This window comes from Triticum aestivum, chromosome 5D (genome assembly GCF_018294505.1).
Source record: "Triticum aestivum cultivar Chinese Spring chromosome 5D, IWGSC CS RefSeq v2.1, whole genome shotgun sequence".
Taxonomy (NCBI): Eukaryota; Viridiplantae; Streptophyta; class Magnoliopsida; order Poales; family Poaceae; genus Triticum; species Triticum aestivum.
Window position 1 is genome coordinate 546,053,022 of NC_057808.1, and position 70,271 is coordinate 546,123,292.

The window sequence follows — 70,271 nt, forward strand, 5'->3', positions numbered from 1 at the left end:
GGCCATTTTACGCATGCTACTCGTAACCAGATGGTGCTACGTACGCTGCTTCCGTTGCAACTTAATCCCTGCGACGTCACTCAAAAGAGCTGCTAGTACAGTGGATGTCCGTAGCACTAGCTGCGCGTAGTACTCTGCCATTTCTCGACGACCGGACGACATGGAGCTATATATATAGCCTGACACGAGATTAAGCTAGCTAGCCCTGCGCTTTTTTGGCACGCAGTTCGATGAACAGGCTCCATATCAGGCCGTCAAAGATGTGCCTGCGTGCTTTCTTTTGCACGTTGGGTGGCTGGCTGCCCTACACCTCCTTTTTTTCGAACATGCCTGCCTGAAGTCTAGTGTAGTGTTGCAGCGCCGGCCACATACAGAATTTCGACACACCCGGGGGTCTGTCAGGTTACGACAAGTGACGTACTATATTGTAAAAAGAAGTAGGGTCTGATCTAAACGGAGATGCCCTGGTGTAAATATACCCTCTTTTTGTCTATTCACTGCAATCACATGATCAAAACTTGATAGAAAATTGACAAATAACAAAACAAATTCACAACACCAGAAACACAAGATATATTATCAACTCATTATTTGTAGTAATGCAATTTGGGTAAATAATACATTGCCTAATCTCATTATTTCTTGGCATTGGCGAGATGGACCTCACTGATTCTTCAACCCAGTCCCAAAACCAGAATCAGCAAAAGTATGCATTTTTATGGAAGCAATCAATTTGAGAAGTCTCGCAAAAAAATGAATTTGAGAAGGATAAACTAAGACTAATCTAGTGCTCAAAATAAACGACCTTTTTCCTTGTGTTCTTGCTGTTCATCTTGGGCTCTGCTCTGCTGGGAACCGGCAACATGTGCGTGGATCGACATCTGCTTATCACGACGCCGCCTTCCCTTCTCCACTTCTCTCGATGGCAAATCGATGGACAGATCAGATCGCAGTAGCCAGAGATTAGCGATATGTGTGTGCGTAGTCAGGTCGTGGCTGCGTGCTGCAATTAACAGGCCTCTTTGCATTCCACGATGGCCTGCTAGGCAATTTTCTTTATGATGAATTTGTTGATGTTGCTGCAATGGGCTGTACATAGGCTGAAGCTTTCAGGTTACGTGAGGAAGGCAAAATCACTAATCGAGGAGTACTCCTTTCAGAGATCACTCCCCCCCCCCCCCCCCAGGCTGCGACAAATGACGTGATGTTTGTGCACCACTTGTCGCAATCTGGAAATTTCCCTTTTTTTCATAGATCCATTTATTCAGAACGCTTTATCTCCTAAATCGTGCGTCTAAATCTTGAACAGTTTTCACCGTTGCATTCCTCGCGTCGAGATCTTCAAAATTAGATCCCATGTTGATAGGTTTTGACAAACTTTTTTTCCATGAAAATATGGGACGAATAAACCGTATCGGGAGCACTTTTTTTCCTTTCCGAAAACCGTGCCTCTCGCGAAAGGAAAAAGAAGAGAACACACGTTTTTTTTTCGTTTTCGAGAGGCACGGCCGTGGCTCTCGCAAAAGCAAAACTTTGCCTCTCGCAGAAGGAGAAAAAAAAGAGAAAACACGGTTTTTTTTCGTTTCCGAGCGGCACGACTCTCGCGAAAGAAAAACCGTACCTCTTACGGAAGGAGAAAAAAATAGAGAAAACATGTTTTTTTTTCGTTTCCGAGAGGCATGACTCTCGCGAAGGCAGAACCGTACCTCTTACGGAAGGAAAAAAAAAAAGAGAAAACATGTTTTTTTTTTGTTTTGGAGAGCTAAGGTCGTGCCTCTCGCGGAAGCAAAAACGTGTCTCTCACGGAAGGAAAAAACACGTACTTTCGTGCAATATTTTTCAAAATATTTTTGTCCAAAAGATAAAGGAAGACCAGTAAGAAACCAAAAGGCCAAAAAAAACCAAAAAATTCATTTAAAAGCCGAAAACACGTGCGAAAAAATAAAATAAGGAGGGAGCGTCCGACATGTGGCGGCGGACCCTTGGGGAGGCTGGGAACGAAGGATGGGGGGGGGCAAAGCCGGCCCATTATGGCGAGGATTAAAATCGTCAAAAAAATAGCGAGCAAGAACTGAGACTCGAACTCGAGACTACGTTGGGGTACGCGCGCTCGGAACGACAAGATCCTCTGATAGATTTTCAACGTGGTTGTTAAAGAAGCAAACGACATCGGCAAAATCTAAATGACTTGACGTTGGTGAACTAAAATCGCTAGCCACTATAACTCCTAGGAACTTATAACTAAAATACCAGCCCGATGCATATGAACTATAAGTCGCAACAAACTTAAGTTTTTTACAAATTTCGAACATTATTTTCTTTTCAAAAAATGTAAATACTTCTTGAAACGTGAATATTTTCAAATTTATGAACCAATTTTTTAAGCACTCAAACATTTCCTTAAAACGTGAACACTTTTGGGTTTCTCAACCATTTCTTGATAAAAGCAACAAATATGAAAATGAATTATTATTTTGAAATTCCAAAAAATATTTTAAACTACAAATATATTTTCTGAAAAATAGAACCAAATTTGAAAATGCGATTTCTTTTTTGAAAATTCCACGTACATTTTTTATAATCTGTGACCAAATTTTCAAAACATGGTCATGTTTTGAATATGTGGACAAATTTGTAAAGGCTGGAACTTGTTTTGAAATTAATGAATATTTTATGAAGTTTTAAAAAAATGTGAAAATGCGAATATTTTTTGAAATTATGAACAGTTTTTTCAAATCACGAACATTTTTCACAATTACAAACAATTTGTTCAATACGCAGTTTTTCCAAAAATTCAAAATATGTGACATTTTTTAATATGCCAACTTTTTAAAATTAGAGAACATATTTCGAATTTATGACAAAATTTTAGAAATGAGAACATTTTTTCAAATTCCTCAAACATATTTTGAGTTTGTGACCAAATTTTCAAAAACTTGTTTTTTGCCAAATTTGTGAACACATTTGGAAAGTGAGAACACTTTTTATATTCCATATCATTTTGTAAATTTGTGAACAAAAACATAAAATGTGAACCTTTTAAAAACTGAAATTAATTTATTTTTTCTTGAATTTTCCAACATTTCTTGTAAATGAAGCAAACAAATTTGAAATTTTGAATTTTTTGCATTTTATGAGAAAATTTTCAACAGGAAAATTTCGAAAAAATGAACCAAATTTAAAACTTCAAACATTTTTTAAATTCCTGAGCATATGATGAAAAATGAAAAAACTAAAAAAGGAAAGAAAAAAAGGGGGAAACAGAACAAAATGAAAAAGGGAAGAAAAAGAAAAAAGAAAAAAGAAACAAAAATGGAGAGAGAAGAAAAAAAAACAGGAAATAAGAAAGAAAAACGAAAAAGAAACAGGAAAAACAGTTGACGAACCTTGTAGAAGGTTCTCAGCACCAGAAAAAACGACTGGAAAGTTTCCAGAACGTTTCCAAAACCGGGATCGGTTGATGTGCATCTCGCTGCTAAATCGGCTGGCCCGTGTCGATCGAATGTGTGCGGTGCACCGACAATTTGATGCAGAATGCGTCAAATAGGAGATCGCGGTGAAGCCAGCACGGGACAAGCGGGGAAGCCAAAAAATTTGTAGCAACCCAACTGCTAAAAATTGCTTATTCTGAGATGGTAGTTGCACTTGCAAACGGATGGATGAAAGTGGGCTTACCCAATAAGTAGCAACACACGGTTTTTAGGAAGTTGCTAACCTGATATAAAAAAAAGAAAGCTGCTAACCACCAATTCGCGGAACCTTCCATCCAGTTCGCGGAACCTTCCATCCAGTTTTGGGAAAGTACTATGCATTTTTTCTTTTTCTTTTCTATCTTTTCTCTATCGTAATCTGTTTGTTTTTCATTTAAATTTTGTATACGGTTTTTTTCCTGTTCTATTTTCCTTCTATTTTGTTTTCTCTTTAGTTTTTCATTGTTTAGAAGAAATGTCAATATTTCTACAATACACACTAAAAATTTCCCATACTTTGGAAAAGAAATTAGATACAATTTGAACATTTTTAGATACATGTTAAGTGTTACTTTTTTAAAACATTTAAGGACATTTATATATGTTATGAACATTTTTTTGGAAAGGCAAGAATAAATATTTAATTTCCTGCATATTTTGAAAATACCAAAAAACATATTTTAAAATGCGCGAACAGGTTTTTTAAATACTGTGAAATATATTTTGACTGGTAAGAAATATTTTTACGAAATTCGTGAACGACTTTTAATAATTTCATCACCCTTTTTCCGAAATAACATGATGTTTTCAAATGGGTCAGCGCAAATATATTTTATACAGTGCACGAATATTTGTAATTGGGCGGTGAAAATTTATGAAATTTTATTTAAGGTAATTTTATAAACATATATATTTAGAAGTATAAAAAAAATCACGTCAGTGCATCGTATCAGGACTTTCGCTGGAGGCTACGACCTTCTCCATAGCGCTTACTCCTCACTTTAGCTTGCTTTACACGGGTTATAGAGGGCTCTCCTAAGCAAACAGCAGAATTGGCCGGCCCACCGTGAGAGACCACAGGCCACAGACTCATTCGTATTCTGATTTTTTTCACATTCTTTGTTACCTTTTTTGTTTTTTTTATTAGCTTTATTTGTACTTCCAATTATTCTAAATGTGTGTATTATAAAAATAAATAGACGTGTAGCTAAATTGATCATATATTTAAAAAAAATTCATCAATCATTTGAGAAAATGCTGGTCATGTATTTGAAAAATGTTAATCAAGCATTTTGAAAATGTAGAATGTGTATAGAAAGAACGTTTCTCATGTATTCAAAAAGTGTATAGAAAACAATATACAAAAAAAGGTTCAAGCAAGCATTTGAAAAAATGTTGATAAGGTATAATGTTAATCAAAAATTTCCAAAATAAACAATGTGTATAGAAAAAATGGTTCTTATGTATACGGGAATTTATTCATTGTCTATGAAAAATGTAGATCAAGTACTGAAAAGTGTTAAATGTGTATAGACAAATGTTTATGATGTATACAAAAATTGTACAAATGAGTGCGGAAAAAATAGACATCAAAATCTATGTTCAAAACAAATGTTAATTATGTATTTTATAAATGTATGTACAATTAAAACAAATGCTCAGCATGTATTTGAAAATATGCTGACCATGTATTCCACAAAGTTATCGTAAAATGTTTTTAAGACAAAAATGTATGTCATGTGATTGAGAAATGTACAATATGTATTAAAAAAATGTTTCACGTGTACACTGATAATGTACACTGTGCACCAAAAGAAAATAGAGATGTGTTGAAGAAGACCAAAATATAAAGAAAGCAAAGAAAACCGAAGCATAATGAAGAAGAAAAAGAAAAACCAGTATGAAAAAAAGAAACCACGGAAAAAATGAAACAAGAAAGCCGAAGAAAACCAGTGTAAAAAACAAAGGAAACAATGAAAATAAGAAAAAGAGAAAACCAAGAAAGAAACAAAAAACTGAAGAAAAATAAAGAAAAAAACACTAGTAAAACCGGGAGCGAGCGTGCGCTAAAAGCGGGCAGCACAGTACTATATAACACTTCAAAAAACTTCAGGCAACACCGAAGATACTCTTGCTGTACTAGTTTCTGACTGGGTCGACCCGCTAATTTTTAGTCGCTTTTTCGTCCTCCTTCGTGAACTTCTTGTATTTTTCCTATTTGTTTTGCTATAGTTTGCTACGGTTGTCCCACATGACCAGAACAGTAAACAAGTTTTGTCCTTAGATAACTACCCTGGTATATTGTTGTTCCTTTTCTTTATTTTTTTGAAATTTTCTTGCGTTACACTAACACATTTATCAGACTAGTGAACTGTTCAAAAAAACATGAATACATATTCAACATTTATGTATGTGAGTTTAGTTTTTATATATAAGACGTAAAAAATAATGTTTACATTTTGAAAAGTGTACACATTTTCTAAATTTTACAAGCAAAGTATTAAAATATATGAATATTTCTTAAATATGCAATAAACCTTTTTAAACTACACAACGAACAATTTTGAAAAACACTATGAATGTTCTTTTTGAAACAATGCATTTTTTAAAAGAACACTGTTAGTACAAGATCAATAATTTGTAGATATACGGCTAGAAGTTTTTAAATAAATGATTAACAGTTTTTAAAAATGGTTTTTACATATACATGATGGACAATTTTGAAAAAAGGTTGAACATTTTTTAGATATATGATGAACAATTTCTTGATACATGGAAACAATTGTGAATCCACGAAGAACATTTTCGAAGAAAAGTATGAACTATCATAAATACGTGATCAACATTTTTGAAGTGTACGATGACTATTTTTTTAAAGCACTATGAACATTTTTTTAAAACCATGGAAGCGTTTAGAAAAATGAAGAATTGTTTGGCACACGATAAACAGTTTCTAAATAGTAAATACACGGGAATTGCAAAAAGAATAGTAAATACACGGAGAACGATTATTAATAGATGATGAATATTTTTCATATATGCGCTGAATGGTTTCTCAAACTATACGATGAACCTTTTTAAACTACATGACCAATATTTTTTAAAAAAAACACATAATATTCTGTAAACACGATGAAAATACTGTCAAGCTGTGTGCTTAATGCTTAACCTCAAGCGCAGAAGGTAGCCTAGAGTAAACATGGTGTTGGCTACCGCCTAATAGCAAACATAGAGGTAGCAATGGAATAGGATAGAGCAAAAAAGGTGAGCGGAGACGAATTTAACGTTTGGATTTTAAGCGTGGCTACCCGAACATTTTTTATGGCAACTTTAGTTGACGTGAGGTTGGCAAACATGGCAATTTTCTAAAAAAAATGAATTGGGACAAAATTGCCATGTTTTACCAATTAAACTTGCCATCTCATGTCAATTAAAGTTGTCATCAAAAAACGTTCATGGTGACATGCTTAAAATCCGAACATTCGCGTTTATCGGGGTCCAGTTTTTATTTTTTTCAGCTCATCGACTCTGGTACCTGGTAGGCTTCAGAAACATCAGCAACTCAGGGATCACTTGTCCATCTGTTCGGTCCTCACTGATAACAATCACGAAAGATGATACTACAAATATTGGAGCAAGACTCAGTGAACCTCCATTATTTTGCTTCCGGTTCAACCAAGCTACGTACTAATCAACGGATTTGGTCCTCACTGATAACAATCACGAAAGATGATAAAATATTTTGCTGCAAGAGATACAATCAGTATGAATCAGTGGTGGTTGCAGCCATGAACTCGTCGTCGGTGACGAGCCTGGCGAGCGCCTCCGGAATGAGGCACACCTCCAGCGCAATGCTCCCTCCGCCACCTCGACCCTCGTACACCGTCGCCTTCCCATCAAACTTGTTCCCGGCGCCGCTCCGAACTGTCACCGGCGCGCCCCACCCGAAGTCGTTCCCATACACGTCGAACCGCGGCGAGCTCCCAGTCAGCGTCCCCGTGGGAGCGGCAGCCACGAGCGCCGGCAGGCGCGTGAAGCTAGGCTCCTGAGGCCAGGACGCGAGCTTGTTGCTCGCATATGCCATGTCGAACGACGCCACGGCCCTGTTCAGGAGCCATGCCGCCCATCCGAGGCCCCTTTCCTGAATATGGCCGGCGGTAGACCTGGCGGTGGCGTGCTCCACCGCGTTGCCCGCGTAGGCTGCCGGTATGCCGACAACGCGGCCACGGCATCCCACAAGGACAGTGTACGTCGTCTCCTGCTTCGGCGCGAGTCGCCGGGCTCGGCACACGGCACGCCAGAGGTGCGCGAGCAGGGCCTGCAGCGAGGAGATGGTGCTAAGGGTGCCGGAGCCGGACATCTCGGCGTTCGCCTTCGCCTTGAGATTCTTTACGCTCGCCGCCGAGAAATTGAGAAAGCATTCCTGCACGGGCGGGAACACATGTCGAAGGCCGACGACATCCTCCAGCTTGCCGAAGGGCAGAGTGATGGGGACGGTGCAGCTGCCCAGGAAACTCCTGTCGAACACCGGCAACGGCGTGGAGATCATAACATCGTTGCCAGCGACGGCGGCACGACTTAGCTCGGACCAGGTATTGAAGAATTGCCAGAATGTCGTACCGTCGGCGACGCCGTGGTTCATTGACATGGCGATGAAGACGCCGTCGGCGAGCTCAGTGACCTGCGCAACCAGGAGCGGGCGCGAGCCATCAATGGCGTCCGAGCCCAGCAGCCCGTCAAGCGGGAAGAAGGACCAGACCACCCGAGGAACGATGAGAGAGTCGGTGATGTCCGAGACGGTGACGCCGGGAGCCACGGCGTGGACGAACTCGGCGCCCTCGCCGCCGCAGCGGAGCGAGATGGTGAGGCTCTGGTTCTGAGGCGATGATGCTCCGCCGTTGCTAGCCGGCGGGACGGCGACGGAGAGGCGTCCGGCATAAGGGTAGAAGTGGCCAAGGGCTCGCTCAAAGGACGAAGCTAGACACTCCACGTCCACGTCGTTGAGCCCCTTTCCTCCGGTGGTGGGAGGCTTGGGCAGGAGGATGCCCTTCTGGATGTTCTCCACGGTGATAGACTTGAGATCCCACGGCGTCAGGTGGATGGTCTCCACCGGCGGCGAGGCCGTTGGTTCCGGCCTTACCACGCGCCGAGACACGATTCGGACGTCGCCCATCGATCTTGGTTCAGTTTACTATGCCACGGGTGGAGTGAGCAGACCAGTAGTCTGGTTAATAAGCTAAGTTGCGCAGACGAGAGCGCATTACATATGGCATGGCTCCATATGGCTGTCGGGTGCATATTGTAATTAATATCTTGGTTTCAGGTTTTAGTTTTTTTTTTCATGGTAACACTTATCTCAATTATATCGTATATCGTGTGCAAGTCACTTATAAACTGACAATGACAAAAGTGAAAAGACAACAGAACACTATTCTTTGCATAAAGAAAGACCAGTCAAGAAGAAAAATTACAACCAAGACAGAAGAATCCCCTGAGCTTGACGTCTACGTCTGCCACGTGTCTCGCACCACCACAACAACCACCAAAGAAAAAAATTGATAGATCACCTCCTCATCCAAGCTCGACGCGACTTCATCCCTGATATACTTTACGGACCTTCAAGGTGGCTCACCAAAGGGGAAGCCATTGCCGTTAAACGAATCACACGGAGGCAACACCCTGGACCCGCCATCGAACTTAGATCTGACACCCCCACATGACTAACATGTTGGAGGAGTAAATCATACCTGCCAACCACGAACCCAGCACATGATCCGCAGCCTCCTAGATGTTGCCGATGCAGACCACAATCTGCATCCGCTCCTGGACTACCTCCGAGCTCTGTGCAGGTGCTGGAGCAAACGTCTTGGCAACTATGGATTCGGAGGACACAAGTCCACCATGAGAAATTCGCCGCCGCCACACCATCCTTGCCTGAACAGACTAGTTTCAAAATCCATCCCTAACCATAAGAACAATCGCTTCTTCAGGCAAGGATCCTAAGTTTCTTTATTCATGGTCTTTCTCAAAGCCAACACGATGACCCCAAAACCTAAGCTGCTAGGGTCTAAACCTAAAGCTAAAACGATCCGCATGTGTCGGATCCGGTGACCCCCCTCACCATCGAAGACTTAGAGGTCATCGACGGAGGAGAGCCGCCGGAGGACAGTGCCGGAAGGCTTGGCTCTTCTGGCGGCGGCTAGGGTTTCTAGTCGCTCGTCTCGAGGAAAAACTCATACTCGCTTCTTCTTTTTTGCGGATTTTTTTTTCGATCTATTCATCTTCAATCATGGGATAATAAAAATTACATTCAGATCCGTAGACCACCTAGCGACGACTACAAGCATTGAAGCGAGTCGAAGGCGCCGCCGTCATCGCCCCTCCATCGCCGGAGTCGGGCACAACTTGTTGTAGTAGACAGTCTGGAAGTTGTCGTGCTAAGGCCCCGTAGGACCAGCGCACTAGAACAGTAACCGCCGCAGATGGCAAATGACGTAGATCAGAATGATCCAACCAGAAGACACACGAACGTAGACGAACAACCACAAGATCCGAGCAAATCCACCAAAGATAGATCCGCCGGAGACACACCTCCACACGCCCACCAATGCTCCCAGGCGCATCACTGGAACGGGGGCTAGGCTGGGAGACCTTTATTCCATCTTCAGAGAGGCGCCGCCGTCCCGTCTTTCTGAGTAGGACATAAACCCTAGCAAAACTGAAAGAGAAATACTGAAAACGGAACCCTCCCGCCGGCCCTTGCCGAGATCCACCGCGCCCATGGCCACCGGAGAGGAGGCGGACCTACGGTGGCGCCGACGGGAGGCCGAAACCCTAGCTTTTTTTGGAGGAGGAGGAGTGGGCAGCTAGAACCTATCACCCGACAACTCATGCTCGCTTCTAAAAGAAGTAGTACTCCGTATAATTTTTTAGAAACGGTACTCAGGCTTTAGCTTGGTGGCTCCATGACACCAGGATATATGTTTGTATCTCTGTCACGAGAAACACAAATATGATAACATAATTTAATTTGGACTTTTTCTTAAAAGATATAAAAATTTGAAAATCAGAAGACAAGAATAAAAGCAAGCCTGAGGGACTGCGTGCCATGAGACCTGCCTGCGACAAATCCTCTCCCCATTCTAGCTAGGAGTAGGGTACATGCTGGATGGATCTAGAGCGGAGGTCGTTCACTCGTTCATGGAAATCTGAAATTTAACCTCCATCACACAAACTGTGGGACACATGGTTTAGCGCAAGCATGTGATAGTGTGACACAGTAGTGCCCAATCAAAAGATTGAATCCTGCCGGGTGGCCGGGTGGGCCGTACCACATGCCTTGGTAAATGAGCCATAACTCGTGCAGCGTTCAAGCCAAGGATGGGAAGAAGACGCAGCGATCGACAAAGCTCATGTGCGCCTAGCCAATGGCAGAAAGTTTGCCAGTTCGGTCCGTCCTTGAGATCTGCATGCGAGCCTAGGACGATTGCTTTTTTTTTTTTCTCTTTGAACGCTTAGCAAGGCTAAGATTCCGTTTGCCTCAGATCCAAACCTTATTGTCCTTGTTGTCAGCTCTGGAGTATCTTGTTCTGTCGTTGGGTTTGGCCGGAAGTTGAGAGCTTCTAGGATTCTGTTTGTCTCACATTCAAACGTTATTGTCTTGCTGACATCTTGGATACAAATGCATGCACGTCTCTTGTGAGATGTGCACTCCCTACTTGGCGTGCTTAACTGCAAGCTGCCAAGCTTCTTTGTTTACTTCATAACCATCCCAGGGCATATATGAGGTGCTCTATAATAATCCAAAGACATTGGTTTCTTTATATAAATTCGGAGAGCAAAGGCTCTCTTTCTTGAAAAGAAAAGGAGGCAAGATTCTGCGTGTAATGCTCTCAGATGTTCAAACAGGAGTTTTATCCATAATCGGCTTGTTCCGTATATAATTTGAACTAGTTATGCGAAAGGGCGCTGCAGTTGGCCACCACACGATGCAGTTGGCCAACACTCCTACCACGTTCGATTCAAGTGTTGTGTGCATATCGACCAGGAAACGTCGTGTGCATGGGAGTTATTTCATATGTGATGAAAATTGGACAGGGCTATGGCGCGGCTGTCACACGCTAATCTCATGGCAAGGCTGGGCATGAGCCAACCCCAGTCGGGCTCGGCCTGGGCTGGCTTTGAACCTCTACTTGCCGAGTCGAGCCAGCCCGGAAGCAGTGGAAAGCGAGAGGAAGCCGCTCAACTCGAGCTTAGCTCCGTCTCAGGTTGTCCCGACCAATTCAGTAGCTGTTTTTTTCCTATGAAAAGCGTGGAAATAGAATGAATAACCACGTAAAGTTAGCAATTGGGGCCTCTTCAGATTAAAAGTTTATAAGACAGAGAGTATAGAGATAACATCTAGTACTACCAAGCAATATGCTGAGATAACACGATCTTCAAAGTTGAGGTAACAAAAAAAATTTAACCAATACCCACAGTTTAGGGCTAGGTAGTAAGTTAGATCACATAATTTTTCCGATTAGCCATTTCAACTCAAATCAAATGGCCTGGTCCCATCAGTCATGGACTAAAATTTGGCTGGTCTCCTTCGTGAACTTAGGGGCTGTTTGGTTTGTGACTATGTTTGCCATACCATAATTTTTGCCACACTTGCCTAACTTGAGTTGCTTAAATTGTTAGCCACACTGGCTTGCCTAAGGGAATCTTGCCACATTTTTTGTGACTATAACATGTGGGGTTCACTGCTCATAAAAAAATTCTTGCCTTAGGTGTGGCTAGAACCAAGCATCCACCTAACTTGATCAAACTTGCCTAAAATGAGGTGTGGCAAAGCGTGACAATATGTAGCTGGAAACCAAACAGCCCCTTACTCACCGGACCTCGGCTTGAGACGACAAGAGACGAGCCCAACCAGTTTTAGCTCTCCCCGAGCTCACTCTCAGCTCTGGCACACTTCCTCTTCCTTGGTGACACAGAAATGGTATCGCTTGTGACAGCGGCGGTGTCACAGGTGGCAACGGATCACAGGCGCATATTTATTTTCACGGAATGATCAATCAACGGTTGGAGTTACCGATGTCACCACGCTTGGGGTCTACTACGGGATGCTGTGGCCAGAGCTTCTCTTCATTTTCACGGAATGGTCAATCAACGGTTGTAGTTACCGATGTTGGACTTGATCATCAAGTAGGTCATGCCATCTTTGACCACTCAGAGGACCGTCTGGTCGTCAAATAGTCTATTTCCAATGACATGCGCCTTGGAATGCATCCAAAGAATACAAAGAAGACGCAAATAAGCATCAATACTTGAAGATTTGACATGTAGCCACAAGAACGACTCAAAAGTCAGGTTAGGTCAAGACAATTCAACATAAGTCCTGAACTACTAATAACGATGGTAAAAGAAGGCGAAACTAGGAAACAAAGTCAATAGTCAACGCCCACACCGACACTACTTTAACACTCCATCTTATTCTATCCTTTCTCGAGCGTGGAGATACCCAACACATTTGTTAAGGTTTCTTCACTATACTAGGACAATGCCCGTGCGTTGCAACGGGATATAAATACACTGGTAGAAAATGGGTCTTTAGTCCCGGTTCGCAAAGGCCATTAATCCCGGCGGTGCAACCGGGACTAAATATGCGCGACTAAAGCCCCCCCCCCTTTAGTCGCGCCTCTTACGAACCGCGACTAAAGGCCCGTCCACGTGGGCGCCAGGAGTCCGTCGGGGCGGAGGACCTTTAATCCCGGTTCTCGTGGCTAACCGGGACTAAAGGCCTCCTCCGCAGGTTTAGGGTTTTAGCCCCCCTAAACCTGGTTTCTTTTTAATTTGTAGTGTTTTATTTCTTTTATATTTTATTTTGTGTTTTATTTTAATTTTGATGAAGTTTCAGTACACATATTCTACGCTACTATATACATGCATATGAAATTTCAAACAAGAAGAATTCAAGAGGAATATATAATATATATTCAATCTCGGGTGACCATATACAACTTCGAACAAGTTTCCATACACAATTAGGATGGATGACCATATACAACTTCGAACAAGTTTCAATCTCGGGTATGCATATAAATTTCTTCGTCCTCGGTATAGTGTTCTCCTTTAGGATTGATGACTTCCCTCATGAAAAATCCTGCTAATTCATCTTGAATTGGTCGGAAGCGAGCTTCTGGACTAAGCCTCCTCCGCAAGTTATCCGTCGCCTTCCGCACGCTATCCGATGCCTTCCGCTCAGAGGTGTGTCTCCGGATGTTCTCACAAACATAGTATCCACATAGATTGGTCCCCGGTGGCTGCTTATCCACATTAACTAACCTTCTAAAATCTAGCTCATGTTTGAATTCACCGACAATTTCTTCTGAGAACCGTCTCCAAACCCTACAGGGCAAAGAAAATTAAATGAACAAGGGAGTTATTAGTTACTTGATATTAGGAAATGAACGAAAGAGAGCGATCGATATAGAGCTCAAATGATTGAAAATAATTACTTTTGCAGCATTTTTCTCATGTCGGCCCAACGCTTTGGATCCGAATCCATAGAGTCCATGATTAGAACTCTGGAGGTGTGAAGTTCAATATTTAGCAGAATCCAGTGGAACCTGCGGACACGTTACATGCACAGTCATGCATAACTCATCGATTAGACATACCATGCATGGAGTAAACAAAAGAGAATGCGCACAAGAGAGAAACACTCACCCAAAATGGTAAGGAAATAGAATATGACTTTTGAGTTGATGCTTCTAAGAAACTTGTACAAGTCTTTCTCCATGCCTTCGGGGTGATTTTGTAACACATGTCCATTAACGATATGTGGGTCAATGAACCCAACATCATGGATGTTTCTTATTTTGCATTCCCAAATCTTCAATCTGCATAATAGCGTACGCAACAATATAGTTAGGACAATATATATATATATATATATATATATATATATATATATATATATATATATATATATATATATATATATATATATAGTGCAGGCAATGAAGAACGAGATGAGGTAGAAATAAATCACTTACAGAACGTAGCAACTCAGGATAGATTTGTCGAGCTCGCGCAGATTGAACAGCTGGAACAATTCACTCATATGAACTTGTACAGAGTACCGTTTGGTGTGATGCTCCTCTGTAACATCCGCATAAATATATTCTTTGTCGGCCCATGTTATGAATTGCTTGTACCAACGTAGCAGATTTCGCATTTGTGGTGGTAGACTCTTTTCGCGCGCAGGCTCGACGAGAGGCCCATTCCGCACATATTGTAATGCTATCTCACATACTGGCGCATCCTCAAGGCCTAAGAAGACACGAAGAGTCAAACCCATTTCGGACGCTTGTTTCATGGCACTCGCTACAGTCAATCCAAGTGCTGCCGCAGCTGCTATGATCTCGGGGTCCTCTTCCGGACCGGCTTTCACTATGAGCGGGGGGATCGATTGTTTATTCTGCATCCCGAGCTGGTCAACTTGTTTCCCGCTTTTTTTACTTTCTTCTTTCTCCTCCTTCAATATTTTTGCTTGCCTACGAAGTTCATGTCCATAGTCGTCAGGCATATTCAGCTCGGCTTGGGACGGTGTCGTCAAAAAATCCTTAGCCCACTTCTTTTGCTTCTCAGTGAATACTTGCTTGGGCTCAGGCTCTTTTATCGCCTTCGTATCCGCCTTCCATTTCTCATAATGAGCAGACGCGGCCAATTTGGTTTCAGCTTCACTAAGTTCCCAAGGCCTTGGGAGGAGAGGCTTCAGTGATGGCTCCGGTACCCTTGTGGTCTTAGGTACATAAGGGTTCGGGTTAATAGTCCAGGAGCGGGTTTCCTTGTTGTCCGCCTGCTTCTGCTTCTTCGCCGGAGGTGGATTGGGGGGCGTCGTACCTGCCGGAGGAGGATTGGGGGGCGTCGTACCCGCCGGAGGAGGATTGGGGGGCGGCGGCTGCTTACCCGCCGGAGGTTGTGGATCGGGGGACGGCGTCGAATGGCGTGAAGGAGGTGTAGGTGAACCACCACGACCACCACCACCGCCACCACCACCACCACCACCACCATCGGAGGGGGGGTGGACTTGTTAGCCTTGGCGCCTCGCCTGGAAACACTATGTACTTCTTTTTCCATAGAATGATCTGGCGCTTGACATCTCCAAGTCTTCTCTCCCCTTCAGGTGTAGCTTTGTCAATCTCCAGGTCCTCAAACTCTTGGACTATGTTTTCCACCGTGACACGAGCATAGCCATATGCAATGGGGTTGTTGTGGTGGAGTGCTCCAGGTGTACAGGGTAAAGCACTGCCAGTAGCTACCTTCGTGGAAACGTTCCCCACGGGATAATGCAGATCACATTCTTTCATCTCCTTTACATCATCCACGGGGTAGTGAGGCTCCGGTGCACGAATCTCGATCATCGGTGCATTAGCACCAGGCGGGGCATCCGTGGAAGCCACGCTGCTTCTCCGCTGCTGGCTTCCGCGATCCGCTTCATAAGGAATCTCGTTGTTTATGATGCCCATTAAATAACGTTCAGCCTCCGGATCCCTAAGCGGCTTGGCTCTATCGTCCGCCATATGTCACTCCTGCATGTAGTAAAAATTAATTAAGTATAAAGGAATTAAAAAATAAGATTAAGGGGACATAGAGGAGGAGCAGCTACGGTTGAATGATTAAGAGCTATTAAAAGATTAAATTGATGTTGTTCCTTTTTTTTTCCTTTTCTTTTTCCTCTCTGCTCTCTCTTTCCTTTTCTTTTTCCTTTTCTTTTTTCCTTTTCTTTTCCTTTTCTTTTTCCTTTATACAATTATTCCCAAATAAATTTCCTTTTCTTTTTCCTTTTCTTTTTCCTCTCTGCTCTCTCTTTCCTTTTCTTTTTTCCTTTTCTTTTTCCTTTTCTTTTTCCTTTTTCCTTTTTCTTTTTCCTCTCTGCTCTCTCTTTCCGTTTGTTGACGGCAGGCGGCGGTGGGCGGCGGAGGACGGCACGCGGCGGCGGGAGGCGGAGGACGGCAGGCAGGCGGCGGCGGGCGGCGGCGGCAGCGCGCAGGGGCAGGGGCAGCGGTGGCGGCGGCGCGCAGGGCAGGGCAGGGGCAGGGGCAGCGGTGGTGGCGGCAGCGCGCAGGGGCAGGGGCAGCGGTGGCGGCGGCGCGCAGGGGCAGGGGCAGCGGTGGCGGCGGCGGCAGCGCGCAGGGGCAGGGGCAGCGGTGGCGGCGGCGCGCAGGGCAGGGCAGGGGCGGCGGCGGCAGTGCAGGGCAAGGGCGGCGGCGTAGGGCAGGGGAAGTGGGGGCAGAGCTCACTGGGGGCAGGGCGTCGGCGTCGATCGGCGTCGGGGCAGTAGCCTGGCGGCGTCGGCGTCGATCGGCGTCGGGGCAGGGCGTCGGCGCCGAGAGGAGAATGGGAGGTGGGGGAAAATTTACTAAGTGTTGTATATATAAACAGAGCATTAGTCCCGGTTGGGGACACCAACCGCGACTAAAGGTACCCTTTAGTCCCGGTTGGGGACACCAACCGCGACTAAAGGGACTAAAGGTTCTTTCGCGCCGCTTTCGTTCCCGCGCGGAAAGAGCCTTTAGTCGCGGTTCGTGTCACGAACCGCGACTAAAGGTCCTTTTTCATATACTTTTCATTTTAAAATCTTAAAAATACAAATAATATATCAAAAAATTCAGAAAAATAAAACTAATTCATTTTAAAATCTTAAAAATACAAGTAATATATCAAAAAATTCAGAAAAATAAAACTAATTCATTTTAAAATCTTAAAAATACAAATAATATATCAAAAAATTCAGAAAAATAAAACTAATTCATTTTAAAATCTTAAAAATACAAATAATATATCAAAAAATTCAGAAAAAATAAAACTAATTCATTTTAAAATCTTAAAAATACAAATAATATATCAAAAAATTCAGAAAAATAAAACTAATTCATTTTAAAATCTTAAAAATACAAATAATATATCAAAAAATTCAGAAAAATAAAACTAATTCATTTTAAAATCTTAAAAATACAAATAATATATCAAATACAAATCATCCGGATTCGCCATCGTACGTTTTAATTCACATGATCCATTCAACAAAGTTTGGTACAATAAATTATTACACATCAATTCTTCCCTTGTGTCCCTGCTTGCTTACGATTGTGCCGTATCCATGGAGCATCCTCATCATTTAACTTAATGCTTGGGTCAGTGTTCACTTTGAAGGGCGGAATTTCACCAAACATATTATAATCTTCTGACATGTCTGTCTTGTCCTCCACTCCCACGATGTTTCTTTTCCCTGAAAGAACAATGTGGCGCTTTGGATCATCGCATGATGTACTGATCGTTTTCTTATCTTTTCGTTTCCTCGGTTTGCTACTCATGTCCTTCAAATAAAAAACCTGAGCGACATCTTTGGTAAGGACGAATGGTTCGTCAAGGTAACCAAGATTGTTGAAATCCACCATTGTCATTCCGTATTGCTCGTCCACCTTTACCCCACCTCCTGTTAGCTTGAACCATTTGCACCGGAACAAAGGGACCTTAAAGGAGGGTCCATAGTCAAGTTCCCATATCTCCTCTATGTAACCATAATATGTGACCTTTTGCCCATTCTCGGTTGCTGCATCAAAGCGGACACCACTGTTTTGGTTTATGCTCTTTTTATCTTGGGCGATGGTGTAAAATGTATTCCCATTTATCTCGTACCCTTGGAAAGTCGTTATAGTCGAAGATGGTGTCTTGGCCAACATGTACAGCTGATCTCCAACATCATTGTCATTCATTAAATGTTTTCGCAACCAACTGTCGAAAGTCTCCATGTGGGCCTTTCTAATCCAGGATTCAGGCTTCCCCGGGTTGTCCGAGCGTAAAATATTCTTGTGTTGCTCGAAGTACGGAGCCACCAAGCTGGAATTTTGCAGAACTGTGTGGTGTGCTTCAGTCATAGAATGACCGTCCATACATATCGTTGATTTCCTTCCGATCGTGCCTTTTCCACTTAGTCTCCCCTCGTGCCGCGATTGAGGAATACCAATCGGCTTAAGGTCAGGAACATAGTCAATACAGAACTCAATTACCTCCTCATTTCCATAGCCCTTGACGATGCTTCCTTCTGGCCTAGCACGGTTACGAACATATTTCTTTAATACTCCCATGAACCTCTCAAAGGGGAACATATTGTGTAGAAATACAGGACCAAGAATGGAAATCTCTTCGACTAGGTGGAGCAGGAGGTGCGACATAATATCGAAGAAGGATGGTGGGAACACCAACTCGAAACTGACAAGGCATTGGACCACATCGTTCTGTAACCGTGGTAGATCTTCTGGATTGATTACCTTCTGAGAGATTGCATTGAGGAATGCACATAGCTTCACAATGGCTACTCGAACATTTTCCGGTAGGAGCCCCCTCAAAGCAATCAGAAGCAATTGCGTCATAATCACGTGGCAGTCATGAGACTTCAGGTTTAGGAACTTTTTGTCCGCCATGTTTATTATTCCCTTTATATTCGACGAGAAGTCAGACGGGACCTTCATACTGCTCAGGCATTCAAAAAAAATGACCTTCTCTTCTTTGGTAAGAGCGTAGCTGGCACGACCTTGAAACCATTCCGGATGCCGGTCATCTGGGTCTTTCAAAAGTTGCTGGTCCTGCCGTGCTTCCTTTGTATCATTTGTCTTCCCATACACGCCCAAGAAGCTTAGCAGGTTCACGCAAATATTCTTCGTAACATGCATCACGTCGATTGCAGAGCGGACATCTAGGACTTTCCAATATTCTAGCTCCCAAAATATAGATTTCTTCTTCCACATGGGTGCGTGCCCGTCAACTCCCCGCGGAACTGATTGTCCGCCAGGACCCTTTCCAAAGATGACTTTCAAATCCTTGACCATATCAAATATCTCAGCACCAGTACGTTCCGCAGGCTTCGGCCGGTGATCTGCCTTGCCGTTGAAATGCTTGCCTTTCTTTCTTACGTTATGATTTCGGGGAAGAAATCGACGATGACCCAGGTACACGTTCTTCTTACAATTACCCAAACGTACACTTTCAGTCTCATGTAAGCAGTGCGTGCATGTATTGTATCCCTTATTTGTCTGTCCTGAAAGGTTACTGAGAGCAGGCCAATCGTTGATGGTTACAAAAAGCAACGCTCGTAGGTCAAATTCCTCTTCTTTGTGCTCATCCCAGACACGTACACCAGGTCTGCCCCACAACTGTAAAAGTTCATCAACTAATGGCCTTAGGTACACATCGATGTCGTTCCCGGGTTGCTTTGGACCTTGGATGAGCACTGGCATCATAATGAACTTCCGCTTCATGCACAACCAAGGAGGAAGGTTGTAGATGCATAGAGTCACGGGCCAGGTGCTATAGCTGGAGCTCTGCTCGCCAAAAGGATTCATGCCATCAGTACTTAGACCAAATCTTATGTTCCTTGCGTCAGCTGCAAAATCTTTGAACACTCTGTCGATCTTTCTCCATTGCGTTCCATCAGCGGTGTGTCTCAACTCCCCGTCGGACTTACGGTCCTCTTTGTGCCATCGCAACGACTTGGCATGCTTTTTGTTCCTGAACAGACGTTTCAACCGTGGTATTATAGGAGCATACCACATCACCTTGGCGGGAACCCTCTTCCTGGGTTTCTCGCCCTCAACATCGTCACCAGGGTCATCGCCTCTGATCTTATAACGCAATGCAGTGCATACAGGGCATTCATTCAAATTCTCGTATTCACCGCGGTAGAGGATGCAGTCGTTAATGCATGCATGTATCTTCAGAACCTCTAAACCTAGAGGGCAGACAACCTTCTTTGCTTCGTACGTACTGGCGGGCAACTCGTTATTCTTCGAAAACATATTCTTCAACATTTTCAGCAAATTTTCAAATGATGAGTCAGCTACACCTTTCTGTGCCTTCCATTTTAGCAAATCCAGTGTGCAGCCCAGCTTTTTCAGACTATTATCGCATCCTGGGTACAACGACTTTTTGTGATCCTCTAACATGCGATCCAAATTCTCCCTCTCCTTGTCAGTTTCGCAGCGTCTCCGTGCATCAGCAATGGTCCGACCAAGATCATCAGCGGGCTCATCATGTGCCTCTTCTTCACCTTCACCTAACCCTTCCCCACCTTCAGCATCATCCTCCATGAAAGTATCACCGAAATGATCAGGATAGTTTTCATCGATATCATCCCCTTCTTCATCTTCTTCCATTCTAACCCCTCTTTCTCCATGCTTGGTCCAACAATTATAGCTTCGCATGAAACCGTGCCGAAGCAGGTGCATGTGAACGTCTCTTGAGGAGGAGTAACCCTTCTGATTCTTACAGACAGCACATGGACAGATAATAAAACCTCGCTGCTTGTTCGCATTTGCCACTACGAGGAAATCTTTCAAACCCGTAGTGAACTCGCCGGAGAGTCAGGGACCGTACATCCATTGCCGATTCATCTGCATTATTATTATATAAAGTATATAATTAACCATCATGCATTTGTTAAACTAACTAGCTAGAAATAATACAAATTAAACAATGAACTACACACATGCATATTTTATCAATGACACATGAAAGGTTCAAGTTGCTAACCGCGATCGCGGAGGAAAAATAAATGAGAAAGCTCAAGTGTGGCTCGGACACTTCATATCATGTTTGTTTTATGCTCTCGGGCATTTCATCGAACACCTTGTGTGCATAGGAGGAACCAAAAGCAAACCCACCACCCCCCTTCTGAATTGTGGCTAAGTGAAGTGATCTGAGTCCTATATATAGGGATGGGCCTTTAGTCCCGGTTGGCCTGGCCAACCGCAACTAAAGGCCTTCGGGCCAGCTTGAGGACCTTTAGTCCCGGTTGGCCAGGCCAACCGGGACTAAAACCCCTCCCGTCCGCCAGCTGTCGACCGAGCGCGCTAGGCCCAGATAGTTGGTCGCGGGTCTCCTCCCGAACCGCGACTAAAGACCCCTTTGGTCGCGGTTCGATTATTTTAGGGACTAATGGGGGCGTATGGAAGCCTCTGTTTCTACTAGTGATATTCTATCATGTTAGTTTGTTATTGCTTGTCTATATGAATGTGATTATGTAAATAAATGTTTATCAGTTCCTACACATGATTTAGTTGCCCGTGTATTGCAACGGGGGTATATGCTGAATGTGTTTAATCTATATCTTTAGGGCAACATTCTTGACTTTCTTTTATTATTATAGATGAATGCCCGTGCACTGCTACAGGATACAAAATATATTGAGAAAAGTTACACTTGATAATAATACAACTTTGTGGTGATTATATTAAAATCCCACCTCTATTATGATGAACGTTCGCCCTAACAAGACTCTTTCAGCCCGATAAAAAAAGTATCTGAATGCATCAATCAAATATTTTTATTTTCCTTTCGGGGGATGAGCATCAAGCAAATGTCCATCATGTCTTGCGACAAATATAGGACTGGCTCCAAGTTTAAAATAAAATAAAATAGGACAGGCTCGATTCCTCCTCTTGACCACTCTACACTCTCCATTTCCTTTTCGTTGAGATCTCCAAACACACACTCAACTCATCTCTTTTCCATTGGCATCTCCTTATACGCCCTCTGCAAGTTATTTTATTTCCTTTCCAGTGACGTCCACGACTCCCAGCAGCAGAGCTGACGAATCGATAATAGAAGACCATAGTTAAATAACCCGCCAACCATCATGTCTTGTTGGTCCAAATCTGTAGATGTCGATGAGAAAACTGAAAAACCAGTTAAATAACCAACCCATTTGAGCTTATGCTCTGCTATTCCCTACAATTATTTCCATTATCAAATGAAAATGTGTAAATTATGGTGGACAATATTAACTGCAGATACTATACAACCCATTCATCTACTGAAATTCTTTAGAAAAACATAATCTTAAACCTACTCTATTATTACTTCAGAAATAAATAAATAAATTTACAAATGTAGAAGCTATAGGAAAGCGAATCAACCTGGGAACCAAAAATGACTTCTTTTCTTTTTGAAACATGAAAAAAATGACTTGAACAAAAGCATGGGTACAGAAATGAACCGCGCGTGATTTGCTTCGTCGTACCAGAGAAAGGAAGACAAGATGAGGTAGACGATGGTGTGGACTCCGCGGGCAGCGACAACGTTGGCCTCGTTCTCTGGAAGCACTTGCCGGATCTGTTCATCTCCTTGCCTCACCCACATGAAGGGGGAAGCTGGTCATGTGGACTCCAGCCGCTGGACTTGAGGGAGGTGACATGAGGCTAGAGGAAAGGGAGGACGTAAGGCAACGAAGGCCCTTATTGCTACTGCCCATCACATCTAAGCAATATGCTACAGAAGACACATGGTTATGCCATTGATCCATACCACATCCAAATACCTTCATGAAGTTTTGGCCGTCGCCGCCGTAATGAGGAAGAGGCGGGGGCGAAGGCGGCAGATTCGACTCCTGTGGCCGCTCAACTTGCTCTTCCCGGAGAACACGGACACTCCCCGGGGGCATCAGCGCGGCGGCGGTGGCGAAGTAGTCTGCCGGGACAGGCTTCTTTTTCCCCGCCGTCAGGCCGTCCTCCCCGTAGACTCCCCCTCAGGCCCTCGACGGCGGCGTGTGGCGTGACGTAGAGCTTGTGGAGCGCGGGCACGCCCTTCCTGCCCGCGCCCCTATCGCTGTCGCTGGTGAACTCCTGCATGAGCCACGGCGTCTTGCGCTTCTTGGACGGGGACGGGACGCAGTAGAACCCGAAGCAATTCTTAAGCCTGCCCTCTTCGGGAAGCTCCTCCTTGGTCTGCTCCAGCCGCAAGTACCCGCCGATCTGGACGCTGCGGTCGCCACGCTTGTTCTTGATCGTCGCGCACGGACTCTAGAACTTGGACTCGCCGAGGAACCACCAGGTGTGCTGGCCCGCGCGGGCGCTGGCCGGTGGGTGAAGCTGCTGCAGTGCATAGTGGTCGTTGGTGTACAATGTCGGCGTGGAAGATGAACCCCCGCGCGTCCGGCATCTTGTCATCACCGGCGATCCACCGGTTGAGGAACCCCATGATGTCCGCATTCGTCGGGTTGAAGTAGACGCCGAGAGGCAGCGGCGGCAGCTGCTTGAGTTTGTTCAACCCACCGGGACTGGGCGTAGGCGTGCCATGGACATGGAGCTGCTGGCTCCGGCTCCGGCTCCGGTGTCGGCGGTGGCAGAAGTTGATCTCTTGATTGCTTTCCTCGCTTTCGTGACGCCCATGGTTTCCTAGCTAGCAATCCGCATGACTTTCTCCGTGCAATCTGCACGACCAAACATAACAGTAACGGTTAATCATGCATAAATAGAAATCAAATTGAGAGCAAACACAAGTGTTTGGATGAATTTGTATCCTGATATGTCACTCTATTCTTTTGATGACAGAGAAAAAAAAGCATCTAAGAAACACCATGCAGCCGCCCAAGCAATTGCCAAGAAATCATATGATTATACCAATTACTAATTAATCAATTACCCATGGGTCTTGTTCGGCCGGTGCCGCATCTCCGACCTGTTCTGTTGCTTCTTTGCGGCCGCCCCATGTAGCCCCAGCCACAACTCGCCGATCTTGCACACCGTGATGGAGCAACGAGAAGGACACGTCGCCGCTTGTGGGAGGTGAGGTCAACGTGGATAATGTGGATAACAGCCGCCAGATCGGAGAGGTCAACACGATGTGGGCTAGGGGCGGTAGGCCTCGGCGGACCAGCAGCTGCGGCGGCAAGTGCAGCGGTGAGGTCGGGCCGAGGAGGGCGGGCAGCGGCAGAGAGGACGAGCGGCGGCCGAGGAGCTATGGGGAGGGGTGGGTTGGAGCCGACGCTAACCTACCTAGCCAGATTGAGGTTGAGCTATGTGTTTTTTTTTGGAACCTTCTAAGCGACGTGCGTGTGCGTTGTTGGAGATGAAACTGTGAGGGAGATATGGGCTTTTGCAGGGCTTGGCCCATATGCGGCTGGACGGGGCGAGCGAATAAGGCACGACGATGGCGAGCGACGTAAGAGGGGAAACGGAACCTTACGATTCTTTTAGGTAGTAGAGACTAGAGATTTGCTGTCATGTTTTAGTCCAAACACGCCAACGGATGCAAGGAATATAGTGAAGGAAACGCACTTTTGCCTACATAAAAGGTGCGTTGGCAGGTCGAGTCTATGGATGGAAAGAGAATCTAATAGCGAAGTCTGGTAAAGAAAGCTTGGTGACAGCCGTAGTGCAAGCCATTCCCACCTTCGCTATGTCGTGCTTTGACCTGACAAAAACCTTCTGCCATAAGCTTAGCTCCCTCATCTACTATATCTAAATAGAAGCCCTCCACTACATGATTTTCCTGCCTTCTCATGCGTCCACGTCATCCTAAATGTTCTCAACCGTTTGATTTGGCACATGTGGCTCAGATCTGCAGGAAGAGTTGATGTCCCGGCGTTCGCTTCAGTGCCCCTCCCGTTCGCTCCTCCTTCCTCTATCCACAGAAGCGGAAGCGAAAGTTTCTCCAGTCGAAACGTGTGTGATGAATCTCTCCGCGTAAATTGGCCGCCCCATCTCTCTCCGCAAACGACACAAAGCGGCGACGGACCAACTGAGCCCAGACTCCTCTAGGGTTTGCAGTCTCCACCGGAGATAGAACCGGCAGCGATGGCGGCTTGCGGGGCAAAGGCAGGATCGGAAGACAATTGATCTGGAGGAGGGTGGAACTTCATGCAGAAAGAGGCACACACCTTGGCTCATCCAGATCTGTGAGATGACGGGCAAGAAGGCACATCGAGGAGATTTTAGCTCTTGAGGAACAGAGCACTCGCAACAACCTGAAGTTCATGAAGGTACTGTTAGTCTTCTAACTTCACTGGAACGATGCTTCAACTTTATTCCCCCTTGCTCATGTCATGCCCGGTTCCCTCCCTTATCATCATTCCACTCTGACAGTTTTATGCTTGCTAGGTGCTTGATGGAATTCCTAGACGTGTGTTTCCGAGGGAGGTAAAGGCAAATAATTTAGATGAAATGATTAACTGATGAGATTCTCCCAGTTTCTCTTATCGGGGTTGATATAATAAGTTCCTTGGCATGAATAATGAATTCCTGACTATAGTTGTGTTTCCATCAAAGAAAATTCACTCCTTAGTAATTGAATAATTTTTGCAGTTCAAATTTTAAGGAGACTCTGGTTGAAAAGTATCTGTTATTATTTTCTTTTCCCTTGATTGTAAGCTTACTGCATACTCTTTTGTTACCTACAGGTTTCAGGTAATGGCATGCGATTCTGGGAGGTAGCAAATGACATTGCTGGAATGATTGACATTGTTACTGTGCTGCTTACCTATTGAAGTTAAATAAGATGTACTATTACTTTCTTGCGATAAAACTGAATTATATTTTGCCTGATTTGCAAATATGGGTAACACTGACCTATTTCTATATGATTACTGAACTTTTATCCATCATTAATTAGTTTACACTTTACAGGTAAAGCTTTACAACCATATCAAAGCCAATGATGCAGCTATACTTTGATGTACCAAGATCTGACAAGGTTCTTTTCCAACAGCTTAGATAGGGCTTCTGCAACTTATTTTGATCCAAACCACTGGTAGTAGTTTGGCCTCAGTCCTTTGCAGTTTTGTTGTTGTTATTATCTGATGCATGATTATTTTCTTGCGTTTACTGTCCACCTTTTTCTAATCTTTATTAGTTCGTTGATAAAATTTGCCCTCAAGGTGTGCCATTTTGCCAACAGGACAAACTGTGTGACCTGAAACTGGAAGCAAAAACATTGATGTGCGTTCTGCGGATGTGGACGCTGGGCGGCAGCGGCGTAGGCGAGTGCACCAGAGTGGACGACTTGTGAGCAGCGGGGCAGCGCGACAGCGCCTGCATGAGAACGAGGGACATGAGCTGTTGCTCTGCTCCATGTCCTCCTCTCTCACATCTTCCACACGTCATCCATCATGCGCCTGCAACTACTGCTTTCTCTCCATGGTTGGCTGGTGTTTCTCAACTTTCTCACTTGGTGCTACTTCTCTATCTAATTGATTTTAATTCAGAGTATATTTCCCTTTGTAATTGATTCTTCAGTACATCATGCAGTGTACTGATGCTTGCCATCTACATACATGTTTGTTCTTATGTCTATAGAGTTTAATTTATTTTTACTTTTCACTTGATTTGTTTTTAATTCAGAGTATCTTTCTCTCTTAATTGTTTCCACCGGCAGCACACATGGAGTGGTTCACCTTGATTATTTCTCTTGCCTCTCAAATCTTATATACATAAAAAATACATCAGTTACTCTTCCTTCCTAGGAAGATATTTTTACAATATATTTGTGTGTAAGAACAATCTATAACCAGTTGTTTCTTATGTATGCCTATAACATAATACTAGATTTGTTACTCCAACAGAGCTAGTGTTAATATCTGGACGGACCCCTGGATTCCAAGGCCGTGGTCGTGAAGGGTGATCACCCCAAGGGGGAACAATCTGCTGCAGTTTATTAATGACCTGATAGATCCGGGTACTTGGCAATGGGATGAACGCCTAGTGCGAGAAACATTTTGCACGGATGATGCCAGGCATATAATGCAGATGCCGCTGCGGGAGGGGGTGAAAGACTTCATAGCCTGGCAATTTGATAATAAAGGTCTCCACTCGGTCAAGAGTGCGTACAAGCTGTATGTCGAATTAAACACGATTAGGAAGAATGGCGGAGCGATGCGGGTAATCTGAACAGTTGTAAGAACGAGTCTTGGAAAAGGATCTGGAAGCTGCCGTGCCAGCGAAATGTCCAGATGTTTACATGGAGGGTGCGGCATGAATCATTGGCACTTCTAACAAATATGCAGAAGAGAGGCTTCAAGCTGGAGAGCACGAAATGCTTGTTTTGTGGCCGTGTTGATGAAGATGGAGCGCACCTGTTCATCAAGTGTAAGGCTGTTAAGAAGGTGTGGCGGGAGCTTGCTCTTGAGGAAGAAAAGAATGGAGCTGGAAACTATCTCGTTTGTACATGCTATGATGGATTATCTATGGGGCTGGCTGAGACAAAACGCATGCATATCCTCACTTTCTGGTGGCTCTGGTGGAGCGCACGGAATAAACTACGGAAGGGGGAGCTTGTTGCGTCGGCGGATGAGCTAGCAAGACGCACGCGTAGCTACGTATTGGATTACATGCAAGCCTTTCTCCCACCAGCCAAAAAGATATGTGCTGATAAGTGGAGGCCACCACAGGCAGAAATGGTGAAAATCAATGTTGATGGAGCCTTTGTCCCAGGGGATGATCACGCTGGATGGGGAGCTGTGGTGCGAACCATGGATGGCGCGGTGGTGGGAGCCCGGGCTAGAAGACAGGAGCATGTGCAGGATGCGTCATGCTGTGTCAATGGCAGCAGAGCTGGAAATAATAAGGGTGGAGTTCGAAACTGACTCATAGCTGGTGGCGGAGGCTTTTCGACCTCGGGAAGGCTGATTCATCACCGTATGCTGCGGTCATTGAGGACGTGAAGTACCAGCTCAAGATGTGGTTCCCCAAACATGTAATAAAAGTTTGCCGCCGTAGTGCCAACTCAGTTACACATAAGTTAGCTAGCGTTGGGCGCATGTGCCCTCAAAACTCAATTATGGAGTGGGACTCTGATGTACCAGCCCAATTGGTTGTTTGTGTCTCGGGTGATCTACCAGAGAGCCGTTAAGTTATAAAGCAGTTGCTTTGCCTTAAAAAAGGTTTCTTCACTATATAGCTCGGATGCCACCATTTGTGCCTTCCACTTGCAGCCTCTCATTATCGATAACCGTCATTTGTCACTGTCAAAATATCTCTCTAGGATCTCTAACTCTCCGCTTCCGCAGTTCCCACCAAACCTAGCCATATGGGTTGTGCTTTTAAGGCCGACCCGTGGGCATAAATTTTCGGACCGACACGGGAATAAAAGGGTGGGCCAGCCTTCGGTAGCCAGATCCTCTGACGTACGGCCCGCAGCCGTTGCGCCACTGGCGCATGGGCCCGGGGCCACATGTCAGTGGGCTTCACGGCACGTCAGAGGAGCTGCGTCCCAGCCTTCGGCCTGCCACGGGCCAAGGCTGATCCCCAAAGCCAAGCCTTAAGGCCAACTATAACATGTCATGGTTATTCGCAGGCCGTTCCAAAATGGCCCAGTCTCGGCACGCGACCAACTCTGCCGTGTTAGCACTGTTTGGGGTTGTTTCGGCCTTATTAGGGGGACATAGAGTTTTTGAACCCGAGCTCTCACGTGCTCCGCTATGAAAAGTAAAAATCAGGAAAACTAGTTAAGAAATTCATAAAATTCTGTTTTTTTATAAACCATGATGAATGTTTCAACTACGTGCAAAATTATGTGATGAAATGACATTCGTGAAGGTTTGGGCAAAAAAATTGATGCCCCGAAAAGATTATTGTTGGAAGCATTTTGGAGCGTCGATTTTGTTTTTGTCCAAACCTTCGCGAATGTCATTTCATCACAAAAAATTGCAGGAAGTCAAAACATTCATCAATGTTTATCACAAAAAATTCAATTTTTTTCACTATTTTTTGTTTTTGCTATTCATCATAGAGCATGTGAGCTGGGGATCAAAGAGCACTTTCGTTTTTAGGGCTGTTTTAGCCTTTTAAGACTGTTTGACCTTTTTACGATGTTTTTTTTTGCATTTTTAACCTAGAATTAAAAGGCCCCGAATGCTGAAACTGCTCAGAAGGCTGAAAATGAACAAAGCCAACCCACAAGCGTGTTGGGCCATGCCTACCCATTTATGGAGGAGCAACTAGTTAACGAGCGCTCCTTCGGGAGCCTCGAAACGATCAACGCTACTTGGCGCGCTCTCAGCCATTCGCCGCGTGTCGCGCTCTGGGCGCCCCCTCCGGATTTTATTTTATTTTATTTTTTCGCACGTGTTTTTGGCTTTTGAAACGGTTCTTCAGTTTTTTTTGACGTTTTGGTTTTCCACCAGTCTTTCTTAGTTTTTCGGTCAAATTTATTTTTCAAAAAAAAAATTTAGGCAAAAAAATGCGTTTTCTTTTTTTCCTTTCGTGAGAGTCACGGTTTTGCTTTCGCGAGAGTCATGACCGTGCCTCTCGGAACCGAAAAAAACGCATTTGTCTATTTTTTTTCCTTTCGCGAGAGTCACGGTTTTGCTTACGCGAGAGGCATAGTTGTGCTTTAGTGAGAGTCACGGCCGTGCTTCTCGGAAACGAAAAGAAACACGTTTTCTGTTTTTTTCCTTTCGCGAGAGTCACGGTTTTGCTTCCGCGAGAGGCACAATTGTGCTTTCGTGAGAGTCACGGCCGTGCCTCTCGGAAACAAAAAAACACGTTTTCTATTTTTTTTTCCTTTCGCGAGAGTCGCGGTTTTGCTTCCGTGAGAGGCACGGTTGTGCTTTCGCGAGAGTCACGGCCATGCCTCTCGGAAACAAAAAAAACACGTTTTTTATTTTTTTTCCTTTCGCGAGAGTCGCGGTTTGCTTCCGCGAGAGGCACGGTTGTGCTTCGCGACGGCCGTGCCTCCTCGGAAAGGAAAAAAACCCGCGTTTTCTCTTTTTTTTTCCTTCCGCGAGAGTCACGGTTTTGCTTCCACGAGAGGCACGGGCGTGCCTCTTTCGGAAAGGGGAAAAATCCGTTCAGTTTTTTGTGCAAAAAAGTTCGTCAAAACCTATCAACATGGGATCTAGTTTTGAAGATCTCGACGCGAGAAATCCAACGGTGAAAGCGGTTCGAGATTTGAAAGGACGATTTAAGAAATAAAACGTTTTGAATAAACGGATTTACGAAAAAAGGGGAGTACTCCTCAACTAGTGATTTCACATTTATGGGCGCATCTGCGCATGCGACTGGGCCGTGACTCGAACCCTGGTGGGCTGGCTGCGAACTCCCACGCCTTGCCAAGTGAGGTACGCTCCATTCTCGGTTTGGGAATACCAATCCCTACTTTACTACTTCATTGTCTCAAAAAAAAAAATCCCTACTTCAACCCCTCAAAAAAAAACCCCCTACTTCTGAAAAATTACCGCAAAATCCCTGAAAACTTTTTTTAACGCAAAACTACCAACGTAATTCCCCATCCCACCTCCGTTTTCTCTCCCCTATCTCCCACTTCTCTGGTTTCATCCCGGAGCACACCCGACCTCGCCTCCCTCGGATCGCCGCCAGCCCCGCCCGCCCGCCGTGCCCGTGCCCGTCCTCACCGCCTCCATCCAAGCCGGCTCCGGATCCAGGCCGCTCCGTCCCCGCCCGCGCCCCCACACGTCAATCTCCGCCGCCTCCGCCCCCGCCCGTCCCGGCCTCCCTGCGTGCAGATCCACAGTCGTCGACCTACCCGGCTCCCGATCTGTCCGGCCCGCGCTCCTCCCCGTCCACTGGTACTGCCGCTTCCCTCTGTGCTTCTTCTGCTGTGCGAGCAGAAAGGACGCCGCTGTATGTTAGTATTTCTGTTTTCATCATGCTCTGTATGCCATTGCTGCTGCTCTGTGATGCCATACCCCCAAACAAATTGTTGCGTTAGAGCCTCTGAGATGCCAGGACCGCATGGCCTAACCTAACAATTTCTGAAGGTGCATGAATTTCAGTGGCCCCATACAGATCATTGTAACAAAAATATCACAATTCTTCGCTGCCGTCCGGCGTAGTCTAAGATGCGAGCAAAGAAGGATTTGTAGCAAAGGTGTTAGGGAACAAGCATGTACACAACTCTACTTAAATAGCATTGCAAGAACATGTAAATTGTGAAAAAGAATTATGTGGTCATGGCATCTTACAAACTCTAGAGCAACAATTCTGTTTGCGTGTATGACATATCAGTTCCTCCCAGATGATTTCAGAGACTGCCTAGCTCATATATCAGTTTTCATTATCCTTCAATTACTGGTGATTTTTGTTTCATGCAATTTGCTCCATGCCATTATCCTAGAGCACCTTTGCTGCATGCTGAATACAGAATTGATTCATTGACTGGACTCTAGTAATGAGCATAATTCAGTTGTGCAGTCTAAACGTCTCAGAAACTGCCTCACTTCTACCATTGCAGCATAGAAAGAGGGAACCCAGGAACCCCTGTACGGCCTCAGCTTGGTCATAAGTATTTCGAGAAACCCCAAGAAATCTGAAGAAACCCGAAGGGAGGGAGACCACAGAGGAGGCCGGACAAGATGATCGGCGTGGGGAAGGCGAAACAGTACGCAAACGTGCTCGACAAGCCTCTCGGTCGTGGCAGACAGGAGGTACACGTCTTCCCCACATCAAAAACCCCTCAGATACCGTTAGTCAGGTATAGATAACCGAAGCAAGTTCATGGGTTAGGGGAGTATGTTGGAGGGAAGTTGTCTCAGATCCTGGTCAGTTAGTTCTAGAAGCATGACTGCTTTTTGCTATGGTCCGTAACTGTTGGGGTATTGTTTATTTTTTGTTATGCAGTAGTATGCAAGTGGAATGTGAATCTAGTTGAAAGTTGAAACCAAATGCACGGTGGTAGTGTTAGCTGTGAGGAAATAGGCAACTTGTATGTCCTGGAGGCCAAGGGCCAGTACGAATATGCTAAGTACATATGGGCACCAAACCTCTTATGAAGATTGGGAATAACATGTCCTATAAAGGAAGCTAATATGTATCTCTAACAGTAGCTTCCATTGGAGATGTTCAGAAACTATTGCCCAAGCCAACTACTCTGTTCATGTGTTTCTTCAGGAATGGAAGGAAATTCGTTAATATTGTGCATATCAACAAACTGTATTGAAGTGAAAGTTACTGTGCACCTCCGTGATGCTTTCAATTGGATAATTTTTTTAGAGCTCAAATCTTGCTTTTATTCTACCTTGATTGCAATATGCAAATGTGTACTTACTTCCTAAATGTGAAAGAATTTGAATGTATACTGGAGAGGATTTGAATGTATACTGGAGTGGCATTCATTATTTTCATTGGTATTTTCCTTTCTGAAGTTAAATTGAAGCTTTTGATAGCGGCTACTTGTATTTGTGCCAATATATTTTTGTATCATGCAGACACGTTTCTTATAGTAAGTTATCACATTAGTACTACATGATAAATACTCCAAATGGTTTCTCAATTTTCTCTGAAGTACATTCAAGCGAACGTGAACCTAAACTGTAGTCACTTCCCTCTAAGCACTAAGGAGGACCAGTTTCTTGAAAAGGGCTAAATACAATAACAAACAACGACTCTTGCATTAAATGACGGGTTAAATAAATAGCATAAATATATTGAAGTGAAAGTTACTATGCACCTTAGTGATACTTGGATATATTTTTAGAGCTAAATTATTTCTTCTCCTCTGCCCTGGTTGCAGTATGAGAATGTTTTGCTTCCTAAATGTGAAAGGATTTGAATGTAAGAGGTAGTGGCACATTCATTCTTCCGTTTGTAGCTTGTAACTTGTGGCAAAATATTCTATTTGTTTCCTTGTTTTGTTATCGTACATGCTTAATAAATGTTCTGTGTATTTCATAGGTCAGTTTGAGTGCGTTTGCATTCTTGTTCTCGGAGTTAGTTCAATACAACCAGACACAAGTTGACAACATTGCTGAGCTGGAGCGGAGGTAGTCTCTATTTCTTATTTGCATGTCTGTTCATGGTAGAAAATACTTGGTTGGTACCTGGTGACTAGTGGTACAACCATTTTTAGTCAGTACATGCTACTCTTTGATATCCAGGTCACATAAAGTTTAAGGTGCTATGTTGTTTGCCACTTACTGTATGCTAGTGTCTTAAATCATCTGGAATTTCAGATAATGTAAAGGTTCACAATTACTTTTTCATATGTTGATATCCAAGTCACATAAAGTTTCAGGTGCTATGTGTTTGCCACTTACTGTATGTTAGTTTCTTAAATCATCCGAAATTTCAGATAATGTAAAGGTTCACAATTACTTTTTCATATGTTGAGATGTTTCTCTGATATGCCATATGATGCGACTAGAACATTTGGTTGGTCCATTCCCTGCAGCTCTAATGTTTCAGCGTATCTATTTCTCTACTTTGTTACTTCACCATATAAGACACTATCTCGTTACTTCTCATTGGAGAATGGAGACAGTGATGTTATTGTGCTAAATCATGCAAGGACGTTCGACAATGTTTCTCACTAGAAATGCATTGCTCCATTTTCATGGTTAATATTCTTTGATGCTTAGTGTAACATTTGTTTCTCTTCTTTTATGATTTATACAGGCTGGAGGATGCTGGTTATGCTGTTGGTGCAAGAGTTCTTGAACTGCTCTGTCACAGGGAGAAGGTTTGATGCATAATTATTCTCTTATTCCATGATTTTCTTGGTCCAGAATATGGCTCTGTAGTAGATACTTGTCTATTGCTTCATATACTTCCTCGCTCTTTGTTATGACTTGTGAGTGGCATGCCATAGTCATGGCCTTTTACTTGCGTAACTTATTTTGGATAACGAACTTGCTGCTTGTATCACGTCTTTCTTTGAAGAGGAAATCATAGCACAATATCTGGATAGAGTTGTCAGTTTGAATTGTAATTTAGACAACATAATGTTAAATTAATTTTTGAACTGATTGAATAATAACAATTTAGTGTGACCTCACAATTTTGTGTGGACTCCATAAATATGAATATTCATAGGCTATCATTTCTCTAAGGGTTCCGTGCATTCTCCAAATTTACATCATTGACCTCCTTTATTGTCTTATTCTATACATACTTAATGCTTTCTATAATTTTTTATCCTGTTGAGATAGTCATGTTAATGTTTGTAATAATCAATCCAGGGGAATAGACGAGAGACTCGACTGCTGGGCATTTTATCATTCATTCACAGCACAGTATGGAAAGTACTGTTTGGAAAGGTAATCTATTCTGCATATCAATCTTCTTTTATTCCTACTCTGTTTCTTGTAAAGGGTGCACTTAACTTCTTAGTTTTTCCTTTCACTGTGCACATTCTTTGTTGTCCTCATGTCCTGTCAAAAGATTGCTGGCTGAGCTTGTCTGTTAGTGGTCTGACCCGCCTGAGTATTACGCCTGATAAAAAGGCTTATACCTAGCTGCCATGGTGTTTGATATTTCTGCCAGACTACCTAACTAAGAACATCTGGAAAATGTTATTTGGTTTCTGTCTTTCTAATTCTGACTTGTGATTTGGAAAATGAAATAAGTCAGGATGTTGAAATAGGATGGAGGTCAAAAAGATAATATTTCCATTTTCAGTAATTTCTCTCACAAGCGTGAGCACTAAAGAAGAGCTTGGATGGAAAACTTAACATGAATGATATTTTCACATTTTTGTGCTGTTTGTAATGTTATTATTCACACAAAGAAGAATCTTTCGAGTAGTGTTCTCCTAATTTCCACTCTTTGTAGTAGTATGGCCTAATATTCTGTGGTTTTAAATGATGCACTCATTTCGATAGCATTAGCATATACCTCATATTGATCATCTAGCCTAACCTATGAGAAGAATAAACTAGAAAGATATAACCCCCACTCCCTTCCTTCTATGCCCTGTATCCTAGGCGACATGACCGGCTTACCCTTGCTCTTCAGAGTCATACATACTGTCTGCGGACGAAGGCTGGTCCTAAAACTCCTACACAGAAGATTTATAATTCTAATATTTTATACAATTTCATGTTGTTTGTGGAATCCATTTATAATATGTCCATTTATAATATGTGTTGGTATTAATGAGAGCCTGTGGCTATATACTCATAACTGGAGTGGGTGCACTTATTTGATTGCTTATCCTGATAGATGCTTTCTTATTGTTTGCAGGTGGCTGACTCGCTTGAGAAAGGAACAGAACATGAGGATGAATACATGATTAGTGAGAAGGAGCTTCTTGTTAACCGGTTTGATGAACTTTTTTTTTCTTCTACAGAATGTCTCCCTTGCGCTACAAGTCTAAAACGTGGGTCCCTTTTTGTTTGATCAGGTTCATTTCCGTGCCGAAAGACATGGGGGCATTCAACTGTGGAGCTTTTGTTGCAGGGATTGTAAGGGTGGGAGCTCCAGCTCAAATATCTAAGTGTAACATGTCGTTTGGATGAAGAATGAATGCCTGAACACCTTTTGAATTTCTTATAGGGCGTACTGGATAATGCTGGCTTTCCCGCGGTGGTGACAGCACATTTTGTGCCAATTGAAGGCCAGCAGAGGCCCAGGACAACAATCTTGATTAAATTTGCTGGAGAGGTAAAATAGTATGATGAAAGGTAGCAAGACCCTGGGGCCAATGTTTAGCATCGAGTAACATTGTTTGAACAAATTGTCCATTTTCAGGTTATACAACGGGAAGCAAGGCTCGGCTGAAACTCGTCATCTATGTACACCTCAACGGGGAAGATTGCTTTTATCCACCAAGTTAATCTCCCGTAACTTTAATTTTTTTTTTATCTTTGTTCGTTCTACATTGTATGGAAGGAGTGTCCCGGCATTCTTGTTTGCAAACTCTTAAAACTCTCTGCCTTGCGATGAGTTAGTGTAATTGAGTCAGAATGTTCAAGACAAAGCTTTAAGAATTCCGATGGCGAATGTGCAGTCAGAAATGGTATTTGGACAAGATTTGGTGATTTATGCAAGGACTGACTGTCCTGAAAGAATCAGTTTTGTTTTGCTGCCTTTGTTCTTGCTGCAAAAACGAGCACCCAACAACAGTAATTAACACAAACGACACCCAGATGTAAGATGCATCAACAACCAACCAAAACTATAAGCCAGGAAATGTATATGTCGATCACACCGGGCAGATAGCTCAGCCTATCCAGTAAGTGGATTACATTATACCCATACCATATGCTGCACAACAAAAATAAGCAGAGACCACTGTTTTTTATTTATTCAGAAAAATGTCAGAATAACTCTTCAGATCTCAGCACCCAAGGGTGCACACAACCAGTTTTTTACAAACTCGTAGTTCTACCAGTCATAAAACAAAAATAAAGAAGTCAGGTATTATTGAACCATGACCCAGTTTTAGACATAAACCCTCCATCATGGCCTCCTGCTGATCCGTTCGCGACAACATTGGCCACGACTGTAGCCAGTTGATAGATGTACATAGCCTGTAGATGATTACACATAATGTTTTTTTGGTCAAACACAGCATCATTGTGGAAAGCCATATGGAGGAATGCAAAGCACTAACACCAACAAAGTAGTAAGTGATCCTAATGACGTCAGTTAAGGAATGACAATGAATGGTCTCCTCCTGATTACGAAAAGCACAAAGCATACTGCTATTCCAGTTCTACTTAGCTACAACTCCTCAAAACAACTACTCCCTCTGTAAAGAAATATAAGAACACTCTTATATTTCTTTACAGAGGGAGTACCATAGTTTGACTTTGAGAGGAGCGCGTAAGTAGATATATGCCTACTTCGATACCGCCTGCACCAACAAGCGCCTTATACATCGAGCTAACTGAAAATTTCCTAGATCAATGAATATCACATATAAAGGAATCCCTTTCATTATTAAGCTGCACGCTAGTTAAATCAGCACAAAGGACGTTCCACTCCATTGACTTAACGCCAATAATAGGTCGTCTACACTCCAGAGGAAGGTTCGAAACTAAGGTGATACATAAATTAAGTAAAACTACAGAGAAGTAATCGAAAAAACTGACCAGCATGCTGAATCAAGGATCGAGATCCTTCTTAAGACACCACAATGCTGCTCGCCGACTCATTTAAAGGAGGACAAACTTCAGAAATCCCCATACGACTGAATGCTGGATTCAGTTGATCATTTGAATTCTCTGCTTCATCACCAGATTTGAACAACAAAACTTTTGGCCCATTTGGGTGTTCCTCAGCGGCCTTCTCCCATTGTTTCTGGGTCTCTTGACTGACTCTAGGATGAAGGATGACTTCCTCAAGATGTTCGAAACATTCAATATTGATGACAGAAAGAGCATTTATATCTTTGCAAAGAAGCTGGAGTGTGACGAGAAACCGCATAGCTCCTTGTTTGATTGTGGGGAATGTCGGACGTTGCAGCTCAAAACAAAGGCGTAGAAGCCTGGGCAGTGCATGAACTTCTATACTGAAGTCCTCAATTTCGTGAGCAATCAGTTTTAAATACTGCAGGTGGCTCAAACTACTCAAAGCTTCAAGAACACTAGTTGTAAGTTTAGTAGTCGAAAGGCAAAGCTCCTTGAGACCCCGAAGTGATACAACAAACTGAGGCAAGATAGTTAAGTTGCCATGTAATTTCAGAGAGCTCAGGTAGCAGGGTCCTTGTATGGAATCCAGGAAATCTCCAGAGCATTCATCGAAATGAAGAGATAAAGAACGTGTAGTATCACTATTTTCGTCCTTTTTGTCCTGAATGAACTGTTGAATGGCCCTGATAAGATCGGACCAGTCAGTGCTACTTGCAGTTGCAGATGGCTTACACCAAATCTTCACCTTCCTCAATCTATTCATATGACCCATGAGATGAAGAAACCCTTCACTTCCATCGGTGATAAATCCTGCTAGAGTTTCGATGCTACTTTTTCCTTCCAAAAGAAACTTCTGTACTTCACTCCCTGTCTTCTTTTTGAGGAAAACACTCTTTTTATAGACTTTGCCTGAAATCCTAAACTCTCCCAATATGTGCATTAAGCAGGGCAACAAGAAAACTTCCACTGGTAGTATATTTACCTTTGTTCTCCTCACATCAAGTGCCTCCAAATGCTCCAGTTTTGCAATATCCTCTGGAAGTTCGGTAACACTACTCCCAAGGCTCAGATACTTTAGCAGCAGCAGGTTGCATATGCCTTTGATATGATCATCCTTCAAGTCATCACATTTTTCAAGATCAAGGACCCGCAGCAGTTCATACTTGCTGAAGTTGAGTACAGTTTTACATGCCTCCCCGAAGATTGTCAGGGATCGGACAAGTGATAAATCAATATTCTTGAATCTGTCATCATCTTTAGCATTTTTATGATGGAGAGAAAGCCGACGGGCATATTTGCCAGCCTCTTTCTTGTCATCACAAAACAAAGTTACAAAGTTCTGGGAGACTGACAACTGCAAAATGAACTCACGCATCACGCCATAAGTTTGGCAAGTCTTAACGTTACCATTGTTGCTTACACCGATGGGTTCGATGAGGTTCCGGTCCATAAGCTCGTCAAAATTTTCAGCTGCAAGTTTCATGGCATCACATGAAGCTTGGGTTTCTACAATCCCCTCAGCTGACCATCGCCTCAACAAGCTTTTCTTTCTCATGGGATGATCACTCGGGAACATGGCAAAATATAACAAGCAGGCTTTGAGAGCATGGCCGCCCAGACTGGCGTAGCTACGCATCAGAGCGCGTCGCATATCACCAAAGGTCTCTCCGTTCTCCATATGATAACGAATGTTGTTGCATGCATCTTCACAGGTACGTCCAATCGGCCAACCAATTGATTTCAAGAATTCACCCATGGTAATCAGGGCAAGGGGCTGGCCATAGCATTTGTTCAGAATTGCTGTTGTATCAGGCTGGTCGTAATGCAAATATTTCTTCGGGCAAGCTTTCTCGGAGAATAATCGCTTCGAGCATTTTTCATCGAGTCTACTCATTCTGTGCACATAGCCGTTCTCAGAGCTGCAGGCAGTAGCAACTGACTGAATAGTTGTCGTCACCACTACTCTGCTGCTACCATCATTGTCATCTGGGAAAGCTGATTTGATTCTTTTCCACTGCGCTTGCGTTTGAATGTCATCGATTACAATGAAATATCTGAAAAAACAAATCAAGAAGAAGAAATGATTTAATCTGCATCCTTTCTGAAGCCAGCTATACATAATGACTTTGCTACCAATTACACCCGTGGTCGCAGGGCCACAATTTCTCACACTAGCTATATAAAATGCAGAGAAGTTATCAGGTTCAAGTACATCTTTCATTTTTAAGAGATGAAAACTCATAGTAGAAAAAGAGAAACATTAGAGAGTCACTCATTTTAATCATGATAAGAGAAGAACACATAGTCTGCTTATTTTTCAGGGCTTGCTTACAACAGCACAGAGTAATTAAGGAAACTGAGATATTACTGTTGACTCTTGAGTTTTGACTCAGCACTCTTAGTACTAGCAAGGTGATACCAAATTGATACATCAGTGCTTAACTAGAACTCTCTGAATCAATAAGTCAAATGTGAAATGAATCCGAGAAGTAAAGCAGAGAGTTCTAAATACCTCTTGTTGGCCAACTGATTTCTGACTTGTACGCAGAGCTGCGAGACATTGGAGGTGTCCAGCAGCACACTTTCCTGACAATCAGATCCAAATTCCCGGAGCATGTCGGCCAGCACCCCCCCTGGGCTCTTGAGCGCGGCACAGACCCACGCGCGCTTGTCGAACCTCTCGCTGCCGGCTTCGGTTTTGTACACATCGGCGGCAAGAGCGGTCTTCCCCAACCCCCAGCACCCTACGATAGAGACCACCTTGAGCTGCGTCGGCTGCCCCTCGGCCGCTTCCGCCAGCTGCTCCAGGAGCTTCGCCCGGTGCTCATCGACGCCGACGAGATCCGCGTCCGCGAGGCGCGGATCCGAAGCAGAGGAGGAGGGCGACGGGACAGCACCGGAGGTCTGGGCGGGGACGGGGTACCTCTGCCTCCGGTCGTGCGCCTCCACCACCATCTGCTTCATCCTCTGCAGCTTCTGGGCAAACAACCGGTCGTTGAGGAGCGCCTTGGGGGACCGAACGCTCCGGCGGAGCAGGGAAGCCTGCTTCTTCCAAGTCGCGCGATACACGACGCTGTCGATGCAGTCCTCTATCCCCTGAGCCAGTTCGCGCAGATCTTCGATCGACAAGTGCAGTTGAGCATCCATGGAACGGACAATCACGCCGAGCTCGTCCTCGAGGAATTTGGCGTCCCTCATGATGTCCTTGTTCAGATTCCAACTCTTCTCAACCAGCGACAAAAGCTTCGGCAGCACAACTTTTATGGTGCCGCTCAAAATAGCGGCCTCCATCCCCGTGTCCTAGCTACACGCTCGGCTGATCGGTCGATCGAATCTTAGCTCCTCAGACTGCCTCACTGCTCTTGTATCGGCCGTGGCCCGTGGTTGACCGAGGAAGAAGATGGTAGTACTGTGCGGAAGTGGATCCACAAACATTAAGGAGGGAAGTCACCTAAGCTACGGTTCAGTCTAGTGCAAAACAAAGAAGGAAAGTCGGGGCCACAGTAGCGAATACTGTATTTACCTACTGTAGCAGGTTATGTGCGTGGTTACTGTTCATGTAAATAAACTTAAAATTGATTTTATTGCATCATGATTTTGTTTGTATGTAATTTTTGTAAATGTATACAATAGATTTGTAATTTACAAATTAATTCAAGTCATTTTAGCCTTAATCGTATGGATATGAAGGAGGAAAGTTAGGGAATTGTAGCTTAGGTGACTTCTCTTCTTCATGTTAGAGGATCCACTTCCGTACTGTGCTGGCTAGGGCTGGGAGTAAAATGCAAGCGCGGTCCTAATTATTTCCAAAAGCGATTCGGTCCTAATTTTTTTCAAAATGCACATTTAGGTCTTAAATTTTTCTAAATTGTTCATGTGAGGTTCTTTTTTCGTCTGACCGCCGCTGACCAGCTCGCGTGGCGCTTTGACCACCGCCACGTCGATCGAGGGCCCAGGCGGGATAACAACCAGTCGTGTGTTTTGTTTTTGCAAAAGAACCCCCAACCCTAATTTCTTCGCAGTCGTAGTCCTTTCCTCTTCCCCACTTCTCATGGCAAAACAGGGGCGATCGACGGCGGTGGCGCTGGTCCGGTGAGAAGAACCGGCCATCGCAGGTGTTTGTCTGGCGGCGGCGCCGCTAGGATGGCGCCTGTGCTGCGGCTGCGAAGAAATACCTTGTGTGCTATCAAGCGTCACAACGTAAGTGGGTGATCATAAAGATGCTCTACAGGTATCTCCGAAGGTGTTTGTTGAGTTGGCATAGATCGAGATTAGGATTTGTCACTCCAAGTATCGGAGAGGTATCTCTGGGGCCTCTCGGTAATACACATCATAATAAGCCTTGCAAGCAAATGACTAATGAGTTAGTTATGAGATGATGTATTACGGAACGAGTAGAGAGACTTGCTGGTAACGAGATTGAACTAGGTACGACAATCGAATCTCGGGCAAGTAACATACTGATGGACAAAGGGATTTATGTATGTTGTCCTAAGGTTCGACCGATAAAGATCTTCGTAGAATATGTAGGAGCCAATATGGGCATCCAGGTTCCGCTATTGGTTATTGACCGGAGAGGTGTATCGGTCATGTCTACATAGTTCTCGAACCCGTAGGGTCCACACGCTTAACGTTCGTTGACGATATAATGTTATATGAGTTATATAATTTGGTGACCAAATATTGTTCGGAGTCTCGGATGAGATCACAGACATGACGAGGAGCTCCAGAGTGGTCCGGAGGTAAACATTAATATATAGGACAATGATATTCGGACACCTGAAGAGTTTCGGAGTGCACCGGGTAGTCAACGAGGCACCGGAAGGGGTTCCGAACACCCCCGGGAGGTCTATGGGCCTAATGGGCCAAGGGGAGAGACACACCAGCCCACAAGGGGGTTGGCGCGCCCCTCTCCCTGGCCGCCGACCCTAGGAAAGGAAAGGGGGGAGGGCTAGCCTCTCCTGCCTCCCCCTCCACATGGGAGAAAGGAAGGGGGGGCGCCACCCTCCCCTGCCTTTCGCTGCTCGCCTAGAAAGGCAAGGGGGCGCGTGGCAAGGGACAAGACCCCAAGTAGGATTCGGCCCCACTTGGGGGCGCCTCCTTGGCTGCTCCTCCCTCCCCCCACCTATATATATGTGTGTGTGTGTGTGTGTGTGTGTGTGTGTGTGTGTGTGTGTGTGTGTGTGTGTGGGAGGGGGCGCCACACAAAGCGACGACAACCTCTTAGCCTCGTGCGGTGCCCTCCTTCACAGTTTTGTCCCTCGGTCCTATTTTCGTAGTGCTTAGGCGAAGCTCTGCGGAGATAGCTTCACCATCATCGTCACCACACCGTCGTGCTGCCGGAACTCATCCACTACTTCGCCATCTTGCTGGATCAAGAAGGCGAGGACGTCACTGAGCTGAACGTGTGCTGAACGCGGAGGTGTCGTACGTTCGGTACTCGATGGTTGGATTGCGAAGAAGTTCGACTACATCAACCGCGTTACTAAACGCTTCCACTTACGGTCTACGAGGGTACATAGACACACTCTCCCCTCTCGTTGCTATGCATCTCCTTGATAGATCTTGCGTGTGCGTAGAAATTTTTTGTTTTCCATGCAATGTTTCCCAAGAGTTCAAGTGCACCTCCATGCAGGCCTTGTCAGTCCTAACCCCACTAGAGATGAGCTCGCACATTTTGTTCAGCACGAACGTGGACATGAACGGCTGCCACTTCATGTTGTTCCTCCTACCATCCTTCTTGGCCTTCAGTGCAGCGGCGACTGAATTGGCAGTTGGCGCAGTTGGCTCTAAGAGCACAACTGACACAAAGCAAGAAGCACTAGGTGAAACCTCGAACACCTCTGAATCAACAGGTATGTTTTGATCGAGGAGGGGCTGCGAGTCCCCGACATAGGAGGCAACAAACTGGCTGTCCGACAGGACAAGGGCCTGACTAAGATCTTGCGTCTGCGTCGTCATGTCCTACAATCGTATCACGCATACATAGTAAGCATAACACACATAGTACCACAACATAGCAACCGGGCGATTTATGAAAGTAGGAGCATACATGCCAACTAGATATGAATCCATTAGCAATAGCTACGACAACATCAGAACTAGCCATGAATCTATTGTGTTCATCAGAAATAGCTACTCTAGCATGCTACAAATCTTACACAACTAGCTATGAATCCATAGTGTTCATCATTATCATACTACTCAATCTACACAGATCGAGCACAAATAGATACCACTATATCAAAATCTAGCATCTGCTCAAAGATCAATGCACGAATCAACCCTACCACATGCTTGCACATTTAACCCTATGACCACATCCTCTCAGATCTAGCTTGAACGAACACAGAGAAAGAGGTCATTGAACTCACAGAGGCCATGGCTGCAGCTCGGGCGGGGGGGGGGGGCACGCATGAAGGGTCGGAAAAGTTGAGGACAGGAGTCGCCGCCGCTCGACCGCCGGCCGGTGAAGGAGCACTCCGCTTGCCTGGTTGTCGGCGCTGGTGCGTGTCGGCGGGAAAGATCGAAAGGGGGCAGAAGGGTGTCGGGGCTTTCGACGGTGAGAGGATGGGGGCTAAATAGGGCGACCGAATCGACGAGAGGCAAGCCGAAATCCTTCCGCCGATTTTTTGAAGACGTGCGTGAGCTAGCTCGTGCCATCTCCCTGCTCGCACGAGCTGCGCACCGCGTTCCCCTCCTCTTCCTCACACGAGCCTGGCTTTGGAGAAACTACCGATGTGGGCGTAGGTCACGGGCCTGGCTGTGAGTGCTTTAAAGTTTATGCCGTGCAGGATACATGCCAACTAAACAAACCAATTTAATCCCGTGCGGACCCGGTTGGCCCAAATGCGGGCAACCAAATGCGTCCTTAGCTTCCGTTTGAGTGGGTCCATTGGAGCTGCCCTTAGACTAGCCACAATGGGAAGTAACTTAGACTTCATTTATTAGGTTATAAACTTATCTTACTTTAATATGCGTGACGTTACTCATACTACTACTCCTCAGTCCCATAATATAGGACGTTTTTTGACACTAGTGTAGTGTCAAAATACGTCTTACATTAGACTACCCACAATGGGAGTAACATAAATAGTAACATCACACATATCTAGATAAAATGGATGATGTGGCAAGCAATAAATGAAGAAAAAGAGGCATGTGGTAACATAGCTAATTACTACTAGTATGAGTAACATCACACATATCAAGGCAAGATGAGTCTATGGTCTAATAAATGAAGTGTTGCATGTTACCACACATATGTTACTCCCCACTATAGAGTTGTAACATAGAGTAGTAACATGAGCATGTTAGAGCATCTCCAATAGCTTGTGTATATTTGGATGTCTATATATTCTTATAGACAATGGTCTAAAAAGATTCCCTCATGACATCCAGTTTTGCAACAGAACGTCTATATACAGAACATCTATATTCTCTCTCTAATATTTTAGTATTATTTTGTAACTACCAATTCAACTAGCATTTTAACAGTAATTCAACAATTTACTTATTACAATGTTAACGACTACTTTTCAAACGGCTATATTTTCAACAGACACTTTTCAAACGGCTCTATTTCCAACGGCTCTATTCCAACAGCTCTATTCCAACGACTATATTCCAGGCCTATATATACCACCCCTTCTCACCTCTCTCAAATAATTCCATCTTGTGCTTGTCTCATCTCTCTTCTGAGCCCGTGTGTCTCCTCTCCTACAACACAATGAGTGAAACAGTGTTTGTTTTGGATATGCTCATGAATTCGTCGTCGTCGTCTTCATCGGACGACGACGAACTAATTCTTGCAGCATTTGCGGAGCGCGATGAGGAAGAGGAGGCAAATGCTCGACGTCATGGTGGTTCCACGCTGGGACGGCAGTATTTGTATCGCGGAAGAGATGCGGGATTTGTTCTACTGTGGGACGACTACTTCAGAGAAAATCCCACCTTTCCCGAAAGTTATTTTCGTCGAAGGTTAGTATTACTACAATATTCCGTATCTGCCTATTTTTCATCTCCCTATCTCATATGTGTTTATTCGCACAGGTATAGAATGTCTCGTAATTTATTTAATCGCATAGCTGAAGCAGTACTTGAGCATGATAGTTATTTTAAGCAAAAAAGAAATTATGCTGGAGCTCTTGGATTGCATCCTCTGCAAAAGATGACAGCTGCAATGCGACTGCTAACGTATGGATATGCCGCTGATGCCGCGGATGAGTATTGTCGGTCTGGAGAATCTACTAATCTAGCATCTTGCAAAAAGTTTGTGATAGCTATTTGTGAAGTCTTTGGGGACCAGTATCTGAGATCTCCAAATGGAGAAGATACTGCTAGATTACTTGACATAGGGGAGCAAAGAGGTTTTCCTGGTATGTTAGGGTGTATAGATTGCATGCATTGGACTTGAAAAAATTGTCCTAAAAAATGGCATGGCATGTTTAAAGGTCATGTGAATAAGCCCACAATGATTCTGGAGGCAGTTGCATCGAAGGATCTTTGGATTTGGCATGCATTCTTTGGTTTACCAGGGTCTCCCAATGACATAAATGTTCTTCAACGTTCACCTCTGTTTGCAAAGCTATCCGAAGGTCAAGCTCCAGAAGTGAATTATACCATCAATGGCCATCCGTATACAATGGGGTATTACCTTGCAGATGGTATATACCCACCATGGGCAACATTTGTGAAGACCATACCATCTCCAAAAGGCAGAAAAAAGAAACATTTTGCCAAAAGACAAGAGGGAGCCAGAAAGGATGTGGAGAGAGCCTTTGGAGTTCTGCAATCCCGCTTTGCTATTGTTCGAGGACCTGCCAAAGGTTGGAAACGCAAAGAAATTGGTGATCTAATGAAAGCTTGCATCATAATGCACAATATGATAGTTGACGACGAGCGAGATAGCGGTCCACGAGACTACAACTACGACTATGGGAGTAAAGGTGGTCCCATCTCGTTCTCATGCGGAACAACTGAGTGTGTTTATTCAAATGAATCAACGGATCACAAACAGAGCATTTCACTCTCTGCTTCAAGATGATCTAGCTGAGCACATCTGGCAGAAGTTTGGAGATGAATGATTATGTACGCAGTTGTAATAATGTAGTTGAATCTTATCATGTACTATTTCAGTTATGGCATAATGCAATGTTTCCAATATACTGCAATGCTTTCACAACTAGTTTAGACAATAAGCAGTTCACACGGCAAATAGTTGACATGACAAATAGTTCACATGACAAACCTGATGTGTTCTATCGGCGAGCGGCAATCTCATTCTGCTTGTTGATGTAGAATCGTTGTTGTGCCCCACTCATAGTAGTAGTGTCCATGGACATGATCTTCTCTTCTAACTCAAACTGTTTCTGTGCCATCTCCCTCTCCTTGATTGTCATTTGCCTCTCCCTCTCTTGGTTTGCCATCTGTCTCTCCCTCTCTTGGTTTGCCATCTGCCTCTCCTGCAATGCAATTTGCTTCTCCTACAATTCAAATGCTCGCTCATAGCGAGCATTCTTCGCGGCCTCTTTCGCCTCGGCCTTCTCTAGCTTTTGTGCCCACACAGTTTCTAATGATAACTTGGGAGCAAGAGCATCGGAAGCAGAAGCTTTAACTTTCCGTAAACGTTCTTTATCTCGCTTATTACCATCAGGCCTTATCTCTGTATCAAGAGCATCAGTGGATCCGAAGTCTTCATCATTAGAAGTTGTACCTGGACTTGCATCCGAGGTCTTCTTCTGCTTTTTCGGAGGCCCCTTCGAAACCACACGATTCTCCCACTTCGGATGCTTTTGCAACTCTAACCAGCAATGCATTAATGCAAATGGCCTGTTTTTTGGATCTTTGGACTTGTATAAAACAAGTGCATGGGCTTGCTGCACAAATAAAAAGGCTATTAAACTCTCACGAAACATATGAAAGTTTAGAACCAAACTAAAAAGATGGATGCGTACCTGCTGAGCGATAGTCACCCCACTTTGGCTTCTATTAAGAATTTGCTGATAGTATCTGTCGGGGATATACCCCGCGGTGTAACCCGCCGGATGTATGACCCGGCTGGAGCATGGCGACTAACTGGTAACCCGCCCGGAGCTTGGTGATTCATTAGTAACCCGGCGGGCGGGTCCGATGGACAATAAGGCCCAAAGCCCAGAAGACCGGTTCACGTTATGATGGGCCAGTTTAAGAGGGAAGGCATAAGGAATATTCTCCTACAAAGGAAGCAAGACTAGGACTCCACTTGTAATAGAGCAATCCTAGTCCTACTAGGACTCCGCATGTAACCCGCCCCTCTAACTTATATAAGGAGGGGCAGGGCACCCCAAAGAGGGACATGCAACAAGAAACAATCTCTAGGGCTAGACACAAAGAGCCGGCTTACCGGCGACTCTCTCATGAGCATAATGAGACCTAGCCACAAACATCATGTAGGGCTATTACCGGATGATGTTTCCCGGGGCCCGAAGCTGTCTAAATCCTTGTCTTGTGTTGCGTCTCTCGATTCCACCCAACCCCTCTCAAGCTACCACATAGATGCGTTGGCCTCGCGACTAAGTCCTGACACTAAGGATATTTACCGTGACAATTCCACGACAGTTGGCGCCCACCGTGGGGCTCGCGCACGGTGGTGTTGAGTTCTTGGAGGGATTTTCTTCATGGATCGAGAAGTTCGTAATTTTCCCGTGAAGAAGAGCCGGTCAGAATTTACATCAACTCCAAGTTCGTCGATCAAGACTAAAAAGGCAGCAGTTGTTGACTAAGTTACGACTGCTTGTGAAGTATCGGGCAACACAACAAGCCTCGTTGGAATTTCCATAATGAGTCGGCCGCACGGCCCTCGCAGTCGGGAAAGTTTTGGGATAAAAGAAAAACTAGGGTTCCGTGCGTGTCGCCACGCTTGGCCTGTTGATCCGCCCGTCCGAGTGGGGTCGATTTCTGTCGGAACAGCCGGAGCGATTTGATGAGATCAAGACCGTTTCAAAGTATTCCATTGTTTAACTGTGTCTTTTACCGCGAGAGCCGGTGCACGTGAGGAGCGTTTATTAATCGCTGGTTCCTTTGGAGAAGATATTTTTTGGCCAAAGCTAGCGTACTGCATCAGTCTACCGAGACTGTCGGCGATTTCTGCTGTAGAGACAGCGTTTGGATCTGATTGCTACTGTTACGTTCACAAGCGGTGGTCCAATCCGTCAAGCTGTTGTTGCATACTATTACTCCTAGGCTGCAAGTCCTGAGAGAATTAATTTACGCTCCTGCCGTCCGGTGGCTACTTTTGGTGTTTGAAGTTACTCCACTAGCACGGGACGAAAAGCTAGTAGGATTGAATAATGGATCAGATTTATTCTCTCATCCGAGTGCTTGGTTCACCTAGCGACTGTACCAAACAAAACTTGTTACTGAGTGGGAGATAACCCCACGGATTGAAGAGATTATTCAAAGAAATATGAAAGAGGATGACAAGTGGGACTCGGTGCAGACCTCGCGCCGTCTCACCTTCACCATGCTTAGAAATCAACGACCACAACCCGGATTCGCCGACACCGAGCTGCAGCAGGTTTGACCAGAGTCGCCAACATCACCTCACCCCTACGGGCATCGGATCGGCCTTGTTTTCAGCCGAAAGCCGCCGGGCCTCTTCCTGAACGCCTTCTCCGTCTCGGCCTCAAGCCCTCAAAGCTGCTGAGTTGCCAATCCTCCGTTTCTCCGGCCTCGCTCCGGTCTGCGCTGCGACCCTTGCTTCCGCGCTAAACCGCCTGGTCTCGTGCTCGAGCCGCAAGGCTCTATCTCCACTGCCTTGAGCCGCCTGCGCCGGCTGACCGCCGCTTCCGCGCTCAAGATGCTCACCGGCTCGCCGGTCACGTCAACCTCCGCACGAGTCGTCAGTCGTCACCCATGGATTCTTCTTCTCACCAGCCTTGCACTGTCGCCGGAGGGCCTCCCCGCGTTGAGCCGGCCACACTGCCGAGCCGCCGTCCGTCTGCCTAATTCGTCGCCATGAGTCGGGAGTCACCTTCTGTCCGAGTTACCGTCAAGCCTCGCCTTCTGTCCGAGTCACCTCTGCGTACAGCTGCTCCGGCCGTTTCTAAACTGCCGGCCACGCGACCGATGCTAGTGGCTCAACCGTTGATGGGTCTGTGCTTTGGCCGAGCCGCGGTTGCATTTTCTGCCGTCGTCACTTGCGCCTCAAGTCGCCGTCGCCCGGGTCTCATCGCGCTGCCGCCGCTTCTCCGTGGCCTTGCCTTCTTCCAACCGCCATCGCGCTTTGTCTATTCGAATCAACCTGCGCTGGCTGCTCTGTAGTTCGCCGGCCGGCTGCTGGTTTCTTTGCCTCCACACGCCGCTGAGGCGCCTGCATCGACCCGCTGTCCGCGCGCTCGGGCTGAGTCGCCCTCCGGTTAGCTCCGGTGTGCCCCGTACAGCCGCCCCGGCCGTTTCTTCCGCCGTGACTCGCCTCCGCTTTGCCAAGGCACCCCCTGCTGGTGTGATCTTGTCTTGCTAGCACAAAGCAAAATAGAATTGGGGGTTCAGCCGGAGGATAATGGAGCAGTACACGCATGCATATATGTGTTGGTTCGAGGACTAGTCTACCGACAATAATGGAGTACAAGTTCCAGGGGGCAAGCACTGCTATTAAAGTTTACACCGGATCGATGGCAGTCAAGGTGCTGGGTTAAATCCCAAGACCAGAAGCAAGCATTATGCATTATCTACTTCTGTGATCATCTGACAAATCACGAGGTGCTATCTTTTTTATATATTTTGTCAGCACATATTAAATTTTTGAAACTATTACACTGGTCTGTGGTATTTTTTCGCAGGACCATTATTTATTACAAAGGTGTCACAAAGGAGCGTGCGCCAATATTATTTTTGCGCTAGCACGTTTGTGCCGGTGTTCTGGACGGATACGTGCGCAAGTCGCCACCCCCGCTACATCAACACACGCAACGGACTCGTCGTCTGCGCCCGCGGCCGATTCGTCCGCATCCTTGCCGTTTCCAACACCGCGGCCGACTCTTTCGTCTGTGCCGATTTACAACGCCGGTGCCGACTCTCCCCGTTCACGCCGGCTTACAATGTCGTGGCTGGCTAATCTGTCTGTTCCTGCGGCTGAAACGGCCGTGATTGATTTCAGCTCCATCGTGGTGATCATCAACTCCGCGGTGAATAATTTTCTGGCTTAACATATCAGGTGAAATCCATTCAGTATATTTTTATATCACATATTGCTTTCTTTAAAGAGCAATTACTCTGGCTTGCAAATTTCTCCAATGCAGGACAAATTGTCTACTGCAAAAAAGGGACTATTATATCATTGAGCTGTTGAATGACTCACACCGGTTTATATCACGGTCAGATATGGAGAATCTCAAGACAACTCCTCGAGTCGTCTTAAGACTCGAGGGCTACAATGACATGACTCAGCAAATCTTGCCAGTTTCAGCAAATTTAAGAACCCCAGGACGATGGAGGAAAAGATAACCCGGTCCCGGAGGCTACTACTATATTGATGAAAATTTAAAGGCCGTCAGAAAATTTCTGGCTCAAAATAAATATCCCGGTTTAAAATCCAGCTCAAGGTAACTCTGTCTCTCACAAAGCTTTAAAGCTCTCAATATCCGGTTTGAAATTCCGGTTCAAAAAGAATTCATCTCTTGCAAGTTCGAGTTCTCAGAAAAATTAAAGGTTGCCAAGGAGAATTTGCTGCCATAATGCGCGGTTCAAACATGGGTTATCCTGCCTTATTGGCTTATCAAATTTATGGTCACTTGGGGGCTTCCTGTTCAAACATAGGTCGTATTCAAACCAAAGAGAACATAGCTGTCGGTACCCTCTTGATCGGCACACTGCCGAGCTCACTAGGGGGCTTCTTGATCGTATTCGAATCATAGCTCAACCCCTTTTGGGAACCGACGTGGATCGTATTCGAATCAGCGTCGTTAAACAACTCTCAAGGTCATTTGGGGGCTTCCTGTTCAAACATAGGTCGTATTCAAACCAAAGAGAACATAGCTGTCGGTACCCTCTTGATCGGCAACGCCAAAGCCACTGGGGGCTATATGATCGTATTCGAATCTTAGCTTAACCCCTTTGGGACGGTTTTCTGATCGTATTCGAATCAGAAGCCTCAAATTTTTTGAAGTCTCTTTTTGCAAACAATTTTTGGATTTTATTTGAAGCTCTTTTGATCATATCTAAAGTGTATATGAGTGGTTGCTATTTAACCCGGTTTGACTTTGGATGATAAGTCGCCATCATATGACAGTCATAAACATTTGGAAGTCTTGATTTCTAAAGATTAGGTTATCACCCTTACTGCACAGGTCACATAAACCGGCAGTGAAAATTCAATATCACATGTATAATATTATTATTATAGTTATGTTTCAAAGTTATGAAACATAACAGGCTTATCTGTGACTCCTTGTTACACATCAATGGTTATATGTGAGATATTATGACCCGCCCTGCGGTAAACCGCCAAGGGATCTTGTGATCTAATTATGTGCAGGATAAGACTACATTTGGGTGGTTACCCGCCCTGGTTTTTGACGTTAAGTCGCCAGGGCATATGTTGTTTAAACTCTGCAGGATTTATAGAGCTATGACTTACATAAATGATTAAATTCAAGCCCATCATCATAGATTGAAATTGGTGTCTCAAAAGGGTTATCAATTCTTGATTTTCTCATAGGCTAAGCCGCCGGGTTATAAAAATTCCGGATTTAAACTCCGGATTTATATACTTATCAACAGATGAGGTATTCAAAGTCGCTTTGGCGCAATGGCTATTGTTTTATCAATGGATATGATTTACTCTATAATGGAAGGAATAGTCCCGAGTCACTGCAGGCTTACAACCCGACACTTGGGGGGCTACATTATTTAAATTGAGATTACATCAAATATGCAAGTCCCATGTCACTGCTAGCATGCACCATGGCACTTGGGGGCTAATGCAAAGTCATTTTTTGCTCAACTTATTGAAGACCCGACTCATCACATTCTAAATGAGCCGGCCCTTGGGGACTACCAATTGCTCCTGTCAAAAATTCAAGGTACACAAGCCTTAATCCATTATATTGAAGGGTTCATTGATTAGTTGGTAGAGGACAAGACTCTTAAACTTGTGGACGTGGGTTCAAGCCCCATGGTGGGGTTACATCATATGATGTTATTTTCAATGAAGTATATATAAAGTCCCAGCTCAGTATTATCTTACTAAGCCGGCCCTTGGAGGCTACACGTTGATGCTTGAATCTACATGATCATATCTACAAAGTCCCTGCTCATTATTGCATAATGACCCGACCCTTGGGGGCTACACTGCTTGAAATTTTTGTGAGCATAAGGCAATTACAAGTCCTAGGTTGCTGCAAGCATGACAACCCGGCACTTGGGGGCTACATATGTGGAATAGTCAGTTTTGACTAGTGACTGAGATGAACAATCTAGATTTCTTCAAGGTTGCAACATTTATATTGAAACAAGTCTTAAGCTATCACTATGTTCTCCTTTTAAGACTTGGGGGCTACAGGTAATATGCATATAAAGGAGGAACATCTTCAAATTCTCAGTTTTGAGCAAATCAGGAAGATTACTTGAGTTACCTGGCGTTGGCAATAATCATGACCCGGTGTGTATAACAGTCATAACCCGGAATCATCAGTTTTTATAACCCAGCAATTTTGGCAATAATAAACCGGCAAGTTCTATATCTTCAAACCGGCTGAATATCAGATGAGTATTTCAAAGACCAATATTTTTTAAACCGGCATTTTGGAAGCCGACTCAAGTGGATTATTTCTTACAATATTTCTCTACAAGAGACCAATGTCAACAAATTGATTCTGAAGCTGGCCTGTTGACCCGGATTTTCCAAAAGAAGTATCTGGATTTTTTGCATTGAAAAAGTTGAAATATATCTGTATATATCAAGAAGGAGATCTCAAGGACTTAAGGATGATCAAGTTCTGGCTTACAAAGAATTTTTAACCCGGAGCACAACCTGTCAAATTTGTTCTTGGGTTATTTTGCAGGATCAGTTTAACATGGATAAATCCAAACTAAACTGGGGGCTAATGTCGGGGATATACCCCGCGGTGTAACCCGCCGGATGTATGACCCGGCTGGAGCATGGCGACTAACTTGTAACCCGCCCGGAGCTTGGTGATTCATTAGTAACCCGGCGGGTGGGTCCATGGACAATAAGGCCCAAAGCCCAGAAGACCGGTTCACGTTATGACGGGCCAGTTTAAGAGGGAAGGCATAAGGAATATTCTCCTACAAAGGAAGCAAGACTAGGACTCCACTTGTAATAGAGCAATCCTAGTCCTACTAGGACTCCACATGTAATCCGCCCCTCTAACTTATATAAGGAGGGGCAGGGCACCCCAAAGAGGGACATGCAACAAGAAACAATCTCTAGGGCTAGACACAAAGAGCCGGCTTACCGGCGACTCTCTCATGAGCATAATGAGACCTAGCCACAAACATCATGTAGGGCTATTACCGGATGATGTTTTCCGGGGTCCGAAGCTGTCTAAATCCTTGTCTTGTGTTGCGTCTCTCGATTCCACCCAACCCCTCTCAAGCTACCACATAGATGCGTTGGCCTCGCGACTAAGTCCTGACACTAAGGACATCTGCCATGACAATTCCACGACAGTATTCATAAAACTTACTGACTTGTTCATTAATAGTGCTCCAACGACAAGTGATTGCATTTTGAACACGCACCGGCCATGACACTTTCTTGCGCGTGCTGTAGTAATCATAAATCCTACCCCAATAAGAATTTGATGATTGATCTGTCCCTATCACAACATCCAAACTGGTGTGCAACCATGCTGCCACCAACAATTCATCCTCTTGACTAGATCAATTCTTTCCTTTAGTGGATTTTGCTTTGGCAGATGCAGACACTTCTTGAGTTGGTGGCATCTCTTGCTCCCCAACTGGACAATCTGGCACTTGTGGTGATACACCGAAGTTCAACATGTCGAGAAAACGCTCGTCTCCTTCCATCTGCAAAAAATGGCAGAAATTTCATATGACAATACATCAGCAGTAGCAGCATACAGGGGCAGCAAAATTCACTCTTGATCTTCAGTAGCAGCATACAGTTTCATATGACAATACATCACCAAACTAGCATCAACAATATCAATCTTCAGTGTGCACACATGTTTAGCAGCTAAATTCAGCATGCACACATATTTAGCAGCAGCAGTAGCAGCCCCCTCCCTCGACCCAAACGCGGCGGCGACGGCGACCCCGCCCTCGACCCAGACGCGGCGGCGACGACGACCCCGCCCTCGACCCAAACCCCCCACCGCAGCGCCCCCTCCCTCCACCCCAATCCCCGAGCAGCGCCCCTACCCACCCCTCCACCCCAACCCCCGAGCGGCGCCCCCTCCCTCGACCCAGACACGACAGCGGTGGCGACCCATATGCGGCGGCGGCGACGGCCAGATCCACAAAGGTTGGATCCTATCCTCTCATCGCTCTCTCGCCGGGAGGAGAAATTGAGCATACCTCGCCTCGGGATGCTGTGGTGTGGCGTGACGACGACCTCGCGGCGGCGTCCTCTTCGTCTCCAGAGCAAGCGACTTGGCGGGAGAGAGGGCGACGGAGTTGGCAGGAGGGACAAAAAGTGGCTGCGGTTGAACTATGGACGATGCCTTCACATCGTCCAGGCCTGGACATTGTGGAGGTGGATTTAGAAGATGTGCATGTTTGGACATCCATTTACACAAGCTGTTGGACCTTCATTTTGGGCTCACATTATGAACAAGTAGTATAGACAATCATATAGACAAGCTATTGGAGATGCTCTTACTACTCTATGTTACTACTCATTGTGACTATTTTATAGAACGAATGGAGTAGTAGAGTAACAAACTACTACCACATGCCTCTTTTTCTTCATTTATTGCTTGTCATACCATCTATTTTGTCTAATATGTGTGCCTTGTGGGTAGTCTTACCGCTAGAGAACCCGTTGACTAGTTTTCCCGAGCTCGGATCTCCGATTATCGCCGCATCCTTGCCTCCATGGTTGGTCTTCCCCCTCCTACGGTGTCCTTTATTCTTCCTCCGCTGTGTTTGTTGATTTCAAGATGATGGATCGAATAATTCATCTTCTCTATGCTTTGATTTCTTTGTGCAGGCGGAGATGAGTTCTTCGCTGGCAGTCACGGGCGCCGCCATGGATGCTCCGGTGAGTTCTTCGGTGGCCGAGATGGGCGCCATGAATGCTCCAGTGAGTTCTTCCCTTGGGGTCATGGGCCCTCTTCTCAAGAAGATAGATTCGCTGCTGCCTCTGGATTACCGGCTGCGAGGGCCACTCAAGGACAGAGTCGCGCTCCTCAAAGTAGATCTGGAAGAAATCAGCGTCGCCCTTGTGGAGCAGTCAATGGTAGATTTCCCCAATGAAATGGCAAAATACTGGATGAATGAGGTGCGTGAACTTTGCTATGACATCGAGGATTTCATCGACGACATGATGTTGACGCACGCCGATGCCAAGATGAGGTCGGTGCAGAGCTTCAAGGTTGGCCGTGTCAAGATCCCTTGGCTTCCCAAGACGGTGAGGCCGTGCACGAGGGCCGCCAGGATCGCAGAACTCAGGGCCCTGGTGCGGGAGGCGATTGAGCGACATGGAAGGTATCTTGATGGTTGCACCTCGAGTTCTAGATCTCTGTTCACTGTGTACGGCCATATTCCATTGATGTATGCAGAGGCTGCAAACTACCTTGTTGGCGTCGATGACACCAAGACAAAGCTTATCAAGTGGATTACCGACGAGGAGCAGCATCCAGCAGAGACTACAAACTACCTTGTTGGTGTCAATGACGTGAAGATAAAGCTTATCAAGTGGCTCACCGATGAGAATGAACAGCAGCTGAAAATGGTGGTCATAACTGGACATGCAGGGGTTGGCAAGACCACACTTGCAAAACAGCTGTACCGTGAAGTTGGGCAGCAATTCGAGTGTCGTGCTTTCGTGCGGGCATCTCGGAAACCTGACATGAGAAGACTGCTTGAGGGCATCCTCTCTCAAGTTCAGCAGCATCGATGCCCCTCTAATTCCTACACAGTGCAAAACCTTATTGACAATCTCATCAAACATCTCCAGAATAAGAGGTACTGCATTTTACTTTATTGTTTGTACAATTCATTTGTAATTACCTTAGTGCTTCTAGAATGATTGTTTCTAGACACGATATAATTATAACTATGGATAGTCTCTTTTCCAGGTATGTTATTGTAATTGATGATTTGTGAGAAACAATATCATGGGATATTGTTGCCAGTGCTTTTCCGGAAGGTAATAACTGCAGTAGAATAATAACCACCACAGAAATTGAGGGAGTAGCTCTGGAATGCTGTGATTATCAATCTGATAATATTCTGAAGATGAAACCTCTTGGCAGGGAGGACTCTGGGAAACTGTTACTCAACCTGGTTTTCGGTCCTGAATGTCTGTGCCCTGAACAGTTAAAGGGGGCTTTTGACATAATCATAAAAAAATGTGCTGGTTTGCCACTAGCAACCATTTGTGTATCCGGTCTTTTAACAACCCAACCGGACAACCCTAAGCTATGGCAGCATGTGCAGGAATTTTTATGTTCCAATTTGAGTACTGATTCTACTTTGGAAGAGAGACTGCAGGAAATACTAAAGCTTAGTTACAATAGTCTTCCTCACTATTTGAAGACATGCTTGATGTACCTTAGTATGTATCCAGAGGGTTACACAATGCAGAAGTTTGATTTGGTTAAGCAATGGACAGCCGAAGGTTTCATCTGTGCAATAGAAGGAACAGACACATGGGAAGAGGTCGCAGATAGCTATTTTGAAGAGCTTGTCAACAGGGGAATAATCCAACCCGTGGATATCAACTACAATGGTGAGGTGTTATCCTGCACACTACACCACGTTGTTCATGATCTTATTACACTCGAGTCCACTGAAGAGAGATTTATCACTGCATTAGATTACTCACAGACCATCAGAGGACATTATAGCAAGGCTCGTCGGCTATCGTTCCACTTCAGCAATCCCAGATATGCAAAGAAACCAACTGGTCTAACACTGTCAAAAGTCCGATCAATTGGCTTTTTTGGAATCCTCAAGTGTCTGCCTACAATTGTGGGACTTAAGCATCTCCAAGTTCTAATCCTGGAGTTTTGGGGTGATCAACAGGGGATCAATTGTTTTGACCTCACAGGAATTTGCAGATTGTTTCAGCTGAGATATTTGAAGATCTCCTGCGATGCCAGTGTAGAAGTAGAATTACCAACCCAGATGCATATGCTGCGATACTTGGAAACAGTGATAATTGATGCAGCAGTGTCTGCAGTTCCATCAGATATTATTCATGTCCCGGGGTTGTTGCATCTTTCTCTTGGAGATAAGACAGATCTACCTGATGAGATTGGCCACATCAGATCTCTGCGTACACTACATTGCTTCGACCTTAGCAGTAACTCTGAAGACAATGTATTGAGCCTTGGTGACTTGATGAACCTGCAGGATCTTAACCTCACTTACTGTACAGAGGAGTCAGATGAACATCTGAAGAGAAACCTGACAGCTCTAGCCTCTTCTCTTGGGAAACTTGTGAACCTCAAATCTGTCTCTCTGGCTCCTGGTGTTTCACGAACGGTAATCTACCATGATGTGTGTAGCAGCATGTCCTCTCTTCCCTCCTTTCTTCAGAGACTTGAGTTGCTCCCCCCCATTTGCATCTTCTCCAGGCTTCCACGGTGCATTGGGCAACTCCGCAAACTCTGTATTCTGACAGTTGTTGTTAGCGAGCTGCTGATGGAAGATATGGATATACTGACAGGATTGCCTGCCCTAACTATTTTCTCACTGTATGTCCTGCAACCCACGGCAGAAAGTATCATCTTCAAAAAAGGGGCATTCCTAGGTCTAAAGTGTTTCAAGTATACATGTGGTGTACTGTCCCTCGCCTTTCAGGAGGAAGCATTTCCCAATCTTCAGAGGCTTGAGCTAAGTTTCAATGCTCATAAAGGTGAACAGTATTATAATTTGCTTTCAGGCATTGACTACCTATTAAACCTCAAGGAAACTGCTGGAACGATTGGGGCAGCCACAGGTGCTGAAGAACATGACATGAGGGTTGCAGAGTCTGCTTTAAGAGATGCCATTCGCAAGCATCCAAGGTTTCCTAGTTATCTTACGAAGCCTTTTATCCCAAACAAGTTGGGGTAGGCTAGATATGAAACCCTTTCACGAGGACTTCCTAGGAGGTCACCCATCCTAGTACTACTCTCGCCCAAATGGGTTACATACCCAAAAGACTGGCTAGTTTTTACGTTGGCTCGCCAAGCCTATCACAACCCTTAGATATGAAACCCTTTCACGAGGACTTCCTAGGAGGTCACCCATCCTAGTACTATTCTCGCTCAAATGGGTTTCATACCTATGGGACTGGCTAGTTTTTACGTTGGCTCGCCAAGCCTATCACAACCCTCCTCCTTTACCCGGGCTTGGGACCGGCTATGCCTAGAAGACATAGGCGGAGTTCAAGGTTTCCTAGTTATGACAACGTAAAAAGGGTAGATTGGGTTCATGAAGAATACCAGCTTAGGACCCAAGCGAAAGACTCGCCAAGCGAAAAACATGAAACACTGCAAAAACAACATGGAAGAAAAGAGGGAGACTCGTTACATGAACAGCCTAGAATCTTACTGAAAGAAAGTGGGGGGGGGGGGGGGGGGGGGAAACAAAGCAATGTGCCGATAGCTGGTATGTAAACTACCCATTCCATGTATTCGCTCGCATGTAAGAACTATTGTACTGTTTTATTTCAGAATAAACAAGGATGAGTTTCTTTATGACCATTTAGGCACACATCAAAATAAATTACGCTGATGTAATGGCGCATATCAGATAATGTATTTACTTTTCTTTTCAAGTGTTGTACTGTTTTAACTGAACCTAAGTTTTCTTGCTCTCAGGATTTCTCATTTTCCGCCCCCTGAATCAATTATCTCCGATCAAATGAAGTCAGGTATTCCTATACATTTCTAGTTCCACTCTGAAATTTATTTTCTCCTAGAAAAGCCTATCGATTTTTCAAAGACGTTTAATTATTATTATCATCACAAGTATCAAATAGACTAAAAAGGACTGGCCTATGTGCTGGTGGTGGTGGTGGGGGGGGGGGGGGGGGGGGGGGGGGGGCACAGTGTCTTACAGAATTTCTAGTTCTACATAACTTTGGAATACTTAAAACAGATGTAAATTATTGCCTTGTAACCATACACTATTATTGTGCCAACTGTTTGTTGCTAATATGGCAATCACATACTATAATCTGACAACTGGTGGCGACGATTCATCAAAATGTGACAACATGGGATCTTGCTTTGAGGCCCACCTGAGACGAACTTACTGGTGAAGACACATCACTAACTAGGTTAATACTACCTCCGTCCTGGTTTATAAGTCCTCTTTGTATTTTGTGTCAAATTTTGACTAGAGATTTAACTTACAAAATATCAATGCATGTTGCCAAAATTTATATAATTGGATTCGTATTCGAACAACTCCGCCTATGTTGTCTCAACATAGCCGGTCCCAAGCCCAGGTAAAGGAGGAGGGTTGTGATAGGCTTGGCGAGCCAACGTAAAAATTCAGCCACTCTTATGGAGATGAAACCCAAAAGATTTTCGTTGGATTCGTATTCGAACATAGTTTCCAATTATATTATTTTTATGACATGCATTAACATTTTGTTAGTTAAATTTAAGGTCAAAATTGGCATGAAATACAATGGGGACTAATAAACCAGGACGGAAGTAGTATGTGAGATAAATCATGTAAACAACGAATTTCACAATTAGTGCAATGCTGTTAGCATGACGTAGAATATTCCTGCATGCAAGCATTTGTTCTCCCTATACGGGGAATTCCCATTGGGAGGCACCGAACCATAACTCCATAAGACAAAGTGGGTATGAACCCTAGTTCCAATATTTAAGCCCCAGATTTGGGGCATTTTTCAAGGTGAGATCGTTTCAAATTGAGGTTCCAATATTTTGGCTACACTAAGGTCACTAAAAAGTTCTTGAAATTCTGGTTATTAAAATTTCTAATGGTGTCAAATGACTGAAATTTTCACTCGGCTTTAGATCCTGCCATGGTTTGAGGAAATTTATAAAAAAACTAAATATTATTTGGAGTCACCAAATATTGAAACTGAAAGGCAAATATATTTGTATCTACTCAAATGACTTGAATGGTGAAAGTACATTGAAAATGAGAATCATACCGGTTAATGCTAAATAAAATAGTATTGTCCTTGATTTTGTGAATCATGTTTCGGTGACAATCGCACCATGCACCATAAAGACATTCTAGAAGTGGAGTTGCCAATAGTGACAGTCTTTCAAATCTTCATGCTTAGAGACTTCGGGTATTGCATTGCTAATAATGGGGACCAAGCATACAACCATAAATTAAAAGTAGTAATGAAGATAAAATGAATGGGGCGTTGCTCTATTCTTAACTAACCAGATGATACCCAGTGCGTAATTGGTTACAATTTATTCCCATGGAATTTGGTTCTATATGGAACATGACTATTTGGATTAAAAGTACTAGAACTGGAAATATATATGATTTGATAGTTTTGATTACTATATTCAACAACAACAACGGCGACAAAGCCTTTCAGTCCCAACAAGTTGGAATAGGCTATAGTTGAAACCCATAAGATTTCAAAACCTAGTCATGATCCTGCAATATGGATAACTAACTTTCACGCACACCTGTCCATGGATAGTTCTTGGTGATATTCCAGTCCTTCAGGGCACGGCCGGGGCCCTTCGCCCTATGAGAAGACCTCATAGAAAAATTCTCATTTTTGGCGTGTAAGCCAAGGACCCCTCATCAGATCGGGGCTCTAGGTCAGTTAATAAGACTTGTAACCTTAGGCCTTGTCCCCCTTTATAAGGCAAGGCTAGGGGTAGTTCGAGATCATCTGAAATCTAGGGTGTGTTTGGATTACAACCAAAAGCAACCATACAAAAAAAATTGGTAAGCCCATGAAAATTGGCTAGCATTTGGAAGGAGGCCAAAATCTTGGCTCGCCTAGGGCTTGCCAATGTTATTCTCGCGAACGCCACAGCGAGTTGCAGGCGCAGAAAAGCTTCGCCAAATTATTGGCTACATCCGTGCCCACTGTTCCTTCGTGGGTCCTGCGTAATTAGTGCACCCACTTACTTTTTTTCCTATATTGCGTACTTTTTGTTTCTATATTGCGTAGACTCTTTCTTATGAGAATCCTGCATAGAGATTTAGGGATTTGATGAAAAAATCTCTACAATTTCCTCATCTCTAGGTCCTTCTATTTTGGCTAGATCGACCAACACATGCATGCACCAAGATAGCGACTTGTAGCTGTAGGCCTGCGCCCGCGTGTGATTCTTATGGGGTTAAATTTCTAATTCTGCATCTCTTCTGTTTTAATTAACATATCTTCCCGATTGTAGATGATGTGTTTAAACATCTGAGGCTAGCATAAACATCAAATATCAGACCTTGTGGCCCTAAACAAATTACTCCTCGTTAATTAATTTTTTCCCACATTAATCCTCGTTTCCTACTGGCTTGCGTTGGAAAATGGACTTGAACCGGACCATAATCACTGTCCAATCCAAATAGCCAAATCCAACAAAAAATTTCTCTATTTTTTTGCGGGTAAAAATCCAACTAAGTTAGTTGCAAACCAAACCGAGATCTATCCTACTTCGCCAATATTTTGGTAAGCACAATGGCTACAATCCAAACAATAACAACTTGCCAAAATATTGGTCACGCCCTTACATTGCTCATGCCAAAATTTTGGTTGGGCTAGTTGGGGCACAGACCAAACAGCCCCCTAGCCATCGTGTCGGTAGTTCATATCCACACATATTGTAACTCCCTCACGCGAGGTGTTTTACCACAATCAATCAAAGCAAAACAGGAGCAGGGTATTACCTCAACCATGAGCGCCTGAACCCGGGTAAACCCCTTGTGTGCGATCCTCTGGAATTTCTGGTCACACGCTCCATCCTACCGAGACTACGGATGGTTTTTGGTACCGTCCGTTGGCGCGCTAGGCACGTGATGCCCCGACCAGAGATCTGGGATCTCAACTTCAAGCCGATGACTTTGCGCCCGGCCAGAGCTTTGTCTTTGGCTGTCTCACCTTTGTTGCAGATGAGATGGGTCGGCTCTACACGAGCGCGCCACCCACCCCCATCTGAACCCTCTTTTTCGGAACCCTCGAGTTCATCATCAACCGCTATGGCGACATCCGCCTACGCTTCCCGCCACTCCTTCGAGCATTGGATGCGGCTCCCGAACGCATTCTGGAGCCCGCGTCTATGGCCCTCGTCACAGTTTCGTAGTTGGAGCCTGCCGAGGTTGACCCCCGCTCTTGAAGCCCGCGCTATTGCCCGGCCTCACCAATGAGGCACTGTGCGGAAACAACGACAACCCACTAGCCTACCTCGACTCCGTGCTTAGTCGCGATGGTGTGCACAAACTGCCCATTACTGGAGGACCATGACGCCAACAACTATATATGAGATGACGAGACCTCTGATGCCGACGACAGCTCGGGGAGCTGCCCCTTAGCGTCGCAATTGGAAGATTCCCCATGACGGCTCTAGCAGAAACTCTAAATACAGTTCGCACCATAGAACATACGGCCCGTATCATGGACCCCAACGCCTCGACCACCGCCGGAGGTATCCCACATGGCACTGTCCCTCTAGGTATGGCTACCTTGCCTTCCACCACTCTTGTTTTCGTCCCCCGGGCTCTACTCCTCCGGGCTACGGTCCAATGGCCCCGGAGCCACCACCACTTACGGAGGCTTCTCCCCACCTCCTTAGCACACCACTCCTGGGCGAAGATGACACTTCCATGGCCATGGAGGCCTTACAGTAGGCCACCATGTCCGCTCACCTGCGGCTGTAGACAGTACATGAGGAAGCAACTACACGCCAAACACGTTCGATGGAGATGATGGCGAATGAGCAACACCGTCGACTACGGCGCCAACCTCGCGTAACAATGGTTTCCCTGGCGACTCTTGGACATGAGGCTCGTAACGATATCGACAATGCTGATGAGGCCGTGTTCATGCAAACTCCGGCTTGCAACCTCAAGGCGGTGGCCGCCCCCGCAGACAGACTTCAAGCCACTCCAGGCTAGCCGAGTGCTGACATCATCATCCCCCTTCAGACCTTGCCGCGCAATGCCGCCGAGCTCCTGGAAAACATAAGTGAGTCAGGACTTCACCTCGGCAACACTGATGATGTGCTTTCCATGTCAGGGCAACCACGACAACACAACCGTTCCGGCTCACAGCCCGGAGCGAAGGTTCCAGATGACGATAAACATAGCAATCTACACCAACCACTACTAGGAAAAGGCCTACTAGTGGCGCACCAGTTTTGCCTACTAATGGCGCACTACTGGTGCGCCACTAGTACCACGCCACTAGTATTTTTTACTAATGGCGCACCACTGGTGCGCCATTAGTATCTGGTATACTAATGGCGCACCAGGCAGTGCGCCATTAGTATAGGCCACGGTGCGCCATTAGTATATTTGAATTTAGAAGGCAGGAAAATAGTAGTGGCGCACTGTCTAACCCCCACCGTGCGCCATTGCTATTTTTGAATTTTGAATTTGGATCTGGATCGCGATTTTTTTGCTCGTTTTTTTGCACGATATTTTTTCAAATTTTGTTCTCGTTTTTGTATCTTGTACGTTCTTTTGCCGTGTTCTTTTGCCGGAGAGGAGTTCGCCGGAGAGGAGGGCCGAGGTCACCGGAGAGGAGGAGGAGGTCACCGGAGAGGCGCTCGCCTACATCGCCGGAGAGGAGGAGGAGGTCGCCGGAGAGGAGTTCACCGGAGCACCGGAGAGGAGGAAGGAGAAACCGTGAGGGGAGGGGAGGAGAGGAGGGAGGAGGAGCTCACCGGAGAGGAGGGAGGAGGAGATCACCGGAGAGGAGGGAGGAGAAACCGTGAGGGGAGGGGAGGAGGAGGTCGCCGGAGAGGAGGAGCAGGAGGTCGCCGGAGAGGAGGAGGAGGAGGTCGCCGGAGAGGAGGAGGAGGAGGTCGCCGGAGAGGAGGAGAGAAGGGGAGATGGAGTGGAGGAGAGGTGGAGTGGAGGAGAAGAATGAAGAGGTAAGGAGGAGAGGACCACGCCCAGCCATATATACGGCATAGTAATGGCGCACCGTGGGCAGGTGCGCCATTACTAACTTTTTTTTTTATTTTTTTGATTTATTTTGAATTTTGAAGGCGGGAAGATAGTAATGGTGCACCATGGGCAGGTGCGCCATTAGTAAGTTTGAATTTTTTTGCCTCTCTAGATCTTAAAAGCCCCGTATCTTTTTTCTGTTAGGTTTTTGATGTAACTTTTCGAGTAGATGATTTTTCATATAAAAAACTTTTTCATCCGAGTTCGTATGCAAAAGTTATGCCCATTTTACAAATTCTCGAGAGATTTTGCAAAAAAGTCGAAAATTCATGTTTGTAAATTTTGCTAACAACTAGACCACATATCACATGGGAATCTTATTTTCTTTTATTTTTTTGACATTTCTATCATTTTCTTTTATTTTTTTGAAACTAAAAAGGCGGTCGGGGGGGGGGGGTGTGTGTGTGCATTCGGGGGAATGTTTGGGCCAAATTACTAATGGCGCACCGTGGGAGTGATGCGCCATTACTAGTTCAACTAACAATTTGAATTTTTTTTGAAACATAATTATAATGGCGCACCGTGGGAGTGGTGTGCCATTACTAGTTTAACTAGTAATGGCGCACTATTCCCTGGTGCGCCATTACTAGTTTTGAAAAAATAAATTTTTTTTTTACTAATGGCGCACCATGAATGTGGTGCGCCATTAGTATTTGCACCCTAATGGCGCACCAACACATGGTGCGTCATTACTATTTAGTAATGGCGCACCACATGTACAGTGCGCCATTAGTATCCATATTGGCTATAGCTGTTTTTGTAGTAGTGAATGGATCTAGCTAACCCCGGCCATAACCAGATGCCCTCCGCTGCCGCCGCTTCGACCTCCCGTCGTGCACGACCACCTACGCAATCACATTTGGACATTTGGGCCCAGGAGAAGGAAAAATACAACTATAACTATGAATCACCAGCAGTAACACCAACACCCTCACTGCAAGTATAGCCCTACCATGCTTTGCCTACGAAGTAAGCACACATCCTTTTCCAAAATCATTCATTGTACATGGTTTCGACAAGTATTCCAGTGACATAAAGTTGGACCACTGGTTAAGTTATTACCTCACAGCTGTTGACATGGCGGGAGGCGACATAGGTAACACTCTCTGATACGTGCCCGTCTACAAGATCCGGCCAGAACATGGCTCGACGGGCTTCCCCCAAGCATGATCCGCGACCGGGCGGACTTCGAGAAAGCTTTCGTCAACAACTTTGATGGGGCATACCAGTGTCCCGACAGTGCGTATGACCTTCACAACTGCATGCAGTGGGACAAGGAGTTGGTCTGCGATTACATCGCTCGCTGGCTCAAAAAATGCATCTCACTAACTAATGTCTCGAATGAGCAAGCTATTCACACATTCATCAATGGAGCACAGGATGAAGGCCTATGTCACAAGCTTAGTCGTAAACAAGCAGACGGGAGGCTCACCACCATGGCACAGCTCATGAAGGTGGCAAACGACTATGCAATAGGCGATAAGACGGCGCGTGCAGGCCGCCGTTAGATTGCTGCATCAGACGCCCAAGAGTCAGCTGAAGCTGAGGCTGGAAAGAATCGGAACCACAATCGTAATCAGGGCCGCGTATGTTAGACGTGTTGGTGGAAGTTCAGGTGTTGCTTAAGTCAGTCGTATGCCGACTGTCAAGTCATGTGTTAGTCACATGATTTGGTTAGTTCTACATGTTGATCGGCCTTTTGAGTTAGTTCTAGTCTAGTAACTGCAAGCATGCATGCGACGTTCGTGGATTTTAACATGTGTGTTAGTTGGAGTGTACTAATTAATCGGTGGTTGCATATGGCTCGAAATATGGTGTGCCCATATTGATGCTGATAAGTAGTTTGTGTTGTACTTGAGTTGGTCATCATGAGAGGCAGCATCGACTTGAGGTGACAAGCATGGTGTAATGCTGATGCAGCAAGGCAATGCCAAGTAAACACACAAGGATTAGGAGGAGAATTTATTTTTGACATCAAGGAGGAGAAGAATGTTAGCTACAATCATTGTGTTGTTTTTACTAGGGAATAGTAGTACTAGTACAGGTCGGTTTGCTTTTACTTAGCTTATAAGGCATACACTTGCTGTGTGACAGCTAGCAGCAGTAGTCCAAGTTTGGTTTTACTAGCAGCAGCTGTAGTACGGCAGTCACTGTAGCACCAACCTAAAGCCTCTATATAAGTGGCACCCCATATGTAAACTCCCAAGCTTGGGAGGTATTAGTTGCTGTCCCACCTCTCCTGTAAGCTCATAAGCATTGGTTGCTAAGTGATAAAAGGGGCATTTGTTCCCCAGAACAAGAGCTCTTTGTGTGTGAGTGTGTGTGTCCAGATAAGAAAGGTTCTGTCCTACACTAGCCACATATGGCCTGTGAAACCCAAATGCGATGAATGAAACATGCATGCATTAAATAATAATTGTTGAATTATATGGAGGACTCAACTTGGCTTCACAGCTAATGAAGTTCCATTTCCTTTTGATTCCAAATATAGCCGGTGTCATGGCATCGAAAGCTTCGGGATGGCTAAGGGGTAAGGTGAAGGCTGTGACTTCTGGGGATTGCCTTCTCATCATGGGGAGCACGAAAGCAGAGATCCCACAAGAGAAGTCCATCACTCTGTCACACCTTATGGCCCCAAGGCTGGTAAGATTCAATCTGCAGTTATCGACAAGGGGAATATGGTTTGGCATTTTAACTTATTGCATGTTTCCATTTCCTCCATGAAATTTTTAGTGTATTGTCAGGGGCAGAGCTAGATATAGGCCGCACTAAGTTGGGCCAGCTCATCTAGCCTTGATTGCCCAGGGTTTGCTTCAGCCCTTCTCTTTAGTGAACTACATTTATATGCTATGCTTGGGAGCCAATGGAAGTTCATATTTGACACAAGATTTCTCTCCATCGTTGCATTATCATTCCCACTCTTTGATCATGTTCTGTTTTTATAGTTTAACACTTAGGAATACAACTATAATAAAGTTGTTGATATTTGTTGTGCAATACATTTTAGTCTTTTCTCTGTTTTTTCTTGTCCACTGAATCCGTATATTTGTGCTGTTCCAGGCTCGTCGTGGTGGAGTGGATGAGCCATTTGCTTGGGAAAGCAGGGAGTTTCTGAGGAAACACTGCATAGGAAAGGTACACCATGTGATTTTTTTTGCATCTATTCCAAAATCTCCTATGCATGGATTATATTCAGTGTATTCACATAAAAACCACTTTTATTTTCTCTTGAAAATGAAAAACTCAAATGTATTGCAGGAGGTCACATTCAGATTGGATTACACAGCTCCTAACATTGGACGGGAATTTGGTACCGTCTACTTTGGCGACAAGAATGTTGCCTACTTGGTAGTTGCTACAGGATGGGCAAAGGTGATGACCATTTACTTTTTTTCCTCAATTGTTTTACTGCATCAAATGTTTCAGTAATTTTTATCTTATTTGCTTGATCAGGTAAAGGAGCAAGGCCCCAAGGGGGGTGAACAACTCCCATATGTTGCTGAGCTGCAACGGTTGGAGGAAGTTGCTAAGCAACACGGTTTAGGTCGTTGGAGCAAGGTTTGCTTTCTTTTGGGGTTCCTGCTGTCCTGCAACTATCTTTTGAATTGCATGCCACAAATGTTATATTGAATGATGACTAGTTTTTGTATTCTTATTTTCTGCCAACTTGTAGGAACCTGGTGCTGCTGAAGAATCGATAAGAGATATTCCACCATCAGCAATTGGTGAATTAAGTGGTTTTGATGCAAAAGGTTTTGCAGTTGCAAATAAAGGCAAGAGTCTGGAAGCCATTGTCGAACAAGTTCGTGATGGCAGTACTGTTCGTGTTTACTTGCATCCAAGTTTCCAATTTGTCCAGATATATGTCGCGGGAGCACAGGTGTGCTTCTCAATAGCTTTTATTTGATTCCATGTATCTTTTCCTTTAGAAAGTACTCCCTCCGTTCCTAAATATAAGTCTTTTTAGAGATTCCACTACAAACTACATACGGTTGTATATGGACATATTTTAGAGTGTAGATTCACTCATTTTGCTTCGTATGCAGTCCATAGTGGAATCTCTAAAAAGACTTATATTTAGGAACGGAGGGACTAAATACTGAGAACAATGAAACGTAGGCTCCGTCCATGGGGAGACGCCTTGCCAAATCAGAAGGCACTGCCGACGACACCACAAATGTTGACGATTCTGGGGAAGCTCCTGCACCGCTGACAACAGCACAAAGACTTGCTGCATCGACAGTCTCTACTGAAGTTCCACCAGATAGGTTTGGAAGAGAAGCTAAGCATTTCACAGAGACTCAAGTTCTGAACAGAGATGTCAGCCACCTTTTGTTTCAAATTTCTCATCCCATATTTGGACTCAACATTTATCATATTTTCATCAGTTTTGATTTGTATATTTTCTATAGGTGCGGGTTGTGGTGGAGGGCACAGACAGTTTTAATAATATAATTGGTTCGGTGTATTACCCTGATGGTGACACTGCTAAGGACCTGTCCCTTGAGCTTGTTAAAAATGTATGATTAACTATTTATCCATAGTCATTTCTATGATTAACTATTTATCCATAGTCATTTCTGGTTCATATTATTCATTCTAAGATGCAAGAATTGCTAAATTGTTTCTTCCAATTGTCAGTCATTTTGCATTTTGAAACTGTTCTGTAACCTTCCCATTACAGGGTCTTGCGAAATATGTGGAGTGGAGTGCGAACATGCTAGATGTTGAAGTCAAAATAAAGCTGAAGAATGCTGAACGTCAGGCAAAAAAGGAACAACTGCGAATTTGGACTGGATTTAAGCCACCAGTGACAAATTCAAAGCCAATCCATGATCAGAAATTCACTGGAAAAGTGGGTTTCATGTTCTCAGTAGCAGTCTTTTGATCTTGATTCTTGTGACTAACTAATTTGGTTCATATTGATGTCTTTGTAGGTGGTAGAAGTTGTGAGTGGAGATTGTATTATTGTTGCTGATGATGCTGCTCCTTATGGAAGTCCTTCAGCAGAATGGCAGGTTAATCTTTCAAGTATTAGAGCTCCTAAGCTAGGCAATCCTCGCAGAGAGGACAACAAGCCCGACAAATTTGCTCGTGAATCTAAGGAATTCTTGCGCACACGGTTGATTGGCAAACAGGTATGTATGGGCTGCTCATATTCTTACTGAAGTTCCAATGATGAGAAGTTGATTTCTTAGTTGAGAAGTGACTGATATATCCCTTTTTTCAAAATTTCAGGTGACCGTGGAAATGGAATATTCTGGAAGGATCAGCACCATGGATGGACAGAATGCTGTGCCTGTAATGAACTCGGCTGATACCAGAGTTTTGGATTATGGTTCAGTTTTTCTAGGTTCGCCATCACCAGCGGACGGAGATGACACATCTTCTGTTCCAAGCACAGGCACCCAGCCTAAAATTAATGTTGCTGAGCTTTTGCTCTCACGGGGCTTTGCTGAGATATCAAAACACCGTGACTACGAGGAAAGATCACATTATTTTGATGCTCTATTAGCGGCTCACTCACGTGCTGAGAAAGCAAAGAAAGGAATTCACTCTGACAAACTTCCTCCTGTGATGCATATAACAGATTTTACAATGGTTGGCATTCTTGCTTGTTCCAGTAGTTTCCTTTGACATTTGCTATGCGCCTTTATTAATAGATTGTTATGAATGCAAATCTCCTCAGGTTAATTCTAAGAAGGCCAAAGATTTCCTTCCCTTCCTGCAGCGGAATAGAAGGCATACTGCTGTTGTTGAATATGTTTTCAGTGGTCATCGTTTCAAACTAACAATTCCGAAGGAGACTTGCAGCATCGCTTTTTCATTGTCTGGTGTTAGGTGCCCTGGTAAAGATGAGCCCT

General features: G+C 44.7%; 5 protein-coding genes, 1 long non-coding RNA gene and 2 pseudogenes across 13 annotated transcripts in view; 5 read left to right on the forward strand and 3 right to left on the reverse strand.

Annotated features, from left to right (window-relative positions):
- Positions 1-6,929: 6,929 nt before the first annotated feature.
- Positions 6,930-8,714, reverse strand: LOC123123700 (uncharacterized acetyltransferase At3g50280). The gene has a single exon (XM_044544265.1). It carries the CDS (start codon positions 8,641-8,643, stop codon positions 7,231-7,233), a length of 1,413 nt encoding a protein of 470 aa, XP_044400200.1. The 5' UTR covers positions 8,644-8,714; the 3' UTR covers positions 6,930-7,230.
- A 14,061-nt stretch (positions 8,715-22,775) lies between these two features.
- LOC123121174 (uncharacterized) lies at positions 22,776-23,686 on the reverse strand (annotated as a pseudogene).
- Positions 23,687-24,925: 1,239 nt separating this feature from the next.
- On the forward strand, positions 24,926-28,148 carry LOC123123701 (uncharacterized). Of its 4 annotated transcripts, XR_006460750.1 has the most exons (4): positions 24,926-25,795; positions 25,922-25,988; positions 26,193-26,434; positions 26,857-28,148. It is a non-coding gene; the product is annotated as an uncharacterized lncRNA (long non-coding RNA). The 4 variants fall into 4 exon arrangements; XR_006460752.1 differs by having other exon boundaries at positions 24,926-26,045; XR_006460749.1 differs by lacking the exon at positions 26,857-28,148 and having other exon boundaries at positions 26,193-26,607.
- A 2,373-nt stretch (positions 28,149-30,521) lies between these two features.
- LOC123123703 (trafficking protein particle complex subunit 5) lies at positions 30,522-36,008 on the forward strand. The gene is made up of 9 exons (XM_044544268.1): positions 30,522-30,819; positions 31,485-31,677; positions 32,924-33,012; positions 33,644-33,707; positions 34,207-34,284; positions 35,210-35,286; positions 35,370-35,436; positions 35,522-35,629; positions 35,717-36,008. The coding sequence occupies exons 2-9, from the start codon at positions 31,606-31,608 to the stop codon at positions 35,744-35,746; spliced, it is 585 nt and encodes a 194-aa protein (XP_044400203.1). The 5' UTR covers positions 30,522-30,819; positions 31,485-31,605; the 3' UTR covers positions 35,747-36,008.
- Positions 36,009-36,246: 238 nt separating this feature from the next.
- On the reverse strand, positions 36,247-40,548 carry LOC123123702 (disease resistance protein RGA4). 2 transcript variants are annotated; one of them, XM_044544267.1, is made up of 3 exons: positions 39,614-40,548; positions 37,062-39,155; positions 36,247-36,487 (listed from the first exon to the last, which is right to left on the reverse strand). In XM_044544267.1, exons 1-2 carry the CDS (start codon positions 40,390-40,392, stop codon positions 37,094-37,096), a joined length of 2,841 nt encoding a protein of 946 aa, XP_044400202.1. In that variant the 5' UTR covers positions 40,393-40,548; the 3' UTR covers positions 36,247-36,487; positions 37,062-37,093. The 2 variants fall into 2 exon arrangements, with proteins under 2 accessions (XP_044400202.1, XP_044400201.1); XM_044544266.1 differs by having other exon boundaries at positions 36,247-36,498; positions 37,063-39,155; positions 39,614-40,547.
- Positions 40,549-44,811: 4,263 nt separating this feature from the next.
- Positions 44,812-46,756, forward strand: LOC123126124 (uncharacterized). The gene is made up of 2 exons (XM_044546518.1): positions 44,812-45,081; positions 45,154-46,756. Exons 1-2 carry the CDS (start codon positions 44,831-44,833, stop codon positions 45,515-45,517), a joined length of 615 nt encoding a protein of 204 aa, XP_044402453.1. The 5' UTR covers positions 44,812-44,830; the 3' UTR covers positions 45,518-46,756.
- Positions 46,757-55,022: 8,266 nt separating this feature from the next.
- On the forward strand, positions 55,023-58,942 carry LOC123123704 (disease resistance protein RGA5-like; annotated as a pseudogene).
- Positions 57,910-70,271, forward strand: part of LOC123123705 (ribonuclease TUDOR 1) — an 18,586-nt gene continuing 6,224 nt past the window's right edge. The window contains exons 1-14 of one of the 4 annotated variants that reach the window (XM_044544269.1): positions 57,910-58,150; positions 59,100-59,152; positions 65,207-65,376; positions 66,899-67,050; positions 67,468-67,542; positions 67,666-67,779; positions 67,861-67,965; positions 68,081-68,287; positions 68,527-68,727; positions 68,820-68,927; positions 69,092-69,262; positions 69,345-69,545; positions 69,646-70,008; positions 70,097-70,271. The exon at positions 70,097-70,271 is cut by the window's right edge and continues 56 nt beyond it. In XM_044544269.1, coding sequence (XP_044400204.1) covers positions 65,361-65,376; positions 66,899-67,050; positions 67,468-67,542; positions 67,666-67,779; positions 67,861-67,965; positions 68,081-68,287; positions 68,527-68,727; positions 68,820-68,927; positions 69,092-69,262; positions 69,345-69,545; positions 69,646-70,008; positions 70,097-70,271 — 1,888 coding nt within the window. In that variant the 5' untranslated portion in view covers positions 57,910-58,150; positions 59,100-59,152; positions 65,207-65,360. Of the gene's footprint in view, positions 58,151-58,858; positions 58,888-59,099; positions 59,153-59,360; positions 59,561-65,206; positions 65,377-66,898; positions 67,051-67,467; positions 67,543-67,665; positions 67,780-67,860; positions 67,966-68,080; positions 68,288-68,526; positions 68,728-68,819; positions 68,928-69,091; positions 69,263-69,344; positions 69,546-69,645; positions 70,009-70,096 lie in introns of those variants that run through there. The other 3 variants (XM_044544270.1, XM_044544271.1, XM_044544272.1) reach the window with 3 other exon arrangements.

Bases quoted from the DNA above. Each gene is read 5' to 3' on its own strand.
- LOC123123700 (XM_044544265.1), bottom strand. From the start codon at position 8,643: ATGGGCGACGTCCGAATCGTGTCTCGGCGCGTGGTAAGGCCGGAACCA.
- LOC123126124 (XM_044546518.1), top strand. From the start codon at position 44,831: ATGAGTGAAACAGTGTTTGTTTTGGATATGCTCATGAATTCGTCGTCG. The intron at 45,082-45,153 runs GTTAGTATTACT...TTATTCGCACAG, and splicing joins GAAAGTTATTTTCGTCGAAG to GTATAGAATGTCTCGTAATT.
- LOC123123702 (XM_044544267.1), bottom strand. From the start codon at position 40,392: ATGGAGGCCGCTATTTTGAGCGGCACCATAAAAGTTGTGCTGCCGAAG. The intron at 39,156-39,613 runs GTATTTAGAACT...TTGTTTTTTCAG, and splicing joins AATCAGTTGGCCAACAAGAG to ATATTTCATTGTAATCGATG.
- LOC123123703 (XM_044544268.1), top strand. From the start codon at position 31,606: ATGATCGGCGTGGGGAAGGCGAAACAGTACGCAAACGTGCTCGACAAG. The intron at 33,708-34,206 runs GTTTGATGCATA...TAATCAATCCAG, and splicing joins TGCTCTGTCACAGGGAGAAG to GGGAATAGACGAGAGACTCG. The intron at 34,285-35,209 runs GTAATCTATTCT...TATTGTTTGCAG, and splicing joins GGAAAGTACTGTTTGGAAAG to GTGGCTGACTCGCTTGAGAA.